The sequence below is a fragment of the Falco punctatus genome (genome assembly GCF_963210335.1).
Source record: "Falco punctatus genome assembly, chromosome: 4".
Classification (NCBI taxonomy): Eukaryota; Metazoa; Chordata; class Aves; order Falconiformes; family Falconidae; genus Falco; species Falco punctatus.
Window position 1 is genome coordinate 26742756 of NC_137583.1, and position 63147 is coordinate 26805902.

The 63147-nt window shown below is 52.6% G+C and overlaps 7 protein-coding genes across 9 annotated transcripts; 4 read left to right on the forward strand and 3 right to left on the reverse strand.

The window, feature by feature from the left end:
• The first annotated feature begins 3623 nt into the window (after positions 1-3623).
• On the forward strand, positions 3624-15332 carry NOXO1 (NADPH oxidase organizer 1). The gene is made up of 8 exons (XM_080386562.1): positions 3624-10244; positions 10711-10791; positions 10899-10974; positions 11444-11624; positions 11887-12080; positions 12371-12484; positions 12773-12890; positions 13157-15332. The coding sequence occupies exons 1-8, from the start codon at positions 10179-10181 to the stop codon at positions 13809-13811; spliced, it is 1485 nt and encodes a 494-aa protein (XP_080242688.1). The 5' UTR covers positions 3624-10178; the 3' UTR covers positions 13812-15332.
• A 103-nt stretch (positions 15333-15435) lies between these two features.
• On the reverse strand, positions 15436-26112 carry TBL3 (transducin beta like 3). Its single transcript, XM_080386542.1, has 22 exons — positions 26013-26112; positions 25860-25911; positions 25679-25771; positions 25342-25389; positions 24904-25045; positions 24308-24392; positions 23645-23812; positions 23246-23321; positions 22708-22804; positions 22088-22284; positions 21586-21727; positions 21046-21104; positions 20406-20509; positions 19582-19732; positions 19205-19435; positions 18370-18440; positions 17808-17964; positions 17330-17388; positions 16695-16798; positions 16385-16456; positions 15834-15992; positions 15436-15674 (listed from the first exon to the last, which is right to left on the reverse strand). Exons 1-22 carry the CDS (start codon positions 26048-26050, stop codon positions 15562-15564), a joined length of 2418 nt encoding a protein of 805 aa, XP_080242668.1. The 5' UTR covers positions 26051-26112; the 3' UTR covers positions 15436-15561.
• A 1615-nt stretch (positions 26113-27727) lies between these two features.
• On the forward strand, positions 27728-30635 carry RPS2 (ribosomal protein S2). Its single transcript, XM_080386600.1, has 7 exons — positions 27728-27907; positions 28032-28121; positions 28563-28670; positions 29233-29406; positions 29477-29636; positions 30107-30198; positions 30514-30635. The coding sequence occupies exons 1-7, from the start codon at positions 27752-27754 to the stop codon at positions 30592-30594; spliced, it is 861 nt and encodes a 286-aa protein (XP_080242726.1). The 5' UTR covers positions 27728-27751; the 3' UTR covers positions 30595-30635.
• Positions 30636-31058: 423 nt separating this feature from the next.
• On the reverse strand, positions 31059-32980 carry NDUFB10 (NADH:ubiquinone oxidoreductase subunit B10). The gene is made up of 4 exons (XM_080386607.1): positions 32767-32980; positions 31993-32131; positions 31431-31570; positions 31059-31284 (listed from the first exon to the last, which is right to left on the reverse strand). The coding sequence occupies exons 1-4, from the start codon at positions 32912-32914 to the stop codon at positions 31184-31186; spliced, it is 528 nt and encodes a 175-aa protein (XP_080242733.1). The 5' UTR covers positions 32915-32980; the 3' UTR covers positions 31059-31183.
• Positions 32981-33051: 71 nt separating this feature from the next.
• RPL3L (ribosomal protein L3 like) lies at positions 33052-41876 on the forward strand. 2 transcript variants are annotated; one of them, XM_080386565.1, is made up of 10 exons: positions 33052-33542; positions 34402-34594; positions 35241-35409; positions 36296-36431; positions 37587-37773; positions 38313-38473; positions 38761-38862; positions 39510-39605; positions 40106-40225; positions 41762-41876. In XM_080386565.1, the coding sequence occupies exons 1-10, from the start codon at positions 33540-33542 to the stop codon at positions 41816-41818; spliced, it is 1224 nt and encodes a 407-aa protein (XP_080242691.1). In that variant the 5' UTR covers positions 33052-33539; the 3' UTR covers positions 41819-41876. The 2 variants fall into 2 exon arrangements, with proteins under 2 accessions (XP_080242691.1, XP_080242692.1); XM_080386566.1 differs by having other exon boundaries at positions 33054-33790.
• Positions 41877-41995: 119 nt separating this feature from the next.
• Positions 41996-53508, reverse strand: LOC308063490 (testis-expressed protein 2-like). Of its 2 annotated transcripts, none has more exons than XM_080386539.1 (12): positions 49471-53469; positions 47021-47940; positions 46665-46865; positions 46272-46575; positions 45742-45959; positions 45376-45522; positions 45173-45272; positions 44876-45008; positions 44629-44766; positions 44163-44375; positions 43725-43845; positions 41996-43005 (listed from the first exon to the last, which is right to left on the reverse strand). In XM_080386539.1, exons 2-12 carry the CDS (start codon positions 47921-47923, stop codon positions 42880-42882), a joined length of 2604 nt encoding a protein of 867 aa, XP_080242665.1. In that variant the 5' UTR covers positions 47924-47940; positions 49471-53469; the 3' UTR covers positions 41996-42879. The 2 variants fall into 2 exon arrangements, 1 of the variants encoding a protein (XP_080242665.1); XR_013927976.1 differs by adding an exon at positions 53480-53508 and having other exon boundaries at positions 42980-43005; positions 43725-44375; positions 49471-52921.
• A 161-nt stretch (positions 53509-53669) lies between these two features.
• MSRB1 (methionine sulfoxide reductase B1) lies at positions 53670-57204 on the forward strand. Its single transcript, XM_080386608.1, has 4 exons — positions 53670-53804; positions 54331-54473; positions 55140-55254; positions 55832-57204. The coding sequence occupies exons 1-4, from the start codon at positions 53750-53752 to the stop codon at positions 55861-55863; spliced, it is 345 nt and encodes a 114-aa protein (XP_080242734.1). The 5' UTR covers positions 53670-53749; the 3' UTR covers positions 55864-57204.
• The last annotated feature ends 5943 nt before the right edge of the window (positions 57205-63147 follow it).

The following is a 63147-nucleotide window of genomic DNA, read 5'->3' on the forward strand; positions in this document are numbered from 1 at the left end:
TTAGCAACTCCTGCCCCTACAAATAGCTGTACTTCTACACATCCTATTCCTTCCAGGCTGTTTTGTAGCCTATTTGAAACGCATCTTGAGTCTTTTGCCTGATGTTAAGTGCTGTTGTGCTGCCAATTCTGCAAAGACACAATTTGTATGAAAGTTGCTGGAAAAATACTGCTCATTTTCAGCTGTTATCCTCTGATTTATTTAACACAGCATGGTGTAAAATGTTTAGTAGGTAATGCATCATTTCAGAGAAATGCTTCAAAAACTTGCCTTTGAAAAGTTTTCAAAACTTAGTGTGCTTTATGTGGAAATGGCTGATCTGTCTCCTGATCTCCATAGCACTGGGCTGATGATCTGGATCTCCATCTCTGGGCCTCCTATTTACCAGTGCTCCATTTTTTCCTTTGTTTGCAATTTAATGAGAACATTCCTTTGCAGATATTCGGGAGGGAGGGAGAAGAGACAGGAGTAACTGATAGGAACTAATGAAATGTCTTTGTCTAAAGTTATAGACAACTATATATCTACATTTCACACACAAAGGAAAGATCAAGTAAGGGAAAAGACATTCTTTATGTTTGTTTTCCTTGCCCACCAATAAATGCTTAAATAACTTTGATGACATTATTTTTTTTTAATTCAGGAAAAAATGTATGCTGGTATCTCAAAGAGACACGGGGAATTTCCTACAGTGCTTTATTGCTTAGCCTTCAAGCAATTAAATAGTTGCAGAGATGGTTCTAAGTCAAAGCAATCTCCTTGTTTGGCTGTTAACAGTCTGTTTGCCTTCTTGTTAGTGATTTCATTTATTGAGTTGGTTAAAATACAAGCATGTTTTATTGTTGCTTAAAAGAAAAAAGAGGTCAGAACCTGGAAAGAAGCTGTTGCTTACAGAGGGATTTGTGGTCATTGTTGCTCCCCCTGCCCCTTTTCTGGTCAGCTCTAAGAGCAGAGCTGGCTTTTTAGGAAAAGGTGCATTCAGTTTTCTCTATTTGCCCCCATGGCCAGCATCATCTTGTTTCAAAGGTAAAAAAATGGAGATGCTCAGATTCAAATCAAAGCAAGGAAATCCACTTTACTGTGTCTAATTGAATCCAAGTGCAGAGCCTAATTAATTCCATACGAAGGAAGGAACATAGTGCAGAGCAGAGGAAGGACACAGTAGCCCTCCTTCCTGCTCACCCTTGGACAACCTTTCTGTTAAATCCCAGCCGGAGCTGGTGGATGCCCCGTGGAGGGTCCCAATGGGTGCTGGTGTTCAGCTGCATGTCCCTCACCACAACTGTGTGATGCTGGAGCATCCCCGCGGGTCCTTGCACCGCCGCTGCCCTCTGCCCGAGGGCGCTCGGAGCAGGCAGAGGAGCTGCAGCGTGGGTGGGCAACACTGAGCTCGGTGGGGATGGAGCTCCAGGGCTGAAGGAGCTGTGATGAGCCCTGGCAGGCCGCCGTGCTGCATGCTCCCACCTGGCCCTCTGGTCCCGGCACTGTGGTGGAGGAGCTGGCAGTGTGCTAGAGCCTGTTACCAAACAAGCTCCTAACAAAGACCCCTCCTAAGAGTGGCTGCTTCCTGGGGGCAGGGAGCAAAGCACAGCTCCATCCCGTGATGCCTAGTCCAGGCTTCCTTGGTATGTCCTCCAGGCACCTGCTGGCAGTGGCACCTTGCAGTGATCCTGGGTGTGGACGCTGCCAACAAAGCACCTTTTTTTCAATTACTTACATCTGCAAGACTGGGCTCACTGAAGTCTACTGAATAGGTGCCTTTTCCTAACAGCTGCTTAATCTGTGACTAGAATAGGGTACTGCGCAGGACGGCAATGATGGTAATTACCAGGAAGTATTAGTAAAACCTGCGCTTGAGAAAATTAAAAGGGTGTGTTTGCCTTTCTCAGAGGAAGACTGCTGTTTGATGTTCTGCTGTTATCTTTGGCACTTGCTAAACAAAAGTTTGGGAAATGGCAGCTGACAGTGGATGGGAAGGAAAAAGAAACAGGCTGGCAACGGGATATGACCCATATTTGAGGCCAGATATGCGTCCCTCTGCTTGCTCTTTAGCGTGAGGGAAGCAGCTGGGGCCAGACAACCCCCGCCCCTTTGAGTAGAGCGAGCTATATATATATTTATATATACATGCCAAGGTCTATACCCTGCTGCACCATGCCCAGGAAGCTGAGTCAGGATAGGCAAAATGCGTGGCACAAACATACCCACAGTGGGCTTCAGGCAAGGACCGAGGCCTGAGCTTAAATGCAGCTCTTGAGCAAAGGAGGGGTGACCTCAAGGAGGGGTGTCCCCAAGGACAGGAAACCCCAAGGAGGCTTCACGCAGCTTTTTTCCCAGCAGTGTGACCCCCAAGTTACAGCAGGATGCTCATTTATGTATAAGTATGATTATATCTATGGAAAGGCTGCTAATTTTCAAAGATAACTCTTTCTAGGATGTGAGGGAGTTGTGTGGAAGTGTAGCAGCCTGCAGAGCCAGTGAGCCCACACTGCCTGCTGGTATGCATTTCTCACCATTACTGCAATAAAAAAGTTAGATTTGGACTAGAGAACAAGGAGTAATATTCTCAGAGCCTTCTGCTTCATTTGGGAACCTAAACACCACTGACTTTTCATTAATTAAAGTTCTTTAGAAAATTTTACCCTATACCTCTTAGGTATATTTTATATAAATTATTATACTACAGATATACAACCCTTACCATGTTTTTTGTGATGGTTTTGCAGATAGTTCCAGTTGAATGTATGTGTTGCCCTCTCCAGGGGAATACACCAACAGGAAGCTGATTTGTATTTGCAGATTAGGATGTGGCCTGAAGTGTCAACCAGTTACATCAGGAATTAGTCACTCAGTTGTTTGTGAAATTAAAGTCAACTAGGAAATAGCAGCAGAAAAAGATAATGTGTACTTCCAGGGAAGTGAATCATATTGAATGGTTTTGCATGTATACATGAAATGCATTGCGTGCAAAGTTTCCCCAGGCATGAATTTATCTCCCAGTTATCAGGAAGGAGCCTGCTGCCATGCTGACATGTTTCACTTCCAGTGAGTGGGTGAGACACCAATTTCAGTTCAGATCCATCCAAAACTATTAAAATGTGTTCAAAACAGTCTGAGGGTTAAGACCCTTCAGACAGTATACCAAGGCAGCCTACACCCAGAGAGTATATACCAATATATATACCAAGGTCTATCTATATACCAAGGTCTATCCCCAGAGACTGCAGTATGTTATTTTAAAGTTTGTGACATTTTTATGTGTAGATCCTCCTCTGATTACAATGGGAATTCAGAAGTAGTGGTGTTTATATTGCAATGGCAGGGATAGAGAGGAAACTAAATTATTTTCTACAAGTTGATACAAGCAGTCGTCTGATGCTTGTCATGCTCCAGTCTGTCTGCTACATCCCAGACTCTCTCTGAGCATCCATGTTAATGTTAATGCATTCTGAGCACAAACACAGCAAAACTGGGGGTTTCCTTCTGTTCTTTTGAAAAATAAAACAAAATCTTCAGCAGGCAGCTCCCATTCCTCTTGACTTCACAAAAGGAGACTGGCCCAACTGCTTTCTGTGATGGCCAGGAGAGTTCAGAGTGGTCTCCGGTGTGACCAAGTTCTGCTGCAGCAGAACTGACTGCACAGTGAGAGCACCCTTTGTTTTAGTAAAAAGATGCTCTTTGCAGTTTATTAAAAAAATGTTGTAGCATGCTGTTTGCAAAGTGGATTTTGAGGGTCCTTCCTTATCAGAGACTCCCATTTTTGTATCCTGAAAATTAATGACCATGTTGTTGTGAGAGCTGTGCTATTAAAATCACTTGTCCCATACGGGACAGGTACACGTGGTGGTTTCTGTTTTTTTCCTCATCTTTATGCAGCTCTCCCTGATTTTGGCGTGCTTCCTTTTTCTAGAAGTAGGTCAAAGTAAATGGACAATATTAAGTCTCAACCAGCGGTGGAGGAAGATATTTTTCTCAGATAACAATTGCTATGAGAATGTGTTGAATCGTTAAGGATTAAACATTAATGAAACAACAGTTCTCCTTCCACATTACTCTTCTCCCCTCCAGACTTTTGAGTGAAGAGTAAATATTGTTTTCCCTGTTTTCTGAAGGGGCCAAGGAATGTGAAAGCTGGCCTTTGATCTGAAAGAAAGGTGAACTTCTAACTTGAGCGACCAGCGCTGGTGAAAACCCCAGGAGAGATAAAGCACTTTGCATATTCTGCTTATCAATGGCAGTGGGGAATGAGGAAAGGGTAAAAATAGGTTGAGCATTTCTCGGAGTAATTTGTGAGGAATACAACAGTCTTGTCTCTGATCAGACTTTACTGTATTTAGCATGAAGTAAGAATAGCTTTTGCCCAAGTGAAAACATTATTTCTATGTGTTCATCAATATTGGTTTTGCTTGCCATTGGCTGTACAGGTTGTGTTGCTAGGATTTTCCCCTGATGGATTTTGGAGAGTGCGGGACAGGCTGTGCACTGCAGAGGCACAGCCTCCTTGAGGCTTGAAACCCCTTGGAAACTCAACCCTGCCTTCCATCTCCCTTCACATCCCTTAGCCGGGTCCCAGCATGTACACACACTACTTGACCTTTACCACTCAACACACCCATCAAACACTTTTTTTTGGCTATTTTACTGTAGCAAATGATCAGTAAACTTACGCTTGCAGCAGCTTAAGTAACATTTCATCCTTCCTGGAACTTTATGTTTTGAATCATGTTTCTGTCCTTGGCACAACCTTAGAAAAACATGCCACTTTTACAAAGGAGCTATGAAATAACTGTAACATGTTCTTGGTAAACAGGGGCCCATCCAGCATGCCTCAGATGGCAGGCAAGTCTCCTGTGAAAGGCAGCTTTCTCCCTGGGCTTGGTGGCTGGATCCCAAGGGCATTTCAAGGAAGATCTGCTCTTTTGCTTTCACCCCTCTCAGCTGGCCGGTGTGAGGTTTCAAAGAGTTTGATGTGGTGCTGCAATTTTATATCAGCTGTTTGGCTGTGGCCACCTTGTCAGTGACCCAGCAGGCACCACCGTGTCCTGAGACTTGGTCTCTTGCATGGGGGCAGTAACCAGGGATGCCACAGGCATGAGTCCCTCACAAAAGATTGCAGATTAAAAGGAGTGGGACTGATGCTGAAATGAGAGGGTGGCAGAGGAAAGCAGAGACAGGCATGGAGCAGAGAGGAGAAGGAAGATGGCCAAGGGGATGGTTACAAGCCCCTCTCCATGTGCTGACTCATGAAGCCACGGTGATCGTGTGCAGTTGCCTGGTGGAAAACCTGGAGGGCTTGTAGAAAACGAGCACTGTCTTTTCCCAGCACTGCCATAGGAGGCCTTGCTGGCTGAGACTGTTTCTGAGACAGCTCAAGTAGCAGCAGTGCAAAAGTAGTTTTTCTTTCTTCCAGCAAACGCTGCCTTACCAGCCTGAGCTGGTGGGGAACAGAGAAACACACTCAGCTGTAATGGATCTTCGGTCTCCGTAGCAGGAGAAAACTGTTATAAGCTGCAGCAATTCACTGTGATCCAAGTGAAAACTCGGCTCACAGGTATTGCAAAATGCATTCTCAGTGCTGTGTGTGCACTGCAAGTTCACGGCCTCGAAAGGCAGGTCCTGCACGCTGCCCCAGTGCACACACCTACTGTCCGGCTCCCGTTATTGTACATACAATGCCAGTTACCACAGCTCTTCACGCTTGAGTCCTAACTATTGTGAAGTAAATCTTCCTATAAGGAGTTAGTGAAGCCCCTGCATTGAAGATGGACATGCATCTTCTGAAGGTTGTGCAACGCCACTGCTTTGGGGGGTGGAGAAGGGCTGCACTGCTGCATATGTTCAAAGTATTTCTGAATTGGATTCCACTGGCTACTGAAAAATGCTTTAGTGCCTGCAGCAGCTGCTGGAATTAGGAGGAAATGAAATTCCTTCTTCTGGATTAAATATTGCAAACTGTCTCATCCCAGCCTGTGTGAAAGTTCAACTGCTTCCTTTGTTTATGATGTGAAGGGTATTTTTGTCAACTCCAGTGTCTGATGTGATAGTTTTTTTTCAAATAAGGTTCTGTTTCTCTCTTTATTGGAAGTCCAAAACCTCTTTGTACTCTTAAAAAATCAGCTTTTAGCAGCTGGGCTTTTCATTAAAGGTGCTGATAGGTCATGTGTTATCGCAGGTGACCTTCAAGAACAGTAAAGGGCAGGTTTTGATCCTGACAGTGATGGTGGGAAGAGATGAAACTCTTACCGGCATCATTCCAAGTGAGGGCCCCCCTTGCCTGTGCCCACGGCTCCTTTCCATATCTCTTGCAGTCGTAGTATCTCAAGGGTAGTTTGAGGACGTTTTCTCTCTTTGCCTTTCCCTGGTGAGTTTGCGAGAGGTCAGTGAGTCTAACCTCTAGCGTCCCTCTTGTTCTGGACATAGGAAGGGAAATGCCTGATTTAGAATGTGACACATCTTCAGCCATGAGATGTACAGGTCACTAACCAGCCCAGGCCTGACTTCTGTATGCAGTAAAGGATGTTCATAACACGGCTCCCCCTCTTTTTCACGTGTGGGCATTTGTGACAAGGCCATTACTTCTTACTCTTGGAAAATGGCTGTGGTGCAGCTGGCGAAGAGATGTCTTTGGCTACCCCCAAGCATCTGCACACTCACTCTTCTTCTGGCTCTTGTTGGACGCAGGGAAGGATTGGTCCAGGCACTTGTCCCACCTAGGCTGCCATACTTTGGTTAAACACACTGGATTAAGTTTTTATGGATCCATACTGAAATGGAAAGAAACCCAGACCCTCAGTGTTTATTTGTCATGGAGATTTTATACACTGTGATGGAGGGAAGCTGGTCTTGGAATGGAAATAACAGAGGGGACAGCCCAGAGACTCCCTGAAGCCACTGCATGACCTACCCTGTCCTTTAGGCTGTGGGCTTTTTGGGGCAGGGACTCTGGTGTGACTCCCGTTGACTACCCCTTAGTCATTGTCTGTGACACAAACAGTATTTCACATTTCCAGAGCAGCTGTTTATGGCAGTAGTGATGTTCCTCGAGTAGCAGGAGGCAGAGCCTCACCTTCATGAGGTGTGTGTGGCTTTCTTGAAGCTGGCTGCAAAACGACTGCAGTTATTTTGGAGAAAACTTGTACCTTGTGTTTCCTCAGTCTTGTCAAAGCTGTAGAGTTCGCTTCTATATATTACCTGTTAATTTATGATCTTTTTTGTACCTTGTAAAACGACTGAAGAAAAAAGTAATTGCTGTCCTCAGAAACTATGTACATAAATACTGATGATAGAATAGCAGTGCCCGGCAATATTTGTTAGTTCTACTTTTTCCAGGTAGACCACTCCTACCTTTCAGTTAATAATTACACATAAGGAGGTACCAATGTATGACAGGATGATATGGAAGTAGTAGAAGACACAAAGCAAATTTGACTCTCAGGAAAATTATGGTTTGGGGTTTTATATGTGTGCTCAAATGTACCCGGCAAAGAAATCAAATTAATGGCCTCTTCTAATGAGTTATGCATCCCTCCCAACAGAAATGGCCCTGCCCTGCCAGGATTTTGCCAGGAGGTGCATTAATGCTGTTGAGGAGCACTTGTGCTGAGCGAGAGTCAATTTGGCATGGCCCTTCCTTCAGTTTCACAGATAGCGTCACTTTAATATGACGTGACTCATTACATAAGCCTCCTGACCAGTTTCTTGACATCGGACTTGACAACAAGGCAACAATACTTTTACCGTAACTGCAGAGCCTTGAGCTGAGCTCCCCGGCATGACACCAGAAGTATTGTCATTGCTGAGTAGTGCCTGTCCGTTCTCCTCCTCTGTACCTCTGTTCTGCATTGCAACGACCTTCACTTCTGCAATACCACTTCCTCAATAGCTAATTACCAAGTTCTGAACAGTTTTGCTCATGCTTCACGTTATCTGAGATCCCCGTCACCAACCAGTCTCCCCCAGAAAACTGACTTTTCAGCCTCAGGTGACTTGCAAACCTCCATGTAGTTTCACCTTCCTGTTGTAACATCTAACTATATGTCTTCCATGCCCCCCTTCTGCCTGAATTCCCTGAGAATGGCAAAGTAAGGCAAAGCCTTTGGAACTAGCACTTGCCAAAACCAAGGCTGTCTTCTACTCTTTTTGCCTTCACTGACACCCGCTGACACGGAGCAATGTGCTGTCTGAACCTCCCTGGCTGGCTCCTGTGCACAGAATGCAGCTCCTCTAAGGTCTTCATTGTCTTTGGCTTTTCCCATTCAGGGTAAATATGTTTAAACCTTTATGCTCTTGGAAATACATTGTGTTTTGTGTTTGCTCTGAGACAGGGCACCAATCAAAGATGCTTTGTTGAGAGCTTTGGTTCCAATTATTTCTGAGCCACATTAAAGAGCTATGTAAAGGCAAGCTTGGCCGCAATTTGGCTGCCAAGAAACCTGTCAGCATGGGTATGATGACAGAGACTCGGCAAAGGGTTCTGCCACCTGAGAGACCGGTAGTTTCTAGATAAGCACGATCGTAAAGAATAAACTCGCTGGTTGAAGTGATTTCCTTTATCTCCATGAAAACCTTACCTTTTGAGTGAGGTAGATTTTAACAGCACGTGCCTTTGCTGGACCCTTTGTGAACAGAGGGGCAGAGCGTCTGACTCTGGGGCTGTTGAGGGCAGCGAGCTGCTTTGCATCACCTGTCCTCAGGGCAGCTCCTGCCTGGCTTCCTGAGCCAGGAAGTGCCCTGGAGATGCCATCAAAGGGGTTTTCCCACCAAATGCATGCACAGGACTGAGGTGCTTTCTGTAATATTCCATTCTTAAAGGAGGACGGGTGTCCAGCAGCAGTAGATCAAAGTGCTATGAAACCACTTCCTTTTCCCCCAGAAACTGCCATCCTGCTGCACAGGAGCAGCCTCACGTGCTTGTGAAACGCAAACCAAGGCCTTACTTGTATTTTCTGGCCACACAGAAGGGATCTTGTTTGGCTTCCTATTCAGATCCTGGAGGTTTTTTAGGAAGATGAAAAATCATCTGCATCTGTTGCTGAGGGTTTTGAGACACCAGGTGTAACTGGAAAATGAAAGGGAAGGCAGGGCTGAGCCTCTCAATTTGGGCTCCAATAATGATAATGACTTAATTTAGGCTTCATCAAAGAAGAAGGGGAGGGAGGATGGAGAAGGCGGTTTGATCACACGGATGCCTATCAGCCAAGTCATAACCTGAGGCATGCTAAAGGCAGCAGTTCGGTGAAAGGACAGGGTTTCCAGGGCTGTAATTACAGGTCTTGCAGTGCCTCTGGGCAGTGGGAGCTGTGCCATGGGAAGAGCTGTTGGTTGCCCTAGGTGGCACCTGGCTTGACGCAGAACAGAGCACAGGGCACCTGGAGCTGAGTCTTCATCATGTATTTACACCTGAGAAGCTTCGGGACTTTTTCAGTTACACCCCAGGGATGTGTTTTTTCATTCTTTGCTCTGGCAATATTGGCATCAGCATCTCCCACTAATTTCGGAGAGTGTGCAAATATCGATACAGTTACCAGAAATCCATTTAAAATGAATTTTAAATGAATTAGCAGATGGGACAAAGCAGTAAAGAAAAGAGATTTGCAACAGCTAGCACACACTAGTAACTAGCTAACAAACACACAACATCAAGTTGTGCCTGATTTGTGCTTTACAAAAGCCATGTTCTTAATTAGTTTTTGGGACTGGTGTGAGCACAGCCCAAGCCACAGGCAACTCCGATGGGCACATCTGTGCAATATAGCTGTAAAGACAACATGTCCATCCCCAGAAATGTACTTCAGTTCACAGCAGATGCTGCTGTCCGAGTGACAACCCTGATAGGGATGATAAACGGACCCAGCCGCAGGGCCAGGCTCGCTTGTTGGTGTTATTCTAGTAAGGATGTGATAAGATGCTTCTCCTCCTTGACTCTTTGAACTATGCCCCACCATCTGCACTGGGGAATATTTGCATGTTAAAAGCAGAGGGGCAGGTAAAAGGCACGTGGTAGTTTGCCAAATTATGGAATTTCTGCCGGCGTTACTAGGCGGAGGAGGAAGTGCAGTGCAGGAACACTTGTGCCCTGCCTCTCACTCCAGTGTATTTAACCATGGGACTTGTGTCTGGAGCTGCATCTCTGCTCAGTCTCCAGCTGCCCTGAGGAGGAAGAAGCAGGCTTGGGGAAGATGAGCTGCAGCAGGTACCCAGTGGACGTGAAGGCTGTAGGCTTGATGCAATGCAGAAAGCAGAAGGTACTTCAATGGTTTTTTTGTTAGGCTTTTTTTTCCCCCCTTCTTAAATATTATTTACAAATTGGGAAACTAGAGGGCTCTTTGAGTTACTCTTACAGGGACATGTTTGCTCATTTCCCCGCAGTGCTGGGATTAGAACCTTGTGATCTAGGACAGGGATCTCTCGGACTTGTTTTTTAATAGGCTTAATATCCTAAGAAAATGGTTATCTTGGATTCTGCTGTCTTTCTGTTCACAGTGTAATCAAATTCTTCTGGTTTCAACAATGATTATCCATTTGGGGCCCCTAAAATTAAGGAAATATTTTTGGAGGTCTAATGTTGAATTTAATTTTTTAATGTGACGGTCTTGCAGCCTGAAGCCGGAACTAAACCACAGGTCCTGGCAAATGCTGATTGCTTGAAAGCATCCAATATTGAACAATGTGATTAAAAAAATGTGTTTCTTTTCTCTTTTATTTTTCCAGAACTACATGATGTTTGTGTCTTGGTCAGATCAGAACAACATTCTTATCTACCGGACATTTGAAGACTTTAAGAGATTCCATGTAAGCAAATATCTCCCTGAAAATAGGATTCCTGTTCTGGGGAGGGGGGAAGGAGCGCAGCCGTGTGTCAGGGCTGCAAGGCACTACTATTCTCTCCTCACTTTCAGAAAGAGCTGAAGAGAAAATTCCCCATCGAGAGCGGCTCCCTCAGGAGATCTGACCGAACAATACCCAGGTTTAAAGGTAAGGAGAATAAATCTCTGATGGACCAACAAACATGACACAGTTGTCAGGAACAGTTGTAAGTGATGTCATAGACTTCAGTTTCCAAGTCTGACCTTCCTCTGGAACAGATTAACAGCTCATGGCATGGTATTGCTGGGTTACATCAACATGCTTGGGTCTATTACAGACTTAAAATAACCCAGACTTCTTTTTAATCATTTAATTAATATTCCACTTTAAATATTGGCCCAGAACTCCTTGTAACATTTACATGTGAGCAAAGATAAATTTTAGGTATTAAAAAAATTTTATCAGGAGCTATTAAAAATGATAGGGAGGCAATGACAGCTGCTGTCTCGGCTTCTTACAGTTTGGGCTTGGGTGGGGAGGGATAGTAGGTGAGGGCACCCCTGTGACCCAGCAAAAGATGCTGCTCTCAAGGCATCCAGATCTGTTGTTGTCTAGCTTTGCTCTGGTTATTTTAAAGATGCAAATGTGAAGCAGAGGAAGAGCGGGAAGCTGAACAGGTGCCTAGAGATACTGAAACTGCTAGAAACTTACTCCCAGGAACTGCTGAAAATGGATGCTAAAATCTCCCAGGGTGAAGATGTGACTCAGTTTTTCAAGGCACAGACCCAAGACCTAGATCCCTCCTTTCCTGAAAACAGGTATGAAATCATATTTGTATTTTTTGTTTGTATATGTCTTCATGAAACAGAAATGTTCTAGAACACGGGTAGAAGAGGAACAAGTTACATAGCAGGGCAGCGGAGCAGGGAAATTCTACAGAATGCTTTAATGCATCTTCATGTTGTTTCTGATGCCTAAGCTTTTCTTACCTTACTGCATAGACAATTTTACCAAAATTAATACTAAACTCAGCCTTCCATGTGAGTTTTCAGTAAACAGATATTAAACTTTACTTTTCAGTGTTGTGATCATGCCATCGGAAATTGGAGGGGAAAAGAAAAGCCAGCCACGGCAGCAGCTCTCCTCTATTACACATCCCCAGGCATCCCAGAGCTACAGATGCATAGAAACCTTTGAAACCAAAGACACAAAGAACAAGACTTTCAAAGTCGCTAAGAAGGAGATTGTTGAAGTGTTAATCAAGGACATGACTGGTATGTTTGATAGGGGTTCTTCAGTTTCAGGGATGGATAGCGTAGATTGATTCAAAGCTTGGCAAACACCGAGTTAGTAGCATCACGGGTGCGGGTGTGTGCTTGCACGTGTGATGTGCTTACCTGGATTTACACAGGAAGAACAAAGTTTCAGCACGGCATCAGGGGGGCACCGAGCTGCTCTGCAGAATGTCCCTCCTGCCTCTTGTGGCAGAGCAGCCCCAACCCAGGGATTATGGTCATCTACTTGCAGGCTGTTAAAAACTTTTTCTTTCTTTTGTTTGCTGCAGGATGGTGGCTGGTGGAAAATGCAGACAAGCAGATAGCCTGGTTTCCAGCCCCGTACCTAGAAGAGATTGACGTCCACAAGGACATCCAGAACACCTTGAGCTCAAACGAAGAGGGTAAGTCTGCTTCTGGCTCCCTGGGACACTCCATGTTCCTCCTTCAAAAAATGAATTCTGCAAAACCCCACCACTTTAACCATTGCTTGGAGTCCCTGCCTGGATCCCTGGTGCTCTGACTTGTGATCAGCTTTGTCACCAGCTGTGGGTCTCTGAGCAAATCAGTCACTCACAGGGACACTCCCCCTGCCGCTCTTGCTTGCTCGCCAGGGCTGGTGAGCTGGTCTGGCACAGGGATGGAGGCATTTTCTCCACAAGGCAAAACCAACCTCCCTCTTCCCTCTGCAGCCAGCCTGTACTTTGTTGTGCGGGCCTATGAGTCTCAGAAGGCAGATGAGCTCTCACTGAACAACGGCGTCATCGTGGAGGTGGTCAGGAAATCTGACGATGGCTGGTGGCTGATCCGGTAAGGAGGCTTTTCTGAAGCTCTTATTCCCTGAGGGAGCACGTTATGGGCTGCAGGTGCTTCTTGCCTGCTCCTCCCTGAGCAGGGTGCGGAGGAGCAATCAGAGCTGACTGCTCGGTTACGGATGGCTTCCCCTTCCTTATGCCCCATGTACAGTGCTGGGCTGAGTCCTCACCTGCTTCCCCTGGGTGCTCTGCTCCCTCTCCTTGGTCTGAGCTGGGAGAAGGGCTCTTTTCAGTGTTGCTTTTCATCCTTTCCCCCCTCAGATACAATGGCCGTACTGGCTACATGCCCTCCATGTGCCTCCAGCCCTACAAGAATCCTCACCACAAGCTCCAGACGATCATAAACTGTGGGCTCAACATCTCCACACCCAACCTCTGCTCTTCCTTGATTGCTCCCCAGCCCCGGGGTGAGGCTGCGGGCTGGTGCAGGGTGCAGGCTTGCTCTTCCCTTGACCAGACTGAGGGGGACGCGAGCTCTGTGAGAGGCAGATCAAGGTCTCTGCCCAGGGCCAGCTCCACCCCGGACCTGGAGTCAGACAGCTCGTCCCTCAGCTCGGGGAGCAGCAGCGAGCACAACGGCCAGCTGAGCTGGAAGCCTGACTTGTCGAGATCTCTGCCCGAAGTCGAGCAGGCCAGGAACTCTCCCCTGGGGCATGCCTTGGCTACGCACAGCAGCAAGTCTCCACACCTCACTCACAAGGACAGGAATGATTCTGGCTTTGTGGAGTCATCTGCAGCTGATCTAAGTTACTCCCTCACTGACCCAGACTTGGCTGCTTGTGTCCCCAAGGTGCCTGTGCGCCCCTCAGCTCATGAGATCCTCCAGAAGTGCAGCACAGTCACGAAGCGAGCTGTGCAGCAATCGGCTTCCCGGCCAGCTCTCCAGGCGCTGCTCGCTCTCCCAAATGTGCACTAGTGCCCCCCTGGGCGGGGGCATGGACCCAGCCCTGGCCAAACACCTCAACCCATAGCCAGGCACCCCCCTCACCAAAGTCCCGCAGGAGCCGTGGGTAGTGGCACAGGGGGTGTCAGGGTTTGGGACCGTCACTTTCCAAGGACACTGCTAAATCCCAAGGAACATGCATGCAGATGCTGCCTCCCTGGGTAACACCGATTCCTGCTGCAGCTTGCACGGGGAGGCCGGGGAGCCAGGAGGGGCTGTACTGACCTTAGCAGGAGAGGATTTAGTGGTTTAACCTATCAGGGCAGTCACGTCAGCTGCACATCGGGCAGATCCTGTGTAAGTTTGAGGTCACTTTGAATTCAGTTAATTCTCCCTCAGGCAGGTGTTTATCCTGCAGTGTTTATGTGAAAATTTCATAATCATTCTTGTGTTATTCCCCCCACCAGGGCAAGCTGGCGGAGTGCCACTGCTGCCCCAGGGAGCAGGCGGGGAAACCAGACACAGTCACTGACTTAAGAGTCACCCATGGAGCTACAATTATTGCTAGGGGGTAGGGATGGGATGAAGCAGCCGTGTGAATGTCACTTATCTGAACTTCTCATTTTATACGTATTTTTTAAACTCTTCTGGTTTTTTATATGTATTTTTTAAACTCTTCTGGTTTTTGGTGTTTTCTGGCATGGGGGTTGTTGTTTTTTATTAGGTTGGGGTTTTTTTAAAGGCTAGATCAGCTTGGCAGTGGAGAACTGGCCATCAAATATATGAATTGGCTAGATCTGCTGAATGGCTGTGAGAACAAAAAATCCTGTTGGCGGCTAGGAACCTCAATCTCTGAGCCTTCCCTGCAGCCATGGCTGTGCAGGCACAGAAGCAAAACAGACTCACATGAAGCTTGTTTCCCAACTGAGTAGTGGGGCCAGAGCTCATTTTTATGACTAAAACATTCCTCTTTCAAGGGGGTCTAATAGTTACTGAAACTCACAGCAGTTCTCATCCTAAACTCATTTGTTAGAATTGAGTTAGAAAAACAGTTACAGGAAAACCTAAGACACTTACATAGATCGCTACATTCAATTTTAGTTATTCTTCCAGGTATCTGTTGGTTTATCTTTCTTTTGAAACAAGCAGTTTAACCAACTTGTGAAGTGTTTCTCATTACAAATTTTATATGTTTTTGTCTCTGAAACAAAATACACATAAATATATCTGTGAAGACTGCTTGGGTTTTTATACTTTAAAAATTTGCTAGCTGGGGAATTAAAAAGGTGCTTATCTCCCTCCCAGGTGTCAACATTTGGGGTGGGCAGAGGGGAGAGACCTACCTTGGTCCAGGCTGCATTTCGGCCAAGCAAAGAAAACATTCAACGACACAACACTGATCCATACACACTGCCCCACTGGGCTCTGGGATGTGACGTTGCCTGTAGTGTCTCCCAGCTCCGTAAAGTCTTTAAATCCCCCAGTAAAGCCCAACTGCTCATTCAGAGCCAGGTTCTGCCTCTTCTCCAGACTAAGAGCTGTTCAAGTGACTGGGCCTGAAAATTCAGGGTGTGAAAATACACAAAGGGAAACCACAGCTTGGCCAAAGAAACAGCCCTTCCCTCTTGTTTAGCCCCAAGGAGACTGAATGCTGGACTTGGTTTAGAAATCAAAACTTTAAAGATTTTATTATAAAATAAAGGAAAAATAGTCCAGTTGCCATACCTGGTGGGAAAGCAGTTCAGACTCTCCCCTCTGGAAAAAGCAACTGGTGGGAGGAGGGTCACAAAGTCCTGTCTTCCTGCTGGGCTGCATCGGCCAGCCTCATGTTTTGCCACATGAAATCAATGAACATGGAAGCCTGTAGCAGTCGGCTCAGCCTCTGAAAATGGCGCTCTGAAACGAGAGCAACGCAATGATTAGCGTCACAGGAGAGAAAGCTCACCAAAACGGGGCACAAAAATCTCTCCTCTCTTCAGACCCAAGCAAACAGGGAACATACACAGCACAGGGGGAGACCTCAGGCTCACCGCCTGTCCCTGCAGCCTGACTCACCGGTGTAAGGCAGCAGGGCCTCCACAGCAGATTTAATGCCCGAGTACTGCAGCAGGCTGTCTGGTGCTTCGTGCTTCAGGAGGGTTTCAATGACAGCTTGGGCCTCGTGGCAGTTTCGAGAGTTCGTGTTCCACGTCACCAAGAATGTTAATACCGCCTCTAGGGAGGAAGGGGATCTGTATGGGCTGGCTGCGCCGCGGGCGCACAGAGACGCCACGTTGGAAAGCATCTCTGCTGTCCTGCAGCATGGGGCAGCTCCCATACACGGTGATGCTGAGCCTGGAGGGGCAGGACAACTGCACACAACTGCTCCTGGAGCCCTCACAGGGACACCCCAACGAGGGCAAAGCCACTTACACCAGCTCCCAGCAGCTGCTGGTGTAGCACTGCAACAAAGCAGCTGGCCCCAGGCAGCAGTCCTGCTCCAGGGCGGTGGCAGCACAGTGGTAAATGCTGAGTCTAAGGAGATTCTCCTTTCAGTTTCAGTTAAGAAAACAAGGACAAGTCCCTGACCTGGAAGGTTTTAGCACTTAAACAGTGTTGTAACAAACCTTTCTGATCCTTCCGGAGCCGAATGATGTTCTCTTCCAAGTGCTTCTTCCCATCAGTTTCCTTGAGGATGGCTGCAGAAAAGAGAAACGAACAGTCCATGCAAGAGTCCTGCCCGTGCACCCATGGGCCAAGAGCAGGGAGACCACTTGTTGTCTGCAGTGATTTCACTTAGGAAAAAGGGAGTCATTTGAGAAAGAGAAAATGGAGGCTTTCAGACAATTAGGCTTTGTAGTCTCCGTCAACCTGTGAGAGATGTTCTGGAAAGCAGAGAGGGCAGAAAAATGCCTTCAGGGCACCAGGTGGACTCACCTTTGACCACCATCAACACCGTGTGCGGACGATCCAGAGAGATGGCCAACCCTAAAGCTTTGAGGTATCTTTTCTCATGAAGCAGGTTGGAAAGCTCTTGCTCTCTGGAAAACAAGTCAGGGTCAAGAGTGAGACAAACATTTGTTTGGTGAAAAAAAACACTATACAGAGAGAGAAAAATATTTGCTTGGTGTTAAAAAACGCTACACAGAAAGCAGCAGATTTGGCAAAAATAGTGTGCAGAGGTTTAAGGCCAAGAAGTTAATACTGTTTGCCGATGAATGCCTCAGTGCCCTCATTGTGCAGATAATCACCCTGGCACGTTCAGGGGCTCCCTGAACTATTTAGTGCTGGGTGAAGTGGGAAAAAGTGAAAGTAGGTTTGGGATGTTTGACTTTGCTTTCTTAACAGTGCATAAACATGAAACTAATCAATTGTCAAGCTGACAGCAAGCAAGGCTTTGCAGGAGCTAAAGATAAACTACGAAGTAGAAGAGACTACTGTGCCTTGACAGCCTCTAAATAGCTAAATGATGTAACATTCAGATTAGATGGAGCTGGATGGCTCCAGGCGTGGCCAGTTTCACTCGACAGAGCTGGCCTTTCGCAGCTTATTATTGCACGAGACCAACTTACTTCATAATCTGCTCCTCCTGTTTAGCTTGCGCTTCTTTCTCTTCAATTTCAGTGACGTCCTATAAAAAAACAGGATACAGCTTTGTCAAATCTTGCTGTAATACAGATGAATTTTTATTTAGCCATCAAGTGATTAGGAAACCAATTTCTGCAGCAAGATCTCTAGGTCAAGTAATTTAAGTGTGAAATCCAGCAGCTCACAACTTCCCTCCAAACCACTTTTAGAACACCAGCACTGGGCAGGCTGCTAAGGTCCATTGGCTCTTCTTTTTACAACATCAACTGGGAACATACAGTATGGCCCAAAAGCCCCCCAAACCCCAAGATATACCTTACTGACTTGATTTCAAAGTGCAGAAAATGAGGAGAGCACATGTCATGCTGGAATAGTGAGGAACAAACCATTGGGACCCTGAGCTATCCAGCTGCATTCTGATTACTAACACAGAGAGGAAACACAGAAAGACCTGTACCGTACCTTCCACAGCGTGATGCAGGAGTCACTGGATGCTGTCACGACCATATCGTCTTGTTTGTTAGAGTGAAGACCCCAGATTTTATCTTCATGACCGTCTAACGTTTTCACACACTCATTGGTTTTAATTGTCCAGAGTTTTAAGAGACCATCAGAACCACTTTTGAAAGAGAAAGAAACACAACAAAAAGAATCACTGGATAGATCCATTCTCACTCTGTCCCCCACCTCAAATATCAGCTAAACTTGTCCCATTCCTTTCAAACAGGAGCAGAATTAACCAAAAATGTCAAGTGTGAGATGCACCCTTAGCTCTGCCCAACTACAGTGTATGTCACCAAGGCAGCCACATCACTGCAGCTAACAAGAACGCCCTGCACAACTGGAGAAGAGGGAGACAGGTTAGCTCCTGCAGAAAGCTTGGCATAAATGTGCCATCTTCCTATCAGTCTTTCCAAAACTAAATCCATTGTATAACTCTTTCCTCTTGCTGTGGATATCAGCTAAGAGATTTTCCTTCTGATTAGTTCTGCATCTTCCCCTACACTCCTGGTGTGGCACTTACCTGCTGAGCAGTTGTGTTCCTCGGCTTACAAAAATGATCTTCAGTACAGAGGCATCGTGACCCTCAAAGGTCTGGAAAACAGAAAGGAAGCTAGAAAGTGTCAGAGCTGTTGCCAGGCCTTTTGAGAGAGTCCTCTTTCAGGAGGATAATATTTACTTCTAAAGCCCTAATAAGTACATTCCAAAAAGCAGCCTCTATCCTTGGGACTTTCACTGCAGAAAGTAAAAGGGAAAAGTAGGAAATTACTTGTCCTCATACCATTTTTGCAAACAACCTGCTTGCTTAAACTTGTTGGGCAAATGGTCTGAATTGTGAGGCCAACTCCACGGGCTGTCTCCCCAGAGGGCTGATTGCCCTGTCGCTGCATGGAGCAGTCAGTGAGGTACCACTGCTGGGCAGAATGCGGCAGAGTTAGCAACTGCCCTCTCAGGGTCTTAGTGAGACACTGCTGGGCTGGAAAGAGAGCTTTTCTATGAAGAATGAGTCTAAAATTTAAACTTGTGTGGGTTTGCTTCACGGCCACAGCTGTGTCAGGCAAAGCCAGCTTTCTTTCAATAGCATCAATGTGCTTTTCCCCTCTGATCAACCATGTTGCTCACTGGTTAGTTAGAAAAGAAAGCACGAGGCAGAAGCTCTTGTCACGGAGCTTTGCATGCAGCTCAGAACCAAGATCCTGGAGAAGGCAGCTAGAGCTGCATAGCTCTTCCTTCCAGTATGGCCACATTGCTGCATGTCAGCTGCACTAACAAGCACGTACCTTTTTGAAGAAGTTTTTACCAATCCCTGTAGCATGCAAGGGTTGCCTAGAGCAAGGGGCACTCTGAGTTCTCATTACCTTCAGGCAGCTGAAGTCCAAGATTCCCCAGAGCTTCAGGGTCCCATCTGCCGAAGAGGTGGCCAAAATCTGATCCATTGGAGAGAACTGCACACACCAGATTCCACGCTTATGTCCAGTGAAGACACCCAGCAAAGAGCAATCAGAACAGGACCACAGCTTGGCCAGCCGATCCTGCGAGCCTGTGGCAATCAGCTTGTCGTTTGGAGAAACCGCCACACTGTTTATGTCCTGGAGAAGTCACGCAAGTAGAGAGAGTACAAAGCCATTTAAGCCTTTGCTCCAGCTGTCAGACAGGTGATAAATGTAGGGTGCAACACAAGGAAAGAAAGTTTTAAGTATTTAAAAGCATGTTCTAACGTCAGGGGGAGCTTTACCTTGTCATGACCCCTCTCAGTCACTTTTGCATGAAGGATTTCTGGACTGGAGATCAAGGCTGCTTTTGCTTTGGAAGTGAGGGATTCTGGGATATTCCAGATCTTGATTGTGCAGTCCTGGCTGCTGGTTACTATGAAGTTTTCTTTCAGTCTGAAAGGAATAAAGATGCTAAGTGTAAAGAAGCAAAAGTGGCTTCCCCTGCACAGAAAAAATATGGCCTTCTCCTCCCCTGCTGGGATTTACACACATTCAGTCACTCTGCTGGGATGTGAAACAGAGCGCTTTAACATTTTTTAAACTGTCTTTCATTTTACTTAGGTCCCTGGCATAGCCTCCAGCAATTCAGACATTAGGCAAGAGCAGTTAGCTCTCTTCATTTACAGACAAGCTATGCTGCAGCTCTTGAGCAGGGAAGCTGGGCTTACAGACTGTTAGGCAGCACAAAGGAAGGAGAAGAGCTGACAAACAGACAGGCTATTCAAGGAAACACCTTCATAGATACGTTCCCTTCACTTCCCAACCCTCCTCTCCCAATCACTCAAGCTTTATCTGGCAACTTACCCAGCTGCTGCTCTTTAAGGCAAACAGGAGTTAGACTAAAAAAGAAATGCAAACTTCACAACTTATGCACAGACGGATACATCCAAAAAAAATTTTTTTAATTACCCTTCCTTGACACTCAGAGCACCATGACAAGCTGGGACCAGGAATGAGAAACAGCACAGCTCAGAGGCAGGCATCCACCAAAACATTCATCCCGAGGATCAGCACAGCAGCCATGCCTCATGCTTGCAAAGGGAAACCCTTGTCCAATTTTTATTACCTCGAGCAAGAGACAGCAGCTACCCCATGTGCATGACCCAGTCCTTGGGCTATACAGGTCACCCTTCCATCTTTGTTCATCCGCCAGACTCGAAGGCTTTTGTCCTGTAATGGGAGAGGACAGAAACCACTGTGCTTTTTTGACAAGTGATCAGTTCCCCATGCATTAAGCACACCTGTGAGCCTGACTATTCACTTATGTTCAAGCCTGAACCTCTGCCTGCACTCGTCAGAGTGGGTGAGGGCAGACACCACCAAGCATGATGCGCTGCAGTCTGGAATTCCAGCATGGAGGTTTATTTCTGGCTGTATCAGGGCAGTTAGCACCTTTTCTTCCATCATGGTTCTTATGCATGGCTCCCCATTAGTCTCACACTAATGACACCTCTGAACTCTAATGCAAGACCAACATACTTGGAGAACAAGGCATCTCCCTTCAGACTAATAAAATACAATCAACTGCATTTCCCCAGGGACAACATTAAAAAGGGATAGTGGAAGAACCTTTTATTTGGGGGTTATAGCAGACAGGAATTCCATCCAAACAAAAGCCCTTTCTGGATTGCCAAAAAGGAATACGACTCTGCCCATAAAGTTCACTAGAAATGAAAAGTTTCATTAAATGAGGAAAACTAACACACCTTAGCACAGCTGACGAACATCAGGCCTTTTCTGAAGACATCCAAAGCAAGAATTGTTTCTAAACAGAAGAAGAAAATACAGCTGGATGCAGAGTAACACTGACACCGGATAGCAGAAATGCATCAATTAATGAGTCCACCGCTCACAGACTGGGAGACAGGTGGGGGACACTCGGGACACAACACATCCACACTCACTACGAAGTGACCTGCTGCTTATGGCATCAATGCGAACCTGTCACCTGCAGCCACTAAACTGCATTCAGAGCGCTCACACTCATGTATCTACATCTCTAGCTCCAATATCGATCTTGCTGCTAGTGAAAAGGTCCGAACTGACAAGCCCGGAGAAAGAAAACTAGTGTTTGCAAAACCAGGACCGCACGGTAAATCCTTTCTCCAGACAACTCCCAAACCCGTTGTGATGCTGTTCCAGAGAGAACTTAAGGACTCCAGTCTCCACATAAGAGTTGTGAGAGAAGCTGGATAAAGAAATACTTGCACATCCCCCATACACCCACATTAAAGCTGACCACACACCTGTGTGGCCATAGAGGATCTGGCAGTGCGATGTTGCCAGTTCAAACACTTTCAGCTGAGGGCTGTTGGTAGCCACAACAATGTGAGAATCAGTGGGCCCAAGGAACTTCACATCCAGAACCTCATCGTTGTAACCTGCAAGCTGAGGACATAAAGAGTTTAACAGGGAAAAGTCAGCTGGTTAGAGAAGCACTGAATGGCGCCATGCTCACTGAGACTGCATTACTGTGCCTTTTCATTTAACACTGCGTGTACAAATATATTTTTTTACACACAAGCTGGAGCACAGGAAGGATTTCTGGCTAGGCCTGTTCTGCTTGCTTTTTCCTACATTTGTGCAATATTCCTCCAAATAACTCCACCAGTGAACTTGGCTTTCTGGCTTGTACCCAACAACTCAAGAACAGGCAGCAGACAAGGGCACCCCTGGACAAAGCTTCCACCAGAAGCAGAGGTGATCATAAAGTATGGATAAAGGAAGAGGGAGGCTGAGGGTTGTTACCTGCTTCCTGAGCTGAAGAGTTTGAGCATCATATAAAACAATGTTGTGTTCCACGGACACTGTGACAATCTCATTCCTCGCAGGCACAAGCATGCACTGGGTGACACTGCGCTCGCTCGCCTCCTCCTTCAATTCAAAGGGCACAGGCTGGGTATACACGCATGCAGCTGTGGCAACTTCCCAGACTTTCAGGATGCCTAACAAAAATGATGAAATAAATTATCTGTCAAAGCCACTGGTTTAGACAGCGATTGTCCAAGAAATATAGAACAAACCCTGGCCTCGCCTACTGGAAAAAGCTACACAGCTTTGAGGCAGGACTTCAAAGAGATTCAGTGACAGTGGCATGAAGGGCCATATAGTTTTCCTTATTCAATCCAAATCAAACTTTATTGCAGTTTGAGAACATATATAGTTAAAAGGTTCACAGCATGCCTGATCAGTCCTGCTCATCCACTACTGTTAGAGGAACTCAGAAGGCTCTGCTCTCCAGCCCTTCGTTCATCCCAAGGCTTCCACCACACACAGAATGCACATCCCGGGAATAATGGCAGTGCAGTGCCTTAAATACTGTCCTTCCTCAGCCTCCAGATCTGGCAGTGACATGCCAGGACACTCACCTTTGCTGCCAGCTGTGACAAAATGCAACCCTTGTTTCTTCACACCCAGTTGAGAGAAATCTCCCTTTTCAGGTAAAAAGACGGCAGCTTCCACGCTCTGCAAGAGAGTTGGCCAAACACCAGCTGAGCGCATGGGACCAGCATCCCATTTCAGCAACCAGAGCTGTGCAACAGCCCGCTAGTGCCAACAGGCGTGGGCACACCACACTCCACTGCCCCAGACCACGTGGCTGCTGAAGACAGGCAGGCAGATACAATGTTTTTACATGACCATCCTTCCTTCCTCCTCCAGCACTGGGGAGACAGTGGAGACAGCAGTGGTGGCACTATTTCCTCAAACTTCCCAGGCAGAACCACACCAGCAAGGAGGAAAAGAAAATAAACAGCTTTAGGCACAGAGTTTTAAGGCCTCTGGAAAGTACAAGGGAGAGAAACCTGATTTCACAGTACACAGGAACCTAAAGAGGCAGAGGTATCGTAGGACCATGACCTAGAAACTACAAAGGATCTCAAAGGAATAAATGAAATGCAATTTTACCTCATAGACAGGGACAGTTCGTTTGCTTTCTCTAGTTTTCAGGTCCCACACCATGCAGACTTTATCACGGCCAGAACTGCAAGTTAAAAGATCAGTTTCAGTGCTAAATCCATTCAATTTGGGCTCTGAGAACTCGAGCTGTAAGTGCAAATCTGGAGTTGTGGGAGTTCACCCCCTCTCTGAAGAGGCCCATGTGAAAGAAAGCACCAGCCTTTCATGCGGCAGCACAGTACATTGCCCAAAACACAGGTGCCGACAGCCTCAGTTACACACTTGCATGGTCAAGCAGAGAACAAACACCTGTAGCAGTCCTCCTCCTCACTGGAGAACCTTGCCAGAGCCTATCGAAACACCCAGTCTCTGGCAGGAGAGAAAGGCTAAGCCTCTGCAAGGTTTTACCTGACGAGTGTATTTCCATCTGCAAACGCCAGCGAGGTGACGGCACTGAAGTGGCCGTCCAGCGTAGCAACGCACTTGCTGGATTTCAGGTCCCAGATGCGGATTTTGTAGTCGATTGAGGAGGAGAAGAGTTGCAGACGGGAGACATCAGGGTGGAACTCAACAAGGCTGGACAGAAGGAAATGCACTTGAGCAGGACAGGAGTAAACTATCTGTTTATGCTTATTAAACTATATGTTTAATGCATGCTGGCATTAGCCCAACATTTAAACAAATATACATTCTACACAAAGAGTCTGACAGATCAATCGACATGAATTTGTAAGAGGACTTTCTTTGTAGGGCTTCATGACTCTGCCACCCACCAGCAAAATTTACAATTGATCTTTGCCATTCTTGCCAGGTTCTTGAAATACATCAGTTATCAAGCACAGATATTCCATTTAGATTCCAACAGATTTCTTGACCAAACTTTTTCCTCTCTGGGCTAGTCAGTCACAACTCTGCTCCTTCACTAGACATCTCAAAAATCATGGAGCAGAAGAGCTCAGAACCCACTCAGAATGGGCCTTTATATTCCATTAACTCAAGATATTTCACATCAATCCCAGCATCCAAGCACCACACTAATGCCAGCAACCGACAAATATGGCTCGTCCTTACTGTACAACTCCTGAAGATCCTTTTAGGTTGTGTGTGCAGTACTGTTTGATCATATCCCAGATCTTAATGGTGCTGTCACAGCCACCTGGGAAAAGAAAGGCACGTAAGAATGAACTACAGAGGAGATGCAGGAGGTCCAGCGTATCAGCAAGTTTAACATTTCATGGGTTGCAAAGGCAGCAGAAAGAAAAATGAATCCAGCAACCACCACCCACACCAAGAGAAGTCCATGGAACACCCTAAGCTTTCAGAGAGCTGGGCAAAATCTGACTACTCACACTCAAACCTGAAATAGAATTAAGTTATAGGCCATGGCTGACCTCCTCCATCTCCACGAGTCCTTGTCCCACACCAGGACAACTATACTGCACTGTCCTATAGATGCCAGACATTTGTCAGCATTTTACTAAGTATATTTCAGAGAGAACATCGAAAGAACCCCTTGTTGTTGGTCAAGATGTCATTTCTAAGTAAAACCTCTTCTGATTACAGCTGAATTCAGAACATCACTACTTCAGTGTCCAGCTGAGCCAAATTACTCAGAAGCAGAAGGGCCATTATCACTCCCACCATGTGCCAGTGACATGGGGCCGTACCTGTGGCTAACAATGTTGAAGTAGAGTCAAAGGCCATGCTAGCAACTGGCGCTATGTGCACGGCTTTCCATGTGCGGACACACTTGTTCTCTCGCCAGTTCCACTGCTTCAGCAACAGGGCTCGGCTCCCTGTCACGAGGCTCTACGCAAAAGCAAGGTGAAGGAAAGCATGATTAAGTACTAATTTGATTTAAATTTCTTTCAGTGCCCACACACAGAGCACAGAATGCCACTTGCTATGACACTTGTGAAGCTGAGTCTCTCAGCATTCCTCTGTCCGAGGTGAACCCAGAAGGAGAGACAGATGGAAGCCTGAGAAGACTTGGCAGAGTTCTCTGGGAACACAAGGTGCCTCCAGGCAGAGCTGCCTTTGGTGTTCACTGGCTTTATCTAGGAGCCTGACACAGCAGTGCAGAAGACCACAAAGCAAACACATACCTCATCATCAGGGCTAAGAACAAACGAACTGATATCTTCCTCGTCATCCTAGAAAAATGAAAGGTAAAACCCCCACAGTTACACCATAGGCACTGCGTGCTCAGAGCACCCTTCTCTACATGCTTCTGCTGATGCTAAGCACAACCAGCAGCTTCCCAGCTGTGCTTGGGGACAACACGACCAATGCCTGCCTGTGTTTAGAAGCATTCTCACCCTCCCCTCTGCTTCTCACTCTTGGGAGCTTTAGATCAACAGCCAGCGACAGCAGGAACACCCCAGGAGCCCTTGGAAACCCGCAGCGGTTCACCACCACCCAGCAGAGGCCAGGCCTCCTCACCTGCTGGAGGCTGTGGAGAGCTCCTGTGTCCACATCGATGACGTTCAGCTTGGTCCCGCAGGGGCAAAACATAAATTTTCCATCTCGGCTTATCTGGGGAAAAGGGAAAGGAAAAGGGGAGCGTTACCGAGCCGGGGTACTGTCCAACCGGGCCGGGCCGGGCGGCAGAGCCGGGTCTCACCTGCACTCGGCCCCCCTTGTAGAAAGGCTCGATTCTCCGGCACACGGCGTAGCTGGAAGGGAAAGAGACACAGGGCAGAGCGGCGGTTAAACCGAACGGCGGCGGCCCGCCCGCGGGAGAGCCCCGGCCCCCCAGCCCCCCGCCGCCCCTCACTTGCTCTTGAAGCGCACGGGGCTGGCGGCAGCCTCCATGCCGGCTCCGCGTGCCGGCCACTTCCGGCGCAGTCTAGTGACGTCTGCCCCACGCCGGCGGCGACGCCATCTTTGGTGCGGGCGGGTACCCGCGTGACAGGCGCTCCAGCACAGCATCCCCTTCCCGCCTCAGGAACACGGCTTCCCGGCCCCAGCCACTGGGCGAGCGGGGTTTTCAGACCACAGGCACAACAAATAGACTTGACAAACCAACTTTCAAGCAAGTGATCTTTTATTGCATGTAAGGATACAGAACTGAATAATTTCAAAGTGTTCCAGCTGTGAACACGCAGTTATTGCCACATCCCTACCACCAAAGTCAGGAATAAACCTTAGCACAGATGCATTAGGAAGCAGGAATGCTCTTATTGCAGCACTAGATGCACAGAGATCACTCCACCCAGCATGCATGCCACATCAGGCAAAATTTTTTATCAGCCTGTCAGGTAACACATTAAATTTCCCACAGTGATTACATATTCATTCCATTTCCTGGAATTAATGGTTATATTTACAGTGTCAATACACATGCAGCCTAGGTCTCCAAGGGATCCCATGGGGGTCTTCAGTAGTCTCTGGCGGTCCCTAGTGGTTGTTGAAGAGATCTCTTAGTATCCTTTCCATGCACTCTTGAGTCTTCTACACGTGGTCTCGTCTTGGCTCAATCGCTCCATTTCCAGAGTTTCTCAAGTTCCTCACCTTGGCTTCGACTGGTTCCTGCTGGTTTACCTGCCATCCTTCAGGATGTGCCAGTCACAGTTGCAAGAATTACATCCTTGGGTGCACTGTTGTCCGAGGTCCCTTGTAACATCCCCATTGCTCTGTACAGCTGACCTTCACAAGCAAAAATGAAAGAATCATTACAAAGGTGTAAGACAAGGCCATCTACCACAGGCTGCCAGCTCGCACTCGGGCAAGCCAGGCCCACGCTCAACACCGGCTGCTGGAGGGCAGGAGTCTCCAGGGGACAGCCATCACTTAAGTACACCCTACTCCTAATACCTGCTCAGCACAGGAGTTATAGGAACATGGGTTTCACTCCCCACAAGGTACTGTGGGGAATAAGCTTAATGTTCCCTATACTGTCGGCACAGTTATCTCACCAGGGGCCACAAGAGACCTCGAGTGATTTTCGACTGCGCCTACAGCTAACGTCCCACGGAACACCTCCCCAGACCGCTAAACCAGGCCCTCCCCCACACCAAAGCAACACCACCTCAGACAACGCAAAAACTTAACGGGGTTATTTTTGTTTTTAAAAGCTTAAGGACTGCAGAAAGCAGGAGACCACATGCCCACCCTCAAGAGTAAGCCCAGCGCCGCACACCTACCCTCGGACAGCCTCAGACTGAGCGTTACGCGCCTGCGCGCCTTTTATGTAGGGCTGGCGCACTAGCGCTGCTGCCCCGCACCGTGTATAAGGGACAGGGAAGGCGCCGCTCTGCCTCGCGGTGTATTCCTCATGCAGAGCGCGGGGCTGGCACAGCCGGGCGGTGTTCTCGCGAGAGCCGAGGGACTATAAATAGCGAGCGCGAGGGTAGCAAGGCCTTCTACGCTGAGAGAACACGTAAGTGCGGCAGCCCAGCGGTATGGCGGCGCGGCCTGTGCCCTATCCGCACCCATCGGGGCCGCCGGGCCCTGCTGGCCTGCCCGGCCGCGGTGGTGGTGCCTCGGTTAACTTCCCCTTCTCTGTTCTAGCAAATGGCGGACGACGCCGGTGCTGCGGGAGGTGCAGGAGCGGCCCGAGGGGGCTTCCGCGGCGGCTTCGGGACCGGGCTGCGGGGCCGGGGGCGCGGCCGCGGGCGGGGCCGAGGGCGAGGCCGGGGAGCTCGTGGAGGCAAGGCCGAGGATAAGGAGGTGAGCGAGCCGTGGGGCCGCCCCGGGCGGCGGGTCCTGGCTGGGCCTGTAGCCGCCCTGGAAAGTGCGCTGGTGCCGGCAGCCGGTGCGGCCGGTGACGCTTTCCCACGGTTTGCTTTGCTAGTGGATTCCTGTCACCAAACTTGGTCGCCTGGTTAAGGATATGAAGATCAAGTCTCTTGAGGAGATCTATCTATTCTCGCTTCCCATCAAGGTAAGCTCCTGCGAACACTGCAGCAACGTGCAGCACGGCCTTAATCTAAATTGCAGGGGTCGCAGTAGTTGCTGTACTTGCTCTTTATGATGCTTAGGTTGAGTGTTGGAGACATAAACCTGTAGAAGCGGAAGGCTGGTGCAGTCACCTGCAGTGAAGTGTGGTGCGTTGTATATTGCGTTCTGCCTTGTCTGGCAGCATGTTGCTGAAGTGTTTCTGTAATAGTTCTACTCAGTGATGAGGGGGGAATTAACTTGCTATGTTGGACTGGCTAACAAGCTCCAGTAAGCTTATGCCTGCAAAACTTGACATACTTAATTACCTATTACTTCAAATATATGTATGTAGGGTTGTTGAACTTGAGTTGTAGGAGCCTTATTAGCTGAGTTTAGCTTCTTAAAGAAGTGTGGCCTCGTGTGTTGAAGTGACTGAGTTTTGCAGGAGTCGGAGATCATCGATTTCTTCCTGGGGTCTTCTCTGAAAGATGAGGTCTTGAAGATCATGCCTGTCCAGAAACAGACACGTGCTGGTCAGCGTACCAGGTTTAAGGTAGCCTGTTTCTTCTGGTTTCTCCTGGTGTATGTTGTCTGCTGCTTTTTTGGTATCATTAATAAAGTAGTTCAAATACCTTTAGGTTTTTTTGTAGCATCTAGTAAATATTTATGGGTATGGGTATCAGCTTGTGTAGCTGACAGTTGCTGGATTAACTTCAAAATCCTAGCAGTATGTACAAATGTTATTTGAAACGGTTCTAGTGCAAAATTAAGTCATATTTACACAGCATTGTTGGCTTCTCGGGGCTATAGGAGAGAGAGAAGTCTGAGGTGTAAGGTGGGAATGCTGTTTTGAAATTATCTGGACTTCTGACCCAGTATAAGGCTGTGGCAGGGAATTGAATCCCAGTTCTTCAGCCTGAACAAGTTTTGACTAAAGGATGACCTCTAAGGGGAAAAATGGCTGCTTGAGCTGTGAGCTCTGCTGTGCAAGTTTTAGTAGGTGATGTTTTGATTGTACTTGGGAGTGAGCTGTGTTGGACCCTGATGGACTGTTCTCTGCTGAGAGTGTTCCTGTGCAGCACAGCTGCCACTGAGCACTTTTCTCTCAACCCTAGGCTTTTGTTGCTATCGGGGACTACAATGGTCATGTCGGTCTTGGCGTTAAATGCTCTAAAGAAGTTGCCACTGCTATTCGTGGGGCGATTATTTTGGCGAAGTTATCCATTGTACCTGTACGACGAGGCTACTGGGGGAACAAGATCGGCAAGCCCCACACTGTGCCGTGCAAGGTGAGGCAGGCCTGCTCTTGGTGATTGTGCCACAATGTTTCGGGAACTCTAACCTGTTGTGTTTGTGTAGGTCACTGGCCGCTGTGGGTCTGTCCTGGTGCGCCTGATCCCAGCTCCCCGTGGTACAGGGATTGTGTCTGCCCCTGTCCCCAAGAAGCTGCTGATGATGGCTGGTATCGATGACTGCTATACCTCAGCCAGGGGCTGCACCGCCACCCTTGGCAACTTCGGTGAGCTCTAGCATTCCGTGTTGTAGCTTAGCTGAACATATTGCCACTTTTGTCATTGACAAGGACACAACATATCCATTTCTGTAGTATTGTTCTAATCTGTGTTAAAACAAAAACTTCTAGTGGACAAGCAGAAGTGAAGACTGCTGCTGATAGCTGTTAAAATGCAGATTAGTCCTGCTGTACTTGGTCCTGAAGTCTGTAAAAGTTAATTACAGTAAATTGTCTTTTTACATGCACATTGATACTAAAAAAGAAATCTCCCAATCTGCGCGATTGCACTTGTCTGAGGTAGTGTAATTGTCGTAAATGGAGAGAGAAAGAAACTCGAGTTTTGTGTGTACATCAGAGAGAACCTGCTGTGGTCTCCCTGTTCCTTCCTAAATTCTACATTTTTGGAGTGGAGTGGGTGGGCCCTAGTGAGCTGGGCTCTGTAGTGCTGACGTGCAGGGTGTGACTTCTGTCTGTAGCTAAAGCCACCTTCGATGCCATCTCCAAGACCTACAGTTACCTGACTCCCGACCTCTGGAAAGAGACTGTGTTCACCAAGTCTCCTTACCAGGTGAGTGTTGCTGCAGTTTGCAGCTCCAGTGTGACCCTCCCTTCCCTTTGAAGTTCAGGTACTCCCAAAAATGGGAGAGCTGCAGTCAGAGCTGGGTGCCAGGCAGAATGGGGTTTTCTTTCTTTCAACATGCAGTTGAAAATGGCAATTCATGGACAAAGGAAATAGGAAAGCTTTGATGTACCAACTAAAAATAAGTTGTATCTGAACTACCCCAGCTGCCACAACACACACCTTGTTGGAAAGGGATACACTGCTGAGAATCTCAGGAGAGTGGTTTAAGAAAATAACACACATGTATTTATTTTTTTGCAGGAGTTCACTGACCATCTAGCGAAGACTCACACCAGAGTCTCGGTGCAGAGAACCCAGGCAGCTGCTGTGGCAACAACTTAAGTGGGTTTTGTACCAGACAATAAAGTGATCAGTGAACAAGAGATGGCGATTGGTGTGATGGGATGGTTAATGCACTGGGCAGATGGATTAAATATCTGCTGGCGATGTGAGTAGGTTCACGTCTGTGGGCTACAGCCTGAACATCTGTTGAATGAAATAGTGTGTTAATGTTGTACTCATCCTTGTTAATCATGTATTAATCCTAAATGGGGTCTAGAAGCAGCAGGACAGCGTGTAATCTTTATCCGAACTGTGGGAATTTTCTGCCAGGGCTGGGCAGAGCAGTGTATCTGTTGGCTCACAGAGGTGAGGGGAAATAACAGTTAAGGCAAGTGGGGTGCCTGGAGTTAGGGGCTGACCATGGTTTAAAGGATGGTAACGATCAACTGGAATTCAAAGATCAATGCAAAGCTGAAAAAGAAATCTGTTAAGTGTGTGCAGATCTCCAAAAGAATGAGTCTAGATTCTAGTTGTATGGCAGATGTCAGGGCTGCACATTTATTGCAGAGGTCAACAGCATCGAAATTCCGAGATGCAACATGCAGTACTGGATACAAGCACCACAGCAGGAGGTGCCAACCGTTTAGATCTATTCAGAGACATTTGCTTGTGCTTTCCTTTCCTCCATCATCCTGTGCTTCTGCTTCATCAGGCATGTCCTTGCATTTCCATGGACACCAAGATCACCATCTGAAAAGAAAGTGTCTGAAGAGTGCCTTCCAGCAGCTGAAAAGAAATAAGCCCCTCTGTTCCATGGGAAGTCAGAGATGTGGCTTAAGACCTGCTTCGTGCTGTCACAGCTGCAGCAGAGTTGCTGTGGCTCTTGCTGTACTCACATCTGTCCTGGTAGGCCTTGGTGACCTGCACCAGCAGCTCCATCTCCTTGGCGCAGTTCTGGAACTGGTTGGGTCCTTCCCTCTGCTTGCATGCGCCTAGCCTTTCCCGGACTATCTCCACAATTTCTTGATCAACCATCCTGCAGGAATCACAGAATGGTCAGGGTTGGAAGGGGGGCCTCTGGATATAATCTACTCCAAAAAAGGAAAGGAAGGGTGACAACAAATGCAACCACAGCAAGAGGTGATAAAAAAGTTGAACAAAGGGGTGATGACACCCTGCAGAAGGTCAGCTCTGGGGTTTTACAGGATCCTGGTCAGTCCTGCAGCAGTGCTGGGGGATGTGTCCCAGTGCCACCCTGCTCAGCCCCAGCATGCTGCAGGGCACAGCCGGACTAGGGAACGGGCGTTCTGTAACGGAGTGGGCAGGAGGTGCCTCAACACCTCAAAGTCCACAAAAATGCTGCGAGTTCAAGCCAGCTGCTGCAGTTCCCAGGGCTGGCTAACCACAGCAGTGTGCTCTGCAGCAGCCTCACCTGGGGACAGCCTGTGACACCCATACCTGTCCCTCCTCCACTGTGCTTCGGCCTCGAAGAAGCAGAGGTAGTCGCCCTCCAGACACTCACTCAGGTCAGGCACGCGGCGAAACTTCTGGTGGTAATAGTAGTACCTGTTCTTGGCTTGCTGGCGCTCGATCCACTCTGCAGCAACAGCCCCGCAGTCAGACACCCCCAGCCCACAACCAGCAAAGGGCAGCACAGCCCCAGTGCCTGCTGTGGCCTCGCTGCCCGGTCTGCTGCCTTCCCAGGCAGCTCTGCAGCAGCACCCCTGTGTCTCTGCATCCAGCTCGGTGTTCCCAGCCCCTACATGCCCATCTGTGTGTGTCCAGCTTGGTGTTCCTGGCACCTCTGTGCTCTGTGTCTGTCCCTAGTCTGAGTGTGTCTAGCTCAGTGCTTCTGTCCCTTGTCTGTGTGCATCCAGCTCGGTGCTGCTGTCCCCTGCATGCCCATCTCTGTTTGCCCCTTGTCTGTGTGTGTCCAGCTCGGTATTCCCAGCCCCCGCATGCCCATCCACATGTCTGTCCCTAGTCTGTGTGCATCCAGCTCGGTGTTCCTGGGCCCTGCATGTCTATCCTGTGTCGCGTGTCCCAGTGTCTAGGCCGTGTCCTTGTGTGTCCCATCTCCCTGGGCCTGTCCCGGTGGCCGTGCCCTTGCCTCTTTGCCTCGGTGCCCGGGTCCCCATGCTACGTCGCGGCCCAACTCCCGCTACGCATCACGAAGCGGCGCTAGTGAGGGGGCCCGGGAGCGGGGAGTCTCGGGTCTCGGCCCGTCGGTACCTCGGACGAAGGTGACGGGCGCATCGACGACATAGTTGAAGATGGTCTGGAAGATGGTGACCGGGTTGGGCACCGAGGTGGTCCTCTCGGAGACGGGGGTGCGGGTCGGGGGCACCTTGTACGCCTCCCAGTCCCTGTCCTCCGGCATGGCGGCGGCGGCGGGCCCGGCGGGAGGCGCGGACAAGATGGCGGCGCCCCTCCCCGGGCCGGCGCGGGGTCAGAGGGCGCCGCTCTGCGCAGGCGCCGCCGCGCGCGGTGCATGCTGGGAGCTGCAGTGCCCCGGGGCAGGGCCGGGCCCGGCGGGCTCAGGCCGCGGCAGCGCAGGGGCCCCGCCCGCTGCCTCCGCCTCTTCTCCGGTCGGAATCGCCAGTATCACCAGCATCACACCGTCTGTTTTCTTACCTGGGCTTACAGAGGGGTTTTAGTCTGTCCCTACCCAGCGCAGCCGGCTGCACCGAGCTGGGGGCGCCCGGCGTGGGCCTGGGCCGCTCTGGGTGCGCGGTGCCTCATTAGGAAGCTGAGCTAATTGCTGCCATCCACGTTCAAGTTGTTTAGGAGGGAGATGTGTAAACTGAGACACTGGCAACTGACCTTTATCATGCCGCATCTGCTATGTCTAACCTGCCAGCCTGGCGGAGCATGAGAGGAATATAGCAGCGGGTGAAGTTAGTAGCTAAATTTGTGTCTTCAGACCGAGAACCATCTTAAGTGTTCGGCTGGAGGGGCCCTTGCCACAGCCGCCTCCTGCTGCCGAGCCGGGCTGAAGCCGTCCCATGGTTTGTAAAGCTGGCACCGCTGTCTGGGGAGTGTGTGACAGGAACCGAGCAGGGCTGGCTTACTGGTGCCACTGGTGCGGCTGGACCGGGCTCGAACCCCACATAGTTCCACTTGGGCTGGAAAATCAGCTTGGTGGAGCGTGCAGCCCGGTGCCGGACTGCTCTTCATAAGGAGGGGGCTGCAGTGGATGCGGAACTAACCCTGCGCTGCTTGTGCTGGCCCGTTCCCCTGCCTTGGAGCCAATTGTGTGAGAACTTGTCCGTGTCTCTAAAGCGCTGTTGCTTTCTCTCTGTCTGGCTCAGCATGACCTTGCAATGGGGGTTTATATATTTAGCTCTTCTAATTTGGTTTTCAAGGTGTATATTCAACCTGTACATGTTCTTATTACAGATTCCTTTGGGCATCCTTTCCCATTTTTTCTGATCGTTAGCTGTGCTTGTTTGGTGCCGTTTGCCTTGACGACACGAGGCCCATGAATTCTGAGCGGGCCCTTTTGGTCCTGCAGAATACAGAATAAGTCATTATAATTAACATCACAGAAGGGCAGACCTATTAAAGAATGTATTTCTCCTTCAAAGTTCTCAAGCAGAAGGAGGGAGACCGTGTTCAAGTGGTTTTTTTATTTAACTGGTATCATTTGTCTAGAAACTTCTTAAATTCTTCCTTGCACATGAAGGAAGCTTGAACAAAATCCCATTCTGTCATGAGTTCTTTTTATTGTGTTGGAATTGAGGAAGAGCCCAGAATCCCTCCAGCATTCACTGATGTTGAAGGGGAGATTTCCTGTTGTGCTTTGTGTCCCGGCGTCTTCTAGGACTTGAAAGTGAAGCTGGTCTTCGTTGTTCTTCCTCTCCACAGTCCCACCGCAAGTTCTCTGCTCCCAGGCATGGCCACCTGGGCTTTCTCCCCCATAAGAGAAGCCGTCGCCACCGAGGGAAGGTGAAGACATGGCCTAAGGATGATCCCAGCAAACCAGTCCACCTGACAGCTTTCCTGGGCTACAAAGCTGGCATGACACACGTTGTGCGGGAGGTGCACAGGCCTGGGCTCAGTAAGGCTTGACTGAAGAAGGAAGGGAGCCATATCCATGAGGGGAAACAAGGGGACAGGCTTGTTGGTGGGCAGGGCTGCTCCTGGGAGTGGGTGGTGGAGCACATAGCTGCCTCTCTCCTGTATATGTATATACAGGCTCTTTCCTGTAATGCCATCCAGATCTTGCATGGCCAAAGGCCACCTCATGGCCAGCGTGAGCTGTGTTTGGGGGTCCCTGGGAAGTCCCCGCAGTGATATGGCGACTGGTGGTTTGTTGGATCCTGCTGGCAGAAGGACCTTGAAGAGTAACTGCCTTAGCAATCCTGGGCTTGAAGCATCCTGCTGGGAAGTTTATAATGTTAGCCTCTGGGACGTCCACAGGGTCGGAGCCAAACTCCAGGGCAAGAACCATCCAACGTACTGCTTCCCCCAGCCTGGGGAAGGGGGTTCAAGTGTCCTGGGCCACGGACTCTTAACCTGTTCAGTGTCTGGGGATGGAACCCTGTGTGGTCCTCCAGTGGGTGGGAGATGGAACGGTTGAGGTTGGCTGTGGGACCAGAGCGTGGCCTTCCCCTAGCACATTGCTTGCTCGCTGTAATAGTGTGGGTCACCACGGCACCATGGAATGATCTGATCCTAGAGCATTTCCCTTCGCTGTCTTGCAGAGGTCTCCAAGAGGGAGGAGGTAGAGGCTGTGACAATCGTTGAGACCCCCCCAGTGGTGGTGGTGGGGGTCGTGGGGTATGTAGAAACACCAAAGGGCTTGAGGAATTTCAAGACTGTTTTTGCTGAGCACATCAGCGATGAGTGCCGGCGGCGCTTCTACAAGAACTGGTACGTGCCTCCGTGGCTGGGGAGGGTCCCTGGGGCACTGCATGTGAGGAGTCCCTCGCAGGTCTTTCCCACAGGCTCTCTGAGATGCCCAGCCATTACAAACAGCTCAGCTGCTGGCAGCTGGCTCTGGGGTGGAGTGAAACTGCTATTTATTTAGTCATGCACAGAGATACTGCAAACAGCTTGATGCTGGGAACCAGCATATGCATATGTAAATTTATTCCAATAGTTGAACTAAGTTAGCTCTCTACAATATCATATGGCAGCGGGTGCTGCAGGTTTGTTTTCCTTTGTGTAGGTCAGGTTCATCAACTCTCCATTAAACTGGAATATTTGAGCTGAGGCACCAAAGAATGGAGTAAAACCAGATGTGTCAGAGGGAAAATTGATGCAGAATGTGACCCCTGGTCCTTCTAAACATCAACACCCCAAACCCCACCAGCAGAGAGGAAAATGGAAATGTGAATTTCATAACTGTAGGAATCATGTCTCCTGTGAAAGTGCCTTTGAGATCCACCCACCACATGCCTCTGATCTCTGTCAGAGGCTGTTTTCTCCTTTCTCCACTTAGCTCCGATTTTGCGCTTGTATTTTGATGGCACTGAGCCAGTCAGTGGGAGACAACTGGATTCCTCATGCAAAAAGGTTTGAATTACCATCCCTTTCCACAGCTCATTATTCACTTTCCTCTTCCCACCTCAAAGCCCTGTGTCGTGGCCCTGACAGTGAGGTGAGGTTCAGGTATCGACCGGTACCTTGTCCCTCCAGGGAAGTGCCTGGCAAGGTGATGTCCCCCTACGCTGTGCTGTGTCAGGGCACAGCAAGGTGCAGAAACACTTCACTGTTCAGCTCTGCTGGATGTTAAACGCTTTTTTTTCTTTTTTAGGCACAAAAGCAAGAAGAAGGCGTTCACCAAGTACTGCAAAAAATGGCAGGATGAGGATGGCAAAAAGCAGCTAGAGAAGGATTTTGCGGCTATGAAAAAGTACTGCAAGGTCATTCGTGTGATTGTGCACACACAGGTCAGAGCCTTACCTAGGGGGGTGGACAAGGGGGGCTGAGGGACTTCCTCAGCTCGGGCATGTGGTGAGGGCTGGGAGCTGGGATCGTGGGGGTGTCTTGGTGGGGTCATAGGAGACTGAGCAGGCAGATGCCAGTCAGAGGGTGTGGGACAGGGCGTGCAGGCAATGGGAGGTGCTGGCTGACCTTTCCAGCTACCTCCTGACACCAACCCTGTCGCTTTGAGCTGGACTCAGCAGAGCTCCCTGCTACAGAATAGCTGCAGGGAGCTGTGGCTCAGGCATGCCAGGAAGCCCACACACTCCATGGAGGAGAGTGGACATTGTGCAGAGCCTCAGCAGGTGGTGAGCCCTGTGTCAGCGAGGGACCTTTAGGCCCCATGATCACCTCAAATTAGCAACTGGTGTCAAATGTTTTGGGCAAAAATAACCCATGGGCAGGCACAGTTTTGCTGGATGCTGATTGCTGGATACACTGGGCCCATTTTCATGCTGATCCCTGGAGTTAACAGCTGCTTTGGAGTCTGGGGCAGAGCTAAGCTTGCTTAAGGCTTCAGTTGTGTCTGGCACAGAACCTCAAGGTCCTGCTGTGGCTATTTAGCAGGGGCTTTGCAGAGGGAGCTGGGACTGGGAGGGATTGGAGGCATCTCTTGATGGGAACTAGAAATAACTGCTCAGTCTGGAAGCAGAGGTGGAGCACGACCAAAGGAGAGGTGCTGACTCTGGTGTGGAGCCAGAGCTGCATCTTGGCTGGTTGCAGCGTCCAGCCTCAGACGGTGCCCTGGTGATGGGCTCCTCTGGGTTTTTTACCATGGCTGTTGCTACTGTGCTTAACTCTTGGGGTAGGCTGGTCTGTTCCTGTGCTCTCCCTGGAGAGAGGGTGTGCATCAGCTCCTGCCTGGAATGGGAGCACTGGGAGATGGGGCTGGGCTCAAGGACAAGGAGTTGGCTCCAAGAGGTCCCAAATATATAGACCTGCTGACCCAGGTGGCTGCCTGATATGAAAGGGGTTGACAGCATGGTAGAGAGGGGTGGTGAAGAGCTGGCTCTGCTCACCCACTATGCCCCTCACAAGTTGTGAGTGACGCAGCCCTGCTTGCCTGTTCATGTCTGTGGGGCAAGGGGCTACATTTTGCCCTAACACCCTGTCTAATGCAGATGAAGCTGCTCCCACTGCGGCAGAAGAAGGCCCATGTGATGGAGATCCAGCTGAATGGTGGGACAGTGGCTGAAAAGGTTGACTGGGTTCGTGAGAGGCTGGAGAAGCAGGTCTCCGTGCACAATGTCTTCAGCCAGAATGAGATGATTGATGTCATTGGCGTGACCAAGGGGCATGGGATGAAAGGTACAGAGCAGGGGCTTGGTTTCTGTCTTTCTCATGTGGCACTGCCCATAAGAGAGCGTTGGGGCAGGGGAGTGTTAGCCCTGCTGAGAACCCACCAATTCATTACACAGAGGGTAGCAAAGAGCCTCTGGATCTCAGTCATGACACACAGTTCCGTTGTAGCAGAGCTTAGTTTCCTTGATTTCAGTAAAGGCCATGTTGTCTTCTGTGTCCAGAGTCCTCCCGGGAGGCTCAGAGGCACCGTGAGTACGTGTAGCCATTGGACTTCTCACAAACCCCACGTGTGTGGAGGTGTGGGTGTTTCTGTGTGTGTGTGCGTGGATGTGCTCAGCAGGAACATATCACAGTCTGATTAGATCCATGGGAAGTGAGAACAGTTCTGTGCGCTGGCCTCTCACGGTGGTGACAGCTCTTGGTCTCCTTCCAACACAGTGTATTCTGAGAACTGCAGAATGATGAGACTCTCCCCTCTTCAGCACTCAGACACCAGCCCTGAATCTCCCCGGTGTTCTCACCACCCTGTCCGTTCACACTTCCAGGGGTGACAAGCCGTTGGCACACCAAGAAGCTCCCCAGGAAGACGCACAAGGGCTTGCGCAAAGTTGCCTGCATCGGAGCCTGGCACCCAGCCCGGGTTGGCTACTCCATTGCTCGGGCTGGCCAGAAGGGCTACCACCACCGCACGGAGCTCAACAAGAAGGTATGGCCCAGATGGGCTCCCTCAGAGCACTGCTGCACCTTCCGGCCTTCCTTCCTCTTGTGCTGTCACCACCCTTTGCACGGTGGCCTCTGTTCCCCCAGCCTCTCAGATGTTTCCCTAGGGATCTGTAGTGCTCTTGCTCTCCATGGCTTACCCGGTGCTTTTTCCCTGCTCAGGGGACACATCGCAGGGGGTGGGCACATCTTGGTGAACACCATGTCATCCCTATGACATCCCTCAGTGAGGGGGCAGGAAAGTCGCCGTCTCCATTTCCTTTCTGTTCCTAGATTTACCGCGTTGGCCGTGGGATCCATGTGGAGGATGGCAAAGTGGTGAAGAACAATGCCTCGACACACTACGATGTCACGGAGAAGACCATTACGCCTCTGGTAAGGGCTGAGGGGGTAATAGTGCTGTGACTGGCCCTGGCTGCAGGAATCCACGCCAAGAAAGTAATTCACTGGCTGGTGACAGCTGCATAGGAAATGGTTTGAAGGAAATTCACTGAAAGAAATTCACTGAAAGAAATGCAGTTAATCCTTTCCTCGTGGACATGGAAAACCATCTCTGTGAGGTGTTTTTTTAGGCCCAATGGTAGACCCAGACATTTAACTTTCAGTTGATAACTTGGGCAGAAACTGTGAACTTTGTTTAAAAAGAAAAAGAAGTCTAAATTATATCAAAAATCTGATACTTAACAGATAAACATTACTTGGTTTAAAAATTCACTTTTGCTTATTAAAAACTGTTAACTCAGGAGTCTAGCCAGCTCTGCTCTCTATTCACCCACATCCCTCCAGAGAAGGAAGCAGGGTTACTGGTTGCCCAGCTTTTACGGGGTGTTCCTTAGCTGGGATCATGCAGTCAGTGTGGCTGTCATGCTGTGGCGGTCCTAAGCAGGTGACCTGAAAGGTGCAGGGTGTTGTTAGCTGGAACGACTGTCACTCACTACCTTTTTCCCTAGAAAATGCCACTTGTGGATGTGTCTGCTCCCATCCAGCTCTTCTGCCAACCCTCTCTCTGTCTCTCCCCGCAGGGTGGCTTTCCTCACTATGGGGAGGTCAACAACGACTTCCTCATGCTGAAAGGCTGCGTCGTGGGCACAAAGAAGCGTGTGCTCACCCTCCGTAAGGTGAGAGTGCAGCTGGCACTGGGGAGGGACAGTCTGTAGCTCTCTTTGAACAGATTCGCCCCGTGAAGAATGCTGCTGCCTCCAAATGCTGGGCAGGGAGACTGGTCCGGTCCTTGACTCTGCGTTGCAGAGGGCATGTGGCACACGAGTGTGGTGCTAGGTGGTTTGTGGCAGTGTGCAGTTGGATGGGCTCTCTCTGGAGACAGAAGCTGCAAGCCTTTGAGGGCTGTGATGCAAGGCCAGAAATGGAAACCTTGGCCATAGGCAGACTGTGAGGAAATGAAATGCTAAGTGAAGAGCAGGCTTGTTTCGCAGCTGCTCTGCAATCCAAGGCATCACCTGCCACATGAGCACTAGGCTGTTTCTCTGAGAAGGCATATTTTTGTTGAGGTATTTGTCTAATAGGTGCAACTAGGATATTTCAACCCTGCTTCCATCAGAGCAGATGTCCAGATTTTCTGTAATGATAAGCCTGATGCATTGTGACTGTTGTTTTCCAGTCTCTTCTGGTGCATACAAGCCGCCGGGCTCAGGAAGCCATTGAACTCAAATTTATTGATACGACTTCCAAGTTTGGCCATGGCTGCTTCCAGACAGCTCAGGAGAAGCGGGCTTTCATGGTGAGTTATACTTTGTGCTGGCTCCAGCTCCCAGGCCACACTTGCAGCTGAGGCTAAAAGCAACTGATTGACTCCAACCAAGCATCTGCTTCTCGATACAACAGCCGCCAAATGAGTGATCGGGACTGTCTTGCATAAAAGACAGGCATGAATTCAATTCACACAACAGATATTATGCTAAGGAAGAACATGATGGTTGTGTGAGTGATCCAAGACAACCCAACTAGCAAATAATATACCATATGGTCAACCAGTTTCCATTCACCACGGGATGTTTTAAACAAGCAGTTAACTTGGCAGGCACTGCATTGGACATATGGTCCCTTTCACCCGTAATTGTGTGCTTCTTTGATTTGTTTGGAATGATTTATAACTTTAATGTTCTTAAGAGGAAAAGGTTGGGTCAAATTCAGACACAGATTTGTGATTCTCTTGTCAGGAAGCTTTCAAAGGGGCCAAGCAGTATATTTTTCTTAAATCCAGGGAAAAAAAAAAAAAAAAAGAAGTATTAATAAATCCAAAACAAGCAGAGTTTCTCAAATAGTTTTGCAACCTACACCAGGCTGGTGCATAAGTCTGAATGTGAAATTGAGGAAGCGTTAAGTAAGGCAGCCCTTCAGCTAGCAGAAACGAAAGAAAACAACTGCCTGGATGCCACGCAGACGTAAAACGTGCCTAGATCTGGCCTGTCAGCTAAAACTCCCATGTGAAACTGGCTAAGCCTCCTTAGCCCTGGGAAGGGAGATTGGCTGTGCAGTGTCTTTGCAGAGCTTTTTAGAGGTTAAGCTGATTTCCTTCATCTCAGTGTTAGGAGCTTGTTCTGTGTTTTGCTCTTGCTGTCACTGCAAGTCCTGAGTAGCTGTGACAGGGATCGGAGTGACAGGAGGTGGTTTTACGTGGTTGCAGCTGTTTTCTTTGCCATTTTCCACCGTGGGGTGAGAGTTTCCTGCACGTATACTCTGGTAAAACTTTACATTTGGCTGGAAGTAGAGGCACATAAGTAATTCTTGCCATCTGCTCCCATAGGATTTATTTGTTTTGGGACAACCCCATTTCTTAGCTGGTGGAAACCCCTCAGGCTCAGTTATTAGCTGATGAGAAGCTGTGCCTTTGGTTGTGGGAGGCCTTGCCTCCTCCAGGGCTCATACAGCAGCTGCTCTACCACGGTGGGCTCCTGGAAGCATTCATCAGCACAATTACTGCTCCCCTCCATGTCCCCTGACTGCAGGCCAGCCCACCTGGCTCGCAGCAGGTCACTCATTGGTGCTCTGTGGCTGGTTTTGTGGTGTCCAGAGAAACAAACCCCTGGTGCAAGAGCAGTGATGTTCTGCTCCTGGTCCCTGCAGGGCTGGGCAGGTCCCAGGGGGGGCTGGTGAACGCACAGAGCTCCCAGCTGGGGCGCAGAGACCAGGAGCTGCCTTGCACAGCAGAAAGTGGCCAGAGCTGCATTTCTGCTCCCTGCAGCTCAGACGCAGCCTTGCAGACCAGGTTTATCTGCTACTAACGCTGAGCGCTCTCCTCTCTGCTCTCTTCCAGGGCCCTCAGAAGAAGCACTTGGTGAAAGGGAAGCCAAGTGTGCAGGAGGAGCTGTGAGGACTGAGACATGCAAGGCTACCTATCTGGGCACTTTCAATAAAGGGGCTACAAGCCATGCCTGCTCCCTATCTTCCGTCTGGGGGGGCGTCTTGCCTGTATTCGGTGCTGCCTGTGGGCAACAGCGTGTCCTCAAGGCTCCTCAGCAGGTAGGGATGGGACAATTAGCGCTTGGGACTGGCCTGTATGGATGGGGACTAACGGGGATGGCCAGGTGTCTGCTCTGTCCTCTGGATCCTCCCTTTTCTTTGCCTGGTGAATTTTTTCCCACTGCCTGCATTCACCCAGACCACGATGAAGACTGTCCTTCCTCTCTTCCAGAGGGGAGCAGAGCAGGTACCAGCACTTCAGCCCCAGTTTCCACTGGGAATACAGGGCCTCCCCATTACCTGCCCCCTCCCAGGCTCACTGCCCATCTCTCTGCTCACACGTGCACCCCCAGGTAGGCCTTTTGCTGAGCTGAAAATACGGCTGGTGGACTTCTCCCTGCAGAAAGCCCCACGATCCTGGCAGCTGGCATCCTCAGCAGGTGGGGAACTTGGGTACAATAAGATGGCTGCTAGGTCAGACCGGGCAGTGATGGGTTTATTCAGATTTTGGACCCGTTCCCCACCCCTGTTTTCCTTGCAGTCCAGCTGCCTGCAGGGAGGGTATGATGCGTTTTGGAGCTGTGATGTCTTGGATCAGCGGTGACAACAACTCCTTCAGTGCAGAACCGGTCTGGGCGTCCTGCACCCTCTTTGGGAACCAGACAGTGGAAAGCCCAGCCCTCCGCTGGTGCAGAGCTGCCCCCGTGGCCAGGAGTCCTGGGAGGAGGTGCACGAAGTTCTTGGGTCTCCAGCAAACCCCTTGCCCCATTTCTGGTTCTGCTCTGAACGTGTGCTTGCGGTTTTTAAAGAGGAGGCTCATCTACAAATGTGCTGAGGATGAGATGAACCGAGAAGCTCGGAGCCCACGGCATAGCCCCGGCTGCGGTCAGTGGTGGGGCCCAGGCTGGCCCCGTGTCCCAGCGAGGTCCCTGAGCTCTCGCAGGGTCTCTGCCTTCCCCCTGAGGCTGCGCTTCAGAGCCTCTTCTCTCCCTTGGCGGGTGGGTCCCTGGGCAGTCCCGCAGCGGGTGGCTGAAGATCCAAGCCGGAGCGCATGATGGGAATGATGAGATCATCCATGTTCGGCATCACCAAAATTTTCTGAAAAGAGGGATCCAGAATAACAAGTAAGTGGTTTTGAGGATGTAAAACTTAGAGACTGGGGCTGTGAACAGAAGGTCCTGGGCTTCCATCCCCTCCGCAGCAGCTGACTGTGCCTGGCCCTAGAGATTTCCAGCTCTGGATGCCTCAGGGTGGGGACAAGCAGGAGCAGTTTTTCTTTGCCCTGCTGACCTGTATGGCTTCGAGGGCGGTCACGGCCGAGGGCAGGGACCAGCACTTCGAAGCCATTCACATGGGTGGCTCTGGGGGGATTGGGGTACCCAAATATCTGTGGGGACATTTCTGCTCTTTGACCAGAGGTCTCAAAGGTGAGAGGCTGAAAACAAACCAGCGAGTACCTTGTGATGGTAAATCTCCCAAACGTCCCAAAACCAAAACGGATGGGTGAATTCAGCCCTTGGCGGGGGGAGGGTCTGCCTGGGGCCTGCTGACACTCCTAATCCCCCCCACACACACACTTGAGGCAGGGCTGCACGTGCTGGGAGGAAGCCACTTCTCAAGCGCTCTAGTGCTCAGAGCACCAGCCCCTGCAGCTGGTTACTAGGTTGTGTTTCTTGACTGTCCAAAGCTGGACAGACCAGATCAGATGTTGGCTTTTTGTAGAGAGATCCCTGGCCCAAAGCGAGGTCTGTTTATCCCTGATTGCAGCAATGCCCACACTTAGCAGGGTTTGCTGAGCCCTTTAGCAGACCAGGCACCTGAAATTCATGCTGCAGCTTCTTCTCGATCCACTCAGTGACATGGAGGAATGTCACCTCCCGCTCGCCCAGCTTTGGGCGCACCTTCAGCTCCAGCTGGGGTGGGACTCGGAAGCTGTACCTGCAAGGGGAAAGGAAAGAGGCAGAAAGCATCACATCCCAAATATGTGGCACAGCCCACGTAGCCCTGCTCTGCTGGGTTTTAGGGACCTGCCTCCTGGGAGGAGGCGGCTGGGTTGCAGGGGGAGCTCTCTGTGGAGACGAGGAGAAATGAGCCTGAGGTCTGTGAGTCCCTCTGGGAGAACAGCCCTGGCTTGCTGGTGCACACGGAGGAACCCAAAGCCCCCGAGCTGGCTCCTTGGCCAAGCCGTAGGGAGCAAGGGGAGCGGGAAGGAGGATGTGCGTGTGTCCCCGCGTGGGAGGAAGGAGAGCTGGTACCAGACACGGTCCGTTGGTGGTGGTGGTATGTTCACGGCCAAGGTGCCTGCCAGCTCCTGCACCTCCACCGTCAGCAGCAGCGGTGTGTTGGAAACCTCCTCGATCTTCTTTTTGATGAACTCGTTTTCAGTGGCCTTCTGGAAGTACTTGGACTTGGCGATCTTATCCACAAAGCGCAAGATCTTCCGGCTCGTGCTGTTGCCGCTGACGTGGCTAAAGCGAGAGGAGCCACAGCTCAGCAGCAGGGTGAGACCCAGCGCTGTGGTGGCTTTCAGTGTCCGCCAGCCATCTGCCACAGCACCCCGCAGGGACAGGAGCCCCCTGTGAGAGGCTGCCGTGATGTGCTGGGGTGCCTGCGTGTGCCTTCCTGGGGACACTGGCCACGCACCACTGTGCTGGCGTAGCACCGTGCCTCCCTAGCATCTCCCCAAGCCCACCGTGGTGCGGACCCCGAACCAGCCCTTACCCCTCGGTGCCAGGCGGCAGGACCCGCTCCCCCAGGGCTCCCGCCGGTTCTGCAGTGGCGATGTCTTCCTCATCGGAGGAGCCAGCGCTGGATGACTCGGCATCACTGTCTGCCAGCAGGATCAGCCGTGGCCTGGCCCTGTGAGACGCGAGGAGCATCACAGGGGTGCCTTGGGGCCAGCAGCCTCTTGCCTCGCTCAGGCAAGAGGAAGAGGAGGATGAAACCCAGCCATGCACAGTCTCCTTACCCCTCTCTGCCTGCCTCTGCGGGGCTGCTCTCCTCTGCAGCACTCTCCTTCCCCAGCTTGCAGAGGTTCATCTTCGTCTCAAGCGTCATCTGCAACGAGCCGCTGTAGGTGACCTCCATGTCCACCCAGAGCCCTGCCGGGGAGAGGGATGGGGTGAGCCCCTGTCAGCACCACAGGGGCCGAGGGCTGCTCATGTGCCTGCCAAAACCTCCCTGCTTCGGGGACTGGGCTGGCACCTCGGTAACAGCTGCCATGGAGCCAGCCCTGGGGTCCCCGCTGCTCTACGGGGGCTCTTACCTCGCTCATTGATGGTGGGGCTGGAGGCGCTGAGGACTGAGGGGATGGATGTGCCCATGTCCAGCTCCGTCAGTGTCAGCTCGTTCATGAAATATGGGAGCTGATGGGGGAAACCACACGGGGACGGTCACTGCAGCCTGGCACCCACTGTGGGATCTTGGGGATGAGACTCCCTGGGGTGCTGTGATGCTCCTGCCCCTCACCTTGATCTTGCTCAACTTCTTCTGGATCTTGCTGGACACTAGCTCAGCCCAGTACTGCTCCCGGAGGAAGTCCCAGAAGATGCGCCCCACTAGCGCGTTCATCCAGGCCATGCACACCTTGCTGCGCCCGGCCATGTCCTCCCCGTGCTGCGGAGGGACAGAAGCCATGAGCCCCTGGCGTGAGGTGGCCCCACGAGAGGTGGGACCCACTGGCCAGGAGCTCCCCTGTACCACAGCTGGGCTGCTCAAACTGTGGTGCCGGGAGGGAGGAAACGAACCACAGGACTGGAAGTGGCTGCGCACGGGTCCTTCAGCCTCCACTTAGCACTTGTGTCCTTCTCCCAGTGCTGGATTTGTCCCACTCACCTTTGTGGGTGTGGGGCTGCCCAGTGCTGTGTGAGAGGGGCTCTGGTCCGGGCTGCCCTCCACCTGCGCTGGCACGAATCGGGCCATGTAGGTGCTGTAATCCAGGAAAATCTTCTGTTGGATGCTTCCCGCCAGGTCCTTGGGTGGGAGAGTGGAGGGGATGTCCTCAGCGCTCCCTCCGCTGCTGCTGCCGCTGCTCTGCAGAGCCGGTCCCACACCTGGGGGCACAGGGACACGAGTGGGTCAGGGTGATGTGCCGCCTGGCCACGATGCGGGTGTGGTGATGTGCCGTGATGCACACGTGGTGACAGGCTGCCCATCTGTGGTGCCAAGGACATGCCCCCCACCCTGTTCTGGCAAGGGATCCTCTGGGCTCTCCCTGCTGCTGCAAATGCTCTTGGCTACGCTCTGGGCTCCTTCGTGGCCCCCCATGCTCACTGCTCTCTACCAAGGGCTTGTCCTCCCGGCACACACAAGGCTCCCACCCCGGATCAGTCCCGGCACAGAGCAGAGACCATGATGCTTCTCACCTGCCCTGGCTTCACCACGGCTGCTGCTGGGTGTCCCACGGGAGGCTTGCACGAGGTGCTGGTACCACTCCTCCTTCTCCCTCCCCGTCCGCCCAAAGAGGTACAGGCACCTCTCTCTGCAGTCCCCCGGGACATCCTGCCCTGGCAGCAGCGTCTTCTTTGTCCCTTCATCCTTCTGCAGCTCCAAGTCGTGCTCCTCGCTGCTCCGGCACTCCACCTCCGCTGGGTCAGGGAGGAGGATGCAGATGGGGTATTTCTTGTTCCACGTCCGCTTTCGGGCCAAGCTGGGGGGGCAGAGGAAGACCTGCAACACCGAGAGCAGCGGTGAGGATGGGCCAAGGCGTGGGATGTCAGGGGTCCCCACGGAAGGGTCCTTGGCATCACCAGGCTTACCTTGGCATCAGTCAGGTCGTAGCAGCGGTGGCTGATGAAGACGGCCTCGAGGATTTCCTCCTCGAAGGTGGCACGGCGCGGGATGTTGCTCTTGGGGTAGGAGAGCTTGAGGGTGGCTCCATCCAGCATGGCAAGCACAGAGTGCGTGAGTGAGGGGTGGAAAACCTCAGGGTCATAGGCGTGCAGCTGGTTCATCCAGCCCTAGGTGTGGGGAAAGGGACCCAGCTGCTTCCCACTGTGCCACATGGGTGGCAGCCTGCCCCTGCCGCGGGCTGGGCACCCCCCTGACGCTGCATCCCAACCCTGGGCTCCCCCCCAGCTGCCCCCCAGCACCCCATCCCGGACCTCCTTCCTACCTGGAGGCGGTGGGTTTCCCACGGCTCCCCCGGGAGCAGCTTGGGGCGCGGGTGGTCCCGCGGTGCCCGTGGTGCCGGCAGAGGCTTCGGCAGGAGGACAAGGACAGCGAGGAAGCCCAGCACCAGCCCGCAGAGGAGTCCCAGGCAGAGGCCGGCGGCGTAGGGCGGCAGTGGCAGGACGAAGTAGCCGTAGGCGAGGAGTGCGATGGAGGCGAGAGCTCTGCCCGGCACCGTGCCCCCCGGCCGCGCCGGTGGCAGCTCCTCGGGAAGGGGCGGCTGGGGCTCTGCATCCTGCTGCGCCACTTCCACCACCTGGATCACGTCCCCGTAGGAGCAGATCTCATAGCGGCAGTTCAGGGTGGGCTCCCAGGGGCTCCAGTCCCGTGCCCGGCGTCCCCAAGCCCCACGGCCCCCCGCCGGCCCGGGGCTGCCCCCCACCTCCTGCGCCCTGGTGCTGGCCTTCACACGGGGCACGGGGCTGCTCTCCTCGGCCATGAGCCGGCTGAGCCGGCTGAGGGGCTCCTGCATGGCCTCCGACAGCCGCCTCTTGGTGTCCTCCAGCCTGGCCTCCCGCAGCCGGAGCAAGGCGGCACGGCTCTCCGACGGGGAGACGCTGGGGGAGGATGGGGCCGTGCGGGACTTGGCTGGGCTCAGCCGCGGCTGGGGGGCCCGCGGGACGTCAGCCAGGAGCATCCCCCCGGGCTGGGGTGAGGGGACAGGCTTTGTGTCCCCATCCACTGTGAAAACAAGCCCACAGCCGTCCTGGCCACCGCTGTCCTCCCTGGAGCTGGTGGGCTGGATTGTGAGCCCATCGGTGTCCCCATGCTGAGGGGAGCCTGGGGACGGTGCCAGCGTTGGAGAGGCGTCCGCCGCCGCTGCAGCCTGGTCTGCCATCGCTCGCATTGCCGACGGTGCCGGTGCTGCCAAGAGAATGGGAGGAAGCAGCTCAGCTCCCTGCCGCCTCAAGGCACAGCGTGTCCCTGCCACGGTCCTGCCTTCCCCAGCAGCATTGCCATGAGCCACCAAGCAGGAGGGGGGGACCCCGGGGACCCCGTCACCGCGGGCTGGCAGCCTTCCAGCCTATTTTGGGATACTCTTGGGGCCATGGAGCTGCCAGCGCATGGGAGGCACGTGGCTCTCCCTACGCTTCATGGCAGGGATGGGATGCAGAAGGCACCACGGTGAGATGAGCTCAATGATAACGTGTGGGGAACCGCTTGTATAATGAAGATAAACCTCAGCCAGGCAATTAGCAATGGGGCCTCTGAGACCCTGGAGCCATGAGTCTGCAGCAAAACAAGGGGGATTGTCCCACACGAGGACATTAACGCTGGTCGCAGTGCAAGCATGGGCACTGTGAGGAGGGTTGCAAGGACAGCGGGCAGGACTCTGACTCCTCGAAATGTTTCTTGCTTAAGTGATAGAGGTTTGGCCCTTGCTTGATGCACTGCATGAACCTGGAAAGAAGCAAGCCCAAGCTGCAGCCCCAATTCAGCATGAGGATGCTCTGGAACCATGGGATCGGTAATCCCTATTTTTACTGGAGGGGCACAAAAGTTTTCCTAACAAAGCTTCCATAGCCCTGAGGGTGTTCCAGGACGTGGCAATGTCTTGTCCCATCCCCACCAGCCACTGTGGTCCCTCCATTGCTGCACCCCTGCCAAAGCAACAGGGCTGAGCCTGCTCCTGGCTGTGCGCCCTCCGTGATTTTGGGAGGGAGGATGGATGCTGCAGGATGGGCTCTGCAGGGCCATCGCGGGGCTGAGCCCAGCACCCAGCAGGCTCATGGGGTGCTCGAGCTCCACCCCCCGCCTCTTCCCCTCGCAGCATCCCTTCAGCAGGAGCGGGGACACTGTCACAGGGGAGCTGGAGCTGAGCAGGACCCTGCTGCTGGTGGGTGCTGTCCCTCGGGCTGCCTTACACCCAGCATCCACGTCGCCTTGGATCTTCAAAGCACTTTACTGCCACGAATTAATTACAGGCTGTGCTGCAGCTGCCTCCAGCGCTGTTTATATAATCTCACGTTTCGAGGCTTTTGCTTTACAGGAGCCACTTGTTAACCCCAAATAATCCCTGGGTGATTACCCCGGCGATACCCAGCACCCAACAGAAACCCTGGCTGTGGGGCTGGCATCATCCATCCGATGGCAGGGCTGCCGGCACTGCTGGCACTCCTGGCAGATGGAGCTGTCCAAGGCACCAGGCAAAGCACCGGGACAGCAAAATGGGGAGCAAGGAGAGGGAAATGAGTAGGAGAGATGGACCTGAGAAGTGACCCCTTCCCCGATGCCACGGGACCCTGTAGTCCTCCCACCCAAGCATGGCAGGTGGGGGGCAGAGGGACCTCACTTGCTCCTCATCATGTGGGTTTCTCAGTGGCCCCATGCCACAGCCATCCCCAGTATTCCCTGTACTGCCCATTGCCATCCCCAGCCCTCAGCAGTGCCTACCAGAAAGCCCTGGGGCTGGTCCTCGGCTGGTCCTGCCCAGCCACGGCTCCCTGTGTCCGCTGGGTCAGGGGGATGCCGGCTCCCCTGTGCTCGGCGAGGGCTCAGTGCTTGGCTCCACCATGCCTGCCTTTTCCATACCACCACTCCAGCATTCGTGGGCTTTAAATGCTAAAAAAAAAAAAAAAGAAAAAAATAAAAGAAGATGACTGTTTCCTGAGAGACCATTAGCACGGTGGAAGACAGAGATAATAATAGCCTGGGTTTGTATGGGAGTTTTCATCTGGCAGGGACGTCAAGTACAGCGGGGGCTATAGATACACTGCTGAAACGCAGCCACCACTGGGGAACGTGGGTGCCTGGGGGGGCGGGGAGCACCAGGAATGGACCCCGCTGGGACCATGGCTGGACCGCCAGCACCCCAAGGTGGAGGGTCCACATGGGCAGCCCCAGTGAAGGTTTCGCTGCTGGCTCAGGCTTCAGAGGGCAAATACTGAGCCCAAAGCTGCCCCCAGAGCCGGCTCCTCAGTGCCAGCACTAACCCACCTTCCAGCCCAGAGTTCCCCCCCAGCCTGTGACCACGGGGCATGCAGGGCAGGGGAATCTTTTTGCTATTTATGGGATAAATTGAAGAGGAAGGTCCTTGCAAGTATTTCCATCAAGTGCTGGGGGGTAGCTGGGTGGGCACGGCTGGGTGACAGAGCAATGGGGATGACCAACAGCTCTCAGGGGATGCTCCCCACAGCCTCCGCACACCACCTGCCTTGCGGAGTTTTGCGAGCCCAGCCCCAGTGGCACCCAGAAGGGATCAGTGCCATGTGGGATGTCCCTTTGAGGAGCCGTGCTTGGGACACCCTGCCTGGGAAGGTCACATCTCCACAGAACCTCGAGAGCTGTGACCCAGCTGGGCTGGGCTGCAAGGTCCCTAATGCCGGCTGCCCCTCCTCGTTGCTCTTGGAAACACCGAAGCCATGAACATCAGCAAACCTCTCTGCTGGACCCAGGCTCTGAATTCCTGCTCCTTGCACTCAGCTCTGGTTCATATTCAGGGCTTGGACTTGACCTGACACAGAGACAAGCTGCAGCCCAGACCGGGCTAGTGTCTTCAAGCATCTGCCCCCCAGCACACTCCCTTTTCATGCCAAAGGCATCAAGACCCTCCACAGCACGGCACAGCACGGCACGGCACGGCACAGCATGGTGTGGTGCTCCCCAGCATTAGCTCATGCCAGGGTGCAACACCTACAGCCCCCTTGGAAGGAGTTTCCCCACACTGGGGTCTGCCCCGTCAGTGCCCTGCGCTGCTCGCTCCCAGGTGGGCGCTGCCCGACCGGTGTTTGCTTTTGTTGTGAAATCAAGGAGAGTTAATTGAAAAATTAATTTCCAGCAGCCCTCTCCAGTTAATTAGAGATGCCGGTGGCTGGGGCGGAGGGCTGGCGCTGCTGGCAGGGATGGTGGCACAGCTCTGCCTGGGTGGAGAGCAGGCTTTCATCACTCAGCCAAACGAGCTGGAAATCCCTCATCTAATTATTTCCACAATATACCGCTGCAGAAACCAAACTGCTGTGGTTATTAGCGCTGTGACTGGAGAGCTCTCTGCATTATCCTGTGATTAAGGAGCGCGGGGCTGGGAGGGAAGTCTCACTGCAGTCTCAAGACATAACTTCAGGCAACGGGTAGGGCAGCGTGGGATCCCAGCTCCCGCTTCCACATCACATCGCTCCTGCTCGGGGGGGCTTACTGGTGGATGCTGGGGCAGATTTCATGCTGCTGGGGGAGCGAGGAGCCGGCTTTGGCACTACACAAATGGCTCCGGGGGTGGCTGTGCCTGCTGGGATGCTCAGAGCCAGCCGGCCTCAGCGCCCAGCCCCAGCACCCACGCCGGTCCCCCAGTGAGCCACTGCCAAAGCCTCCCCAGCACCCTGTGCTCTCCTGGGGCTTGAGCTCAGCCCTGCCTCTGCTATGGATTTTGCTTCACCCCCATGTCTCAGCCATCCCCATCTTCTGCCCGTCTTCCTGAGACCTTTGCATCCCTCGTGGCATGGCCCTCGCAGCTCACAGGAGAGCTCTCAGACCCGCTTTCAGCAGGATGCAGCCCTGGGGAGGGACCCAGCTGCTTCGCCCATCTACTTCATTAGCACGGGCACAGCTTCACCTTCTGAATTCTGGTTAGCAGTAAATGTCTGGGTGGATGATGCTGCTCAGGCTCCTGGCGGCCGCTGTGGCTCCTTCCACCGCCTGAAAATCCGTGCCCCAAAGGTGTGTGCAGCCCTGGAGTCTATCTGGAGCCTTTCCCGCTCATCTGATCGCGGTGGATCATCAAGGGAGGCACTTTCAAAACAGCACGTCACCCGTTCTCTGCACGGTGCCACGGTGTGTCCTCGGCTCCCCGGCACCCCACGGTGCTGCAGCAGGAGCCCTGTCCTCCCCCCCCGGCCTGCCACGGGTCATCAATCCCCGGGGCTGAAGCGGGGAGCTCAGCCTGCCCCGAGATGAAAGCCTGACCTAATTCACGCTGTCAGCACCCAGCGGGCAGGAGCACCACCAGCACTGGCCCCACGCCGGGGTTCTACACTGGGGCTCCACGCCGGGGGTTCCACGCTGGGGGCTCCACGCCGGGCACAGCTCTGGGGCGAGCTCGTGGCTGGCGGGCACGTCCGTCGGCATCAAGGCGTGGGGACGGGGCCAGGGCTTTGCTGCGGGCCGCAGGGCTCCGGCAGCGGGGCTGCCTGCTCCGGACAGCCCCTGGCCTCCGTCCGAAGGGTGCAGGCGTTTTCGCTCTTGCACCAAGAAGGTGCAAATTCCACGGGAGCCCGCTGGAGGAGGACCCATCCAAGGGTCCCCTCAGATAAAACTAAGGAAGAAGGGACTCGTGGTGCCTGGTTTTTGGGAAGGAAAAGGAAGCCACATGCAGCTCACCCCTTCACGGAGCCTGCTAAGGTTCACCTTCAAAGCCCTTACCTCGCCACATGCCGGGCTGCTGCCTCCTCCTCCTCGGGGACCCCCACGCACCCCACGAAGGCACACAGCTCAGACACCCCCCACCCGCGCTGCCCTCCGTGGATGGGTCCCCACGGGTGACCCTGGCTCTGCACCCCTGGGGTGGTGGGATGGGTGGTCCCCGCGCCTGCAGCCCATCCACCGAGCCCCTGGGGTGTGCGTGCTGGGCGAGCCCCCGCTGCACCCCAAGAGCTGCCCAGCCTCCATCGCCCGCCCCAGCAGCGCTGCTGGGGGGGCTGCGGCTACCCCGGCCCCCTCCCCGCGGGTCCCCGCTGCCGCAGCGCCGGTACCTGGCACAGTCCCGGTGAGCCGGGAAGGGTCGGTGCTGCTGCCGGAGGAGCAGTGCCGGTGCCGCCGGGGGGGCGGGCTGGTCCTGGTGCCGGGGGAGAACCGGTGCTAGCGGCGGGGGGGGATGACCGGAGGGTCCGTCCCGGTGCCGGGGGCGGACCGGACCCTGTGCCGGGGAAGAAAAGCCGGTGCGGGCGCGGAAGGAGGCCGGCCGGGGCCGGGGCCCAAGGACCGGTGCCGGTGGCGGTGAGCCGGTGCTGGAGGCGGAGGATCCGTCCCGGTGCCGGGTGCGGGTGGCCGGTGCCGCGCTGGAGCTCGCCCCGCTCCCGCCGGCGCTGGCGGAGCATCCGCAGGACCGCGCCGGGTCCCTGCTCCGCCCCGCCCCGCCCCGCACCCCCCCGCGCAGCCCCACACCCCGCCGGGCTGCCCCCGTCGCCCCCTCCTCCCCCGGGAGGCCTTCGCCGGGGCTGCGGGGCCCGGCCCCGGGATTTCCCATAGCGGGGGGGAGGCACGGGGCGGAGCGGGACCCCCCGGTACCGGGAATCCCGCCCCGTGCCGGGAACACCCCCCCGTGCGGGGCCCCCCCATCCGGTACCGGCACTCTCCCCCATGGGTACCGGTACCCCCAACGGGATCGGGACATCCCTCCCTCTGCCGGGACCCTGCCCCCCGGCCCGGGACCACCCCCGGTACCGGACCCCTCCCCCAGTACCGGAACCCCCACCGATACTGGCACATCCTCCTCGTGCCGGGACCCCCTCCTTGGTACCGGACCCCCCGCCTGTCCCCGGTACCGGACCGCCCCCCGGTACCGGGAGCCCCACCCGGTACCGCCTGCCACACAGCGCCCCCTGCCGGCCGCGGGGCGGTGCTGCGACGGGCCAGGGGGCGGGCCCGGGCCCGGGCCCGGGGGGCGGGGCAGGGCGGGGCGGGGAGGGGCGGGGCCGGGCCGGGCCGAGCCGAGCGGAACCGGGACGGGGCGGCGGGCGCAGCCATGTCGTTCTGCTCGTTCCTGCGGAGCGAGGTGTTCAAGGACCACTTCCAGCCGGGTGAGCGAGGCCGGGGGCGCTGGGGGGGCACCCGTGCGGCTGCGGGATCCCTGCCGTGGGGCGGGTGGGGCGCGGTCCCCGAAATGGCTGAATTCCCCGCGGCGGGGGGGGGCTGGGGAGGGGGCTTTCACTATGGGGCATCCTCCACTCGTGGGGACCGGGCTGGGGGTCCCAGCGCCACGGTCCTTGTTTGGGGATCCCTCTCACGGGGAGAGGGGGATCCTGATTATAGAGTTGGGGCTGGGGTGGGGGTCCCTATAGGGACCGTGCCCTGCGGGGCTGGGCTGTAGGTGAGCCCTGTAGGGGATGTGGTCCCACCCCGCGCCCCAAGAGCTCCCACTGCCCAGCCTGGCCCGGGGTCTGGCAGCAGCAGCTGGCAGGGGCCCACGCAGGCAAAGTCCAGTGTGGGTGTCCCTTGTCACCCTGCTGGCGTATGTGTGTCCCCCCCGGCTGCCCCGATCCTGTGCCACGCTGCCAGGAGCTGAGGGGCCGGGGGCTGCCCCACACTGACCCTTCCCCTCCCCAGGCATCTATGTCTGCGCCATGTGCGGCCACGAGCTGTTCTCCAGCCACGCCAAGTACGAGCACTCGTCCCCGTGGCCGGCCTTCACCCAGACCATCCATGAGGACAGCGTGGCCAAGTACGAGGAGCGCCCGGGGGCTCTGAAGGTGACGATTCTGAAACCTTTGAGAAGCAGCCAAGAAAAACCGACCCCCTCAAACTCCACAGGCTTTTCTTCGTGAGCCTGTGCCCTGGTTTCGGCTGGGATAGAGCTCATTTTCTTTCCCGCAGCTGGCACGATGCTGTGCTTTGGATTTAGGATGAGAGTAATGTCGATCCCACACTGATGTTTTGTTTGTCGGTAAATAGTGTTTATAAGTCAAGGACTTTTCAATTTCTTGGGCCCTGCCAGTGCAAAGGCTGGAGGGGCACAAGAAATTGGGGGGAACACAGCCAGGACAGCTGACCTGAGCTAGCCAAAGGGATATGCTGTACCACAGGACGTTATCCTGAATATAAAAACCAGGGGGAGTTGGCTGGGGGGGCCAACAGCTGCCTGGGCAGCAGGCTGGGGGGTGAGCAATTGTATCATGCATCACTTATTTGTCTAATTTTTTCCTTTTGGATTTTATTCTTCTCCTTTTTCACTGTAATTGTTGTTGTTACATTTTATTTTCTTTCCATTTGTAAATTGTTCTGAACCCACGAGTTTTACCTTTTTCCCAGTTGTCCCCCCAGTCCCGCTGCAAGGCAGGGGATGAGCGAGCGGCTCCGTGGTGCTGAGCTGCCGGGGAAAGGCTGCTTGCTCTCGAACCCTCTCCTTGCATTTCCAGGTGTCTTGCGGCAAGTGTGGCAACGGGCTCGGCCACGAATTCCTCAACGATGGGCCAAAGAGGGGCCAGTCCCGCTTCTGAATATTCAGCAGCTCGCTGAAGTTCCTCCCGAAAGGTACAGGCTGCTGTTTGGCAGCTGTTTCAGCCCACATAATTATTTTTGGAGAAGCGGCGGACAGCCAGGCCATGCCGCCTGCGCTGCACTGCCGTTGTATCCTAAATAACTCTCCGTGCATCAGCCTGCTCAGCTGCCAGCTCGGCAGGGGCTCCCTGGCTTCTCACCAAGTGTGCTGGAGCGCCTGGATGCGGCCGCAGCTCTCTGCGTGCCTGCGGGGCAGCTGAGCGCTGGGGGGGTTCTGCTGGGGGTGCAAAGCGAGGGCAGGGAGCTCCTGCCTGGCCCAGATGGGGCTGGGGGCATTCGCTGGCTTGCTCCCTGGGCCGTCAGCTGGGAGTGGGGCTGGGGGGAAGGGCAGGGCTTCTTGCTGCTGTGGTTATCCTGCTCTTGACTTCCCCCAAGTCAGAAAAAGGCTTTGGGATGCCAAGTTTGGGGCACTCTGGCCACACTTGCTGTTCCGCTGGTTGGACTGCAATGGCTGTGAGATGTGAGCGGTGCATAGCGAAATAACCATATAGAAGGGGCTGATGGCTCTGGAGCAAGAAGCACAAGCCCTGATTTTGACTCCCTCTCTCAGGAAAAACAGGCAGGAACCTGACGGAGAAGTAAGCGAGCTGCTCTACTGACACGCTGCTCTTGGGCTGATCCTGCATTCACACCTCGGCGTGCATCAGCAGTCAAGGGGGCACCACAAGCAAGAGGAACTCCAAAGAAGCTTCTGGTGTCCCTGGCCCGGTTCCCTCTTGGGGCTGCTGCGATTTGGGGTTCTGGGGGGAGCAACGGGAGAGGCGAGGGGAAAATGGAGCTGCTGAAGCTCTGTGCTTGCCGGCTGGCAGGTTGTATGACCTGTGCCTGAGGGTGTTCCACACGAATTGGGGTGATGCAAAGGCTGCAGCTCTGCGTTTACCCACCCTTAGCCCCTCTGTTCTCCCCAGCATCCTCGCCTCTACTGGCAGCATCTACTGCCAAGTCCTTTTGGTTCTGGCTGTTAAAAGCAGCCTGTGTGCCTGCAGTCCTGCCTCTGCTGGGCCCTGGGGTGGGTTGGCTGCTGCCTTCAGCCAGGGCAGGACACTCTGCAGAAACACAGCCAGGAGGGGCCCAGTGCTGATGTGGCACCGAAGTGATCTAGGGTCGCTCTGCTGGCACTTGCAGGGAGCAGTGCTGGATTAGCCGAGGTCAGAGTCTGGGTTAATCCCTGCTGCTATTCTGGGCTGGGATCATGGTATGAATTGCCCTATATAAACCCTTCCAGGGTGCTAGGGCAAAGATGATTTTATGATCTCGCTAGATAGCACACAGGTATTTACCCTTTACGCATTTTGCACACAGTAGAGGCGGTTCTAGATTTCCCCTGTCCTCTGGGCTTGATTCTGACTTGGCCTTACACCAGATGTATCACTGTGCTACAGACTCCAGCAGCACTAATGGTTCTTCCTTGCTGTGCCCTGGTGCAGGGAAGGCCAGAATCAGGCTCATGGGCTGCACTTTGCACAACTCAGGCTTTAGGAATCACGTCTTCCTTCCCTCTCTGCTTGGAAGGGCTGCGACGCTGATTTCTCCTTAATTCAGCATCTGATTCGTTGCCTTCCCTCCCTGTCCCAGAGGTCAAATCCTCCTCTGAAACCAATACACAAGGTTTTTTGAAGACCACAGACCCTTGTGCTGACCCCTGGGTGCGGAGGTGCAGCTCTGGTGGAACATGTGGGTGGTTTGGGGGGCTGCACTGCTGTGCTGTCATGGGGCAGCTGCGCTCAGGGGCACGTTAGAGGCTTTTATCTACGTGCATTTTGCCTCAGTCCTGCTGTTGGGAGGGCACCGATAAAAAGTGCAATGTGCCGGCTTGTTACCTGAAGCTCACTGCTGCTCTTGTACCTGTTCCAATACTGAAAATGAAGCACTGATTCACTGTGTTGGAGAAATAATCTCTTTTAAAAAGCACTGGTGATGGTACCCTGGTGTGTCTGCCGTGGGATTCCTGCTCTGCTGGGTTTGCCCGGTGTTGGTTGCAGGGATGGGGAGGCAGTGCTGGTGGTGGGTTGCGTGCGAGGCAGGCACAGAGCCCTGGCCAGGAGGCTGGGAGCAGGTTGCATCTGCAGTCTGTCCCCAGCTGCAGACCCAAGGTGTGGACATGCTGTCATGCACCCACCATGGTCTGGCAACCCAAAGGGTTAGCCTGGGCCAGTGTGTGTGATCTGTGAACAGATACTGTGTCTGTTAATGTTACCCCAGGTTTTGCTGTGTGAAAGGAGGATGCTGATGCACTGGAGGCCCTCAGACATTCTTGGGGTCAGAAATTTAATGGGGGAAGGTTTCCTGTTCTCTCCAGTTAGCATTTTTGCCCAACTGAAGCTGATTTTAGCATGCTTCATAGCGTGTTCTTCGTACCTTCTGGGCTGGCAGGATTTTCTGGGCAGAAGAACCTGAGTTTTAGCAGTGCCTCACTAGTTTCCTTGCACAAAACTGCCTGCAGGACTGGAAGCTACAACCCTCTGTGCTTCGCAAGGGTCTCTTACCCCACCAGAGTTGGATACTGGGGTTCGTGGAGGCTGGAGACTTGCGCTGGGCTTTGCCTGACTCCAGATCCCTCCTGCAAGGAGGTAAAGTCCACCTTGGAGCACAGGAGCTGGCACCACATCTCCCTCCCACCCTGGTGCTGGCTTGTGCCCCACGCTGTCACCCTTGTCACCTTCCCTGTGCGGGCCAACCTCCAGCTCTAATTACTAATCAGGTTCCAGCCTGAAGGTTCAAGCTGCTTTTCAACCGATTAATCCTCTGATCTGCTGCTTTTGCCCCGGATCCAGTGACCTCCAGGTGAGCCCCAGGGCCAGGAGCTGCCCCTTTGCTTCCCACCCCAGAGCATCCATCCATCCGTCCCTGGGACACCGCCTGCCCCTCGCCGGTGGCCCTGGCAAGGAGAAGGTGCTTTGGGGTGGTGTCCCCTGAGATGCTGCAGTGGGTGGAAACCTCCTCAGGGGTGGCAGCGGTGAGGGGACGGTGGTGATTCCCCCCAATGGTGGGCTGCCCAGCACCGTGCGCCACGGCGGACCCGGCCACGCTGCCTTGCAGTTCGTGGATGCAGGCACGGGAGGGTGCACGTGCTTTTCCCAGCCCTTTCCCGGCGCTGCAGGGAGGGAAGGATGCTGCTGGTGTGGGCATGGCAGTGGCCGCGCCTTGCTGGGCATCCACCCGTGCAGCAACGAGAAAGGAAATCACCCGGAGCCGAAAAACCTCAGGATGGTTTAAATAGGGATGGGACGTGTTCCTGGAAATTATCCGGAGCCGGGATTTTGGCAGGGGTACTAAAGACCTGAAGCTGGATGGCTCCAGGCAGTGCCTGGTGCTGAGGACCCAGGATGTGACCCTGCAGAGCAGATCTCATCCCTGCCCCTTCCCAGCTCCGCTGAGCACCCCTGGCACCGCAGGGTCCCTCGTCCTTCCCCGGGCACTGTGGGTGCTCAGGGTGGGAGGAAACCTGCTCCGCAGCACCAGGCATCCCTGTCGACTCCGCTGGGCTGCAGCCGGTCCCTCCCTGCTGCCGTTTGCTGCCGTTCGTCCTTACTTTATTATTACAATAATGACAATTCTGGCTTAATAAGAGGATTTTGCTTAGTTGAGCAAAAGCGGCCCCATATCAGTGACACGGGTTTAATGACAGAAATTGAATTACGTTACCAGGCCAACACAAACTTCCCTGGTTGTTTAAAAAATCATTAATTTCCTCCGCCGTAGCCTCCAGCTGACCTCCCTTCTTAATTTTTTTTAATTTTTTTATTTGCATGCCATAAAAAGGACCTGCCTCTTTGACCCTTCTCCGGATAGCTCCAGCGGACGGCAAAGCAGCCAGAGCACAGCGAGATTTAGATTAATTCTCCTAATAAAGACGACAAGCCCTATAGAAATTACGTTACGCAAGGAAAAAGAAAATGACCTGGAGGCATTAGGAAGCTCTAATTACTCTTATTCCTTGGAGCCAACGTTTTGGGAGGAGCGAGCCGGCTGGCCGGGCAGTCCTCTGCCTGCACTGGCTGCTTTCACCTGAAATTTTCCCTTGTGTTTCAAGTAGGCTGCCTGGCCTCGCAGGGGTGGCTCTGTCTTTTCTCTTTGTGTTGGTTTATTTAGTTTTACCCTTTGAGCAACAGTTTTTTCCCACTCCAGCGGAGCCCGAGGGCTTCCTCATGCTGGCAGGGCTGCGGGCATGGTGGCACGCCGAGGGCAGGAGGATGCACCTGGGTGTAAACATGCACCGAGACCCCAGAGCAGCGCTTTTGGGGTTGTACACATTGGGGCATCCCTTGGGGCAGGGAGCACAGCTTGATTTGGGGTGCTCTTGTGCAGTACGGTCCTGGCAAATGGTTGCCTGTGGCTCTGAGCCGTGCCAGGGTCCCATCCCGGTGGCGGGCTCTGGAGCATCGGTTTGCTTAAAAGGGATTCTCTGAATTCCTGCTGGGGCTGTGGAAGTGCAGGAAGAGCCGGAGCTGGTTTGTGTCCATTACAGAGAATAAAGTGATGGTAATTAAAAAAACGCTACACCCCCCTGATTTCCCCGACATGGGAAAGCTGTCAGGAAGCAGGATGCCTCCCCATCGCCCGGCTCACCTGCTCTGTCCCAGGGAGCTCACCTGTCCCTCAGCGCATCCAGCAACACCTGGAGAAAATTAAAGGCTTATTCCACTTCATTCACCGATAATAACTTCATCTCTCCCTATTCCAGTCAGCATCCCACACCGAGACGCTGCTCACCGGGCAATCCCTGACCTCGTTCCTGAGGTTTGTTGAATTCGGCTGAACCTCCCAGAGCCACGAGGTGAGGAAATTTGTTTTTGGTTTGCAGTGTGCATTAATTAGAGAGATAATGACTGGAACCATTCAGAACGAGTCTGAGCGCGCCGGAAAAATGTTTAGCCCAAGGAAAATTTTAATCTTTTTTTTTTTTTTTTCCTTCCCCTGCTGTTGAGATCTGAATTTTTAAGGCAATTAGTGAGGGTTTATTTGTTAATCAGTCATACTTATATGTTTGCTTTGGGGTCTTATCTCATGCTCTCAAGTGCACATCACTTCTAATCATGAGCTTCATTTTTGATACAGGAGATAGCAGTGCTGGGCCGGCTGCGTGTGTTGCAGTGCAGGCACACTCCTGTGCTCGGCAGCGGCTGCCAGCTGCACCAGGACACGATGGGGGCTGGTGGCGGTGCTGCCCTTCCCTTGCCCGAGAGCCATGTCCACCATGGGCTCCATCCTCAGCCCAAGTGCATCCCAAGTTTTCAGCGTTGGCTTCCCTGTGTGGCTCTCCCAGAGTCTGCCTGGGTGGGACTTACCATCCCCAGCCAAAACCCCATCCCGTGCCATGGGTGCAGGCAGAGCCGGTGCCAGCCTCAGAAACGGTGGTGTCGGTGCGGTGATGCCCACAGCACTCCTGCCCTCCCCGAGCTGGATGAGCCTCCCCCAAAACACATTACCCCCATGGACCTGGGGAAAGGGCCTATCAGGGAAAGCTGCTCCAGGCTGTGCTGGCAGCGGTTCAGCCTGCAAGCACCGGTCCAGCCCTGCGCCAGCACCGGTCCAGCCCTGTGCCAGCATCAGTCCAGCCCTGTGCCAGCATCGGTCCAGCCCTCTGCCAGCATCAGTCCAGTGCCATGGCTGCTCCCATGGCTGCCCCAGTGGGCCATGACCTGAAAAGCCACCAGTGGTGGGTAATGCCCGGCTGGGGCTCTTCTCTCCGAGATCCTCGTGGCGTGTGCTTTTAAGCGTTACACTTTACTGTCTACAATAGTGATTTGTTGCTTGTAAAACCACCGTGATTAACTACAGTTTAGCCTCCTGGTTTCATGTCTTATCATGTTTCATCTCATACAAAAGACATTTACAGTCTATTTTCAACTTCAAAGCAAATGCTTCTTGCATGAGCATTAAGGAAGGCAAATATTTAAGCCAAACCTGTATGGTATTAGCGTCTCTTGATGTTCCCTGCTGAGTGAGGATTGATGGCTGCCTCAAAATCAGTTTTTTTCTATTGTTTTATGCACCAGTGATTAATATTTCATGTTCCCACTGTTATGTATTTGCTGGCTGGCACTGGCTTACCCTGACAGTACTTTCTTCATGTCTTACATGTCCAGCTTTTATGCACCTCAATATAGGAAGTGTGACTCTTGGCAGGGTCCTTTGGTCTTATTGAAGCCTCCTGCCTGAGTTTTTTGAATTAAGCTCATCTTGATGGCGTTAGGGTGGCTGGCACATTCTCCACTGATATCTGTGTCCTGTGGCTTCACAGTGCTCTGCCCCATGCCCCCCCTTGCCTGGCTGTGCACCCATCTGGGGTGGGGGGCAGTGGGGACAGCACCGCGGGGACCGGGCCCTGCAGCAGCAGGAGGGTGAGGCTGGATGTTGCCCTACTGCAGCCCTGCAGAGATGTGGGATAGGGACCAGGATGAGAAGCTGCTCCCATCCCTGGTACCACCCCCTGCTCAGTGCCTACACAGCACCAGTACCGCCCCAAGCCCACTTCAGCGCTGCCATCCCCATCCAGCACTGCCCATGGCACCCCGGCCAGGTTTCTGCTCCGTGGTGCTAGAAGAAGAAATGCAACGTTTGCACTGGACTCACCAGCGCTTCCACACCGCAACCCCCAAAACCCCCTGAGTTCCCAGCCAACTTTGTCAGGGCAGGATGAAAACAGCCCAGGACCAAATTCCTCCGCTTTGAACACACTGGCACGCTGGCGTGCATTTGTCTGAATGCTGAACATATTAAGACCAGGAACTGTAAGAGACGACTCTGCTTATCATCCAGCCTGGAGTTCATATAATTCAATTAGCGTGAACAGTAAATATAACTCGTTTTAATTTAGATGGAGGGGTTGCTGTGGCTCAATCCTTTAATTTCGGGAGTAGGGAAGCTGTGGGAGGATTGCCAAGAATTTCTGCAAGAGCCACGTTTTCTGCGGGGCTGCGGGCTGTCACTGCGGGTCCCCGCGGCGGCGACGCGAGGGCTACCTCCGAGGAGCCCGCATGCTTGGCAAGTGGCACCCGGTGCAGTGTCTGCCGGAGGGGCCGGCAGGGTACGGTGATTTTGAACTGCACTGTTATGAGATGCAAAATGAAGACTGGAAGGCCATCAGGAGGGAATAAGTGGTGCAGTCTATTTAAAGAGGAAAAGATCGGCTCGGGAGAGATGCTGGGGACATGTGTCTTCAGGGCTGTGCCGCATTCTTTGGAGATTATTTTAAATGCGTGCATCTTTTCTGCATCACAGTCTATCTTTGTTCCCCTCTGACGTCTTGAGTCGGGGCTGGTATTTTATGGCCACGACTATGCCTGCCAGCAGCATGACAGCTCTGCTGGAAACTAACTTCTCCGTGCTTTAAAAAAAAATCTCATAGGCATAAAATTCAAACGTGGAGATCAAACTAATTAATCTCGGATTAATTTAAACCGCTGGCTCCAGCAGGTGAAACATCGAGGCTCTGACAGGGATGTAACACGGGCAGGAGGTGCTGCCTCTCCCAGCCACAGCCCATGTCCATCTGTCCATCTGGGGAGGGGATACGCTGCAGCTCCCTGTGTCTGTCCGGACGAGCTAACCCCGGCCGCGGGGCTTTCCACCCACCCATCCTGGATGGCAGGATAAAACCGGGGCGGCATGCTCTTTTCCTGGGAAATCCTACTAGAAGGGAGCAGGGTTCGTGGGTGCAAGCGTGCACAAGTGTGCGTGTGGGGAGAGGTCGGTGGTGGGTCACAGGCTGATGAAGCTCATGAGATACATCCTCCGCCGCCAGCTAGGCCAAGGGAGTGTTTCCTATCATCTCTCCTGACATTACCACATAACTTAGATTGCACTTAATTAAAATAGCTCATTTAACGGATGGCTTCTAAGATGCAATACTGGAGATTGTCT

Excerpts from the sequence above, each read along its gene's own strand:
- NOXO1 (XM_080386562.1), top strand. The coding sequence starts at position 10,179 with ATGAGCTGCAGCAGGTACCCAGTGGACGTGAAGGCTGTAGGCTTGATG. Across the intron at positions 10,975-11,443 it reads AACAATACCCAGGTTTAAAG|ATGCAAATGTGAAGCAGAGG; the intron begins GTAAGGAGAATA and ends GTTATTTTAAAG. Across the intron at positions 12,081-12,370 it reads GTTAATCAAGGACATGACTG|GATGGTGGCTGGTGGAAAAT; the intron begins GTATGTTTGATA and ends TGTTTGCTGCAG.
- TBL3 (XM_080386542.1), bottom strand. The coding sequence starts at position 26,050 with ATGGAGGCTGCCGCCAGCCCCGTGCGCTTCAAGAGCAA. Across the intron at positions 17,965-18,369 it reads GGAACACAACTGCTCAGCAG|TGGTTCTGATGGTCTCTTAA; the intron begins GTAAGTGCCACA and ends CTCTTTCAAAAG. Across the intron at positions 17,389-17,807 it reads CCTGCATCACGCTGTGGAAG|GACGTCACTGAAATTGAAGA; the intron begins GTACGGTACAGG and ends GTTTTTTTATAG.
- RPS2 (XM_080386600.1), top strand. The coding sequence starts at position 27,752 with ATGGCGGACGACGCCGGTGCTGCGGGAGGTGCAGGAGCGGCCCGAGGG. Across the intron at positions 29,407-29,476 it reads CCCACACTGTGCCGTGCAAG|GTCACTGGCCGCTGTGGGTC; the intron begins GTGAGGCAGGCC and ends GTGTTTGTGTAG. Across the intron at positions 30,199-30,513 it reads TCACCAAGTCTCCTTACCAG|GAGTTCACTGACCATCTAGC; the intron begins GTGAGTGTTGCT and ends ATTTTTTTGCAG.
- NDUFB10 (XM_080386607.1), bottom strand. The coding sequence starts at position 32,914 with ATGCCGGAGGACAGGGACTGGGAGGCGTACAAGGTGCCCCCGACCCGC. Across the intron at positions 32,132-32,766 it reads GCCCGTCACCTTCGTCCGAG|AGTGGATCGAGCGCCAGCAA; the intron begins GTACCGACGGGC and ends CTGTTGCTGCAG. Across the intron at positions 31,571-31,992 it reads GCACAGTGGAGGAGGGACAG|GATGGTTGATCAAGAAATTG; the intron begins GTATGGGTGTCA and ends TGATTCCTGCAG.
- RPL3L (XM_080386565.1), top strand. Across the intron at positions 34,595-35,240 it reads GGTGCACAGGCCTGGGCTCA|AGGTCTCCAAGAGGGAGGAG; the intron begins GTAAGGCTTGAC and ends GCTGTCTTGCAG. Across the intron at positions 39,606-40,105 it reads GTGTGCTCACCCTCCGTAAG|TCTCTTCTGGTGCATACAAG; the intron begins GTGAGAGTGCAG and ends GTTGTTTTCCAG.
- LOC308063490 (XM_080386539.1), bottom strand. The coding sequence starts at position 47,923 with ATGCGAGCGATGGCAGACCAGGCTGCAGCGGCGGCGGACGCCTCTCCA. Across the intron at positions 46,866-47,020 it reads GGGAAACCCACCGCCTCCAG|GGCTGGATGAACCAGCTGCA; the intron begins GTAGGAAGGAGG and ends CCCCACACCTAG. Across the intron at positions 45,009-45,172 it reads CCCCACCATCAATGAGCGAG|GGCTCTGGGTGGACATGGAG; the intron begins GTAAGAGCCCCC and ends TCTCCCCGGCAG.